At 41.9% G+C, this 72,089-nt stretch overlaps 2 protein-coding genes and 1 pseudogene across 3 annotated transcripts; 2 read left to right on the top strand and 1 right to left on the bottom strand.

Annotated features, from left to right (window-relative positions):
* Window positions 1-17,274: 17,274 nt before the first annotated feature.
* On the top strand, window positions 17,275-25,649 carry LOC311135636 (lens fiber membrane intrinsic protein-like; the record flags this gene model as incomplete). Its single annotated transcript, XM_084169664.1, has 4 exons — window positions 17,275-17,449; window positions 17,948-18,097; window positions 24,954-25,088; window positions 25,588-25,649. 4 exons carry the CDS (start codon window positions 17,275-17,277, stop codon window positions 25,647-25,649), a joined length of 522 nt encoding a protein of 173 aa, XP_084025790.1.
* A 3,451-nt stretch (window positions 25,650-29,100) lies between these two features.
* On the top strand, window positions 29,101-30,349 carry LOC311135579 (brain-specific homeobox protein homolog; the record flags this gene model as incomplete). Its single annotated transcript, XM_084169589.1, has 3 exons — window positions 29,101-29,353; window positions 29,816-30,006; window positions 30,107-30,349. 3 exons carry the CDS (start codon window positions 29,101-29,103, stop codon window positions 30,347-30,349), a joined length of 687 nt encoding a protein of 228 aa, XP_084025715.1.
* A 9,927-nt stretch (window positions 30,350-40,276) lies between these two features.
* LOC311135855 lies at window positions 40,277-67,827 on the bottom strand (annotated as a pseudogene). The gene is made up of 8 exons: window positions 67,821-67,827; window positions 62,990-63,068; window positions 55,214-56,032; window positions 47,214-47,324; window positions 45,171-46,044; window positions 42,325-42,411; window positions 41,285-41,427; window positions 40,277-40,488 (listed from the first exon to the last, which is right to left on the bottom strand). The product of its transcript is annotated as an uncharacterized misc_RNA (transcript).
* Between the last annotated feature and the right edge of the window lie 4,262 nt (window positions 67,828-72,089).

The following is a 72,089-nucleotide window of genomic DNA, read 5'->3' as shown; positions in this document are numbered from 1 at the left end:
TTTCTTGTTTGTTTCACAATAAAAAATATTTTGCATCTTCAAAATGGTAGGCATGCTGTGTAAATCAAATGATACAAACCCCCAAAACATCCATTTTAATTCCAGGTTGTAAGGCAACAAAATAGGAAAAATGCCAAGGGGGGTGAATACTTTCGCAAGCCACTGTATGTCCCGTTATGATGCTGGTATGTTGTCCATACTTTGTTAGGATTTATGTATGACGATGTAGCTAGTGTTGAATGATACGTACCCCCAAGCTTGGCAGTGTGATTCTGATCAATACTCATATTAACTTTTCCTTTAGTTACAGTGTTGAATTTGTTTTTTAAAGCACTAATACTCTAGTACAGTGGTTCCCAAAATGTGGGGTCGGCAGAGGGGACGCGATCCGGCTTTAAACTTACTCTTGAAAGTTGTAGTCCCCTGTAGCTCAGTTGGTAGAGCATGGGGGGGCAGTATGAAAATGTATGCACTCACTAACTGTAAGTTGCTCTGGATAATAGTGTCTGCTAAATGACTAAAATGTAAATGTAATGGTAGCGTGCACAAGGTGCAATTTTGAAATTGGGTAGTCATCACCAGTTTTCCTCTTGTCATGTCAGTCATTGCATACCTTAGAGAGCTATTTATAACATTTTTACCTAGGTTTTTTAGCCCATAGGTTTTGTTGTAATGTTTGAGTCACTCAAATATCACATGAATACACATTAGACATGGCAAAATGTATAGAATAGCAGGAAAATGAGCTTTAAAACTGAAAACAATTATCTGCATCCCATGACAAAATGTGTAGAATTCCCCAATGCTGGAAGGGGGGACTGCGTGAAAAAGTTTGGCAACCCCTGCTGTAGTACTATAGAACTAGAATTTTATATACAACACATTTAAGTATACAGCTGCCAATATTCCAATGACATATACTGTAGCAATCACCATGTAAAATAGAAATACATATCTTCATGTTCTGTGTAATAAATTCCAATCAAACGGCAAGATGGACACTGTATTCACTCAGAACCCTACAAATGTACCTGTATATTGTTTCATTAGTGTATGTACGGCTTCTTACCACCATGGCTTTTGCTCCATGTAGCCACCTTAAGGATTTCCAATGTAGACTCTTGTCCCTTATTTCCCTACGAGAGCCATCTTTGTAATAACCAATTGCTTCCACATCCCAACAAACAATCCGAACCTTGGCCAAGCAATCTACCACGACCCCTGCCTACATTTCATTGCACATCCCCATATTGAGTGTTTCAAAAACACAGTGTGGGTGATAGGGAAGGCTTTGTAAAATGATTAACCGAAGAATGAAAGAAATATGCACAGGTCCTGCCCTTAATTTGAACATACATACTTCTGCATTAATATAAAAAGGGGGAGAGGGAAAGGGAGGGGTATTGTCTTGTCTCTATGCTTTGGTATGTGTCACTTCTTCTGCTCCGCGAAGGCAACAGCTGTTCATTTGGTGCTGCCTGCACCTTTGCTGACCCCGTATCCGTCTGTGCGGTTACCGAGACAGAGGAGAAATTAGTTGTATTACTGGTTCCCTGCTGCGACAGGGCTAGCTGTGATTCCGCCCAGATTCTGTCCATTACGGCGGCCCCTCTGTCTTATTAGCCTCAACACACACGCTAACATGCCAAATCACTGCTTTGTTTGGCCACTGAGAGCTCCAATCGAGGAAGACAGGCGAGGGAACACAGGTTTCTACTTGACACCAGACAGGTGGAGACATGGAGATGTGCCATGACAAGGGCTGCATGTCGTTGATATGTATTTGCTTGGAAATAGTCAAAATGAGCTAACTTGTGATATGTGCAAATAACACATCCAATCCTAATATACACAAAAATACTATGCCTCTCCAAAATGTGTATATGAAACAAAAAAGGGCAAGTCAATAACCCCCATAAACCATCTTGAGCAGCACACATATCCCACATTTTTGGAAAATGCATTCTTTAGCTCAATGATTACTTTAAGATGATTTGTGTAGGTAATTTAAAGGGTGACAGCAGCCAGGTAAACAAAAACAAAGCTTGATTTGCTGTCTGTCTTTGTCCTTACAGGGTAAGGAAACAAATATGTACATTTTGTCATTTTGATTGATAGATAGATAGATAGATAGATAGATAGATAGATAGATAGATAGATAGATAGATAGATAGATAGATAGATAGATAGATAGATAGATAGATAGATAGATAGATAGATAGATAGATAGATAGATAGATAGATAGATAGATAGATAGATAGATAGATAGATAATGCATTTACAATCATCGAGGATGACACAAAAAAGTTTGAAAATGTATTTCAATTGTGGTCCTTTTAAATAAATGGTGAGAAAATTAACAAGCATAAACATAGTAGTCCTAGGCCACCTTGCCTACCAGGCAGACATAACAAAACAAAGGACAGTTATGGTCGGCATATACAGTGGGGGAAAAAGTATTTAGTCAGCCACCAATTGTACAAGTTCTCCCACTTAAAAAGATGAGAGATGCCTGTAATTTTCATCATAGGTACACGTCAACTATGACAGACAAATTGAGGGAAAAAAATCCAGAAAATCACATTGTACGATTTTTTAGGAATTTATTTGCAAATTATGGTGGAAAATAAGTATTTGGTCACCTACAAACAAGCAAGATTTCTGGCTCTCACAGACCTGTAACTTCTTCTTTAAGAGGCTCCTCTGTCCTCCACTCGTTACCTGTATTAATGGCACCTGTTTGAACTTGTTATCAGTATAAAAGACACCTGTCCACAACCTCAAACAGTCACACTCCAAACTCCACTATGGCCAAGACCAAAGAGCTGTCAAAGGACACCAGAAACAAAATTGTAGACCTGCACCAGGCTGGGAAGACTGAATCTGCAATAGGTAAGCAGCTTGGTTTGAAGAAATCAACTGTGGGAGCAATTATTAGGAAATGGAAGACATACAAGACCACTGATAATCTCCCTCGATCTGGGGCTCCACGCAAGATCTCACCCCGTGGGGTCAAAATGATCACAAGAACGGTGAGCAAAAATCCCAGAACCACACGGGGGGACCTAGTGAATGACCTGCAGAGAGCTGGGACCAAAGTAACAAAGCCTACCATCAGTAACACACTACGCCGCCAGGGACTCAAATCCTGCAGTGCAGACGTGGCCCCCTGCTTAAGCCAGTACATGTCCAGGCCCGTCTGAAGTTTGCTAGAGTGCATTTGTCTGATCCAGAAGAGGATTGGGAGAATGTCTTATGGTCAGATGAAACCAAAATAAAACTTTTTGGTAAAAACTCAACTCGTCGTGTTTGGAGGACAAAGAATGCTGAGTTGCATCCAAAGAACACCATACCTACTGTGAAGCATGGGAGTGGAAACATCGTTTTTCTGCAAAGGGACCAGGACGACTGATCCGTGTAAAGGAAAGAATGAATGGGGCCATGTATCGTGAGATTTTGAGTGAAAACCTCCTTCCATCAGCAAGGGCATTGAAGATGAAACGTGGCTGGGTCTTTCAGCATGACAATGATCCCAAACACACCGCCCGGGCAACAAAGGAGTGGCTTCGTAAGAAGCATTTCAAGGTCCTGGAGTGGCCTAGCCAGTCTCCAGATCTCAACCCCATAGAAAATCTTTGGAGGGAGTTGAAAGTCCGTGTTGCCCAGCGACAGCCCCATAACATCACTGCTCTAGAGGAGATCTGCATGGAGGAATGGGCCAAAATACCAGCAACAGTGTGTGAAAACCTTGTGAAGATTTACAGAAAACGTTTGACCTGTGTCATTGCCAACAAAGGGTATATAACAAAGTATTGAGAAACTTTTGTTATTGACCAAATACTTATTTTCCACCATAATTTGCAAATAAATTCATAAAAAATCCTACAATGTGATTTTCTGGAATTTTTTTTCTCATTTTGTCTGTCATAGTTGACGTGTACCTATGATGAAAATTACAGGCCTCTCTCATCTTTTTAAGTGGGAGAACTTGCACAATTGGTGGCTGACTAAATACTTTTTTTCCCCACTGTAGGTACACTATCTCTTTAACACTAGCATTGCCAGGACTCGGCACAAACATGATGCCTTTGCAACGTCTACATTAATACTATTGGAGTCTTTTAGCTAACTAGTGATATGGTAATAACATGTAATTACACAAGTAGGTACTAGTCAGGCCAATGTAGGTCTAATGTTAAGTGTGCCCAGGTTCAAGTCAGGAACTATTAAGCTCTTTCTGATATTCTATGACTGAAGGACTTTTTTATTCAATGTCTCTCTCTCTGACACCAGTGGAGGCTGCTGAGGGGAGGACGGCTCATAATAATGTCTGGAATGGAGTAAATGGAAATCATGTGTTTGATGTATTTGATACCATTCCACTGATTCCGCTCCAGCCATTACCACGAGCTCATCCTCCCCAATAAGGGTACCACCAACCTCCTGTGTCTGACACATGTAACAGGGTGAAGATTGCCCTGTTACTAGGTAGTCATTTGCATTGTTGCTATTGTGTTGAATGTGCTCTGGGATTGATTATTTGTGTCTGCTTGCTTCCAGGTAAGGAGGTGATTGAGCACACCTGTGCCCCTTCTTACAAATGAGGAGGACATGGTGTGCTCTAGGCGCAAGCCAAACCAGGGAGAGGCAGTGGAATTGTTGTTGGACCATTTTGGTGAAGTATTTTGAAGTAACTAGGTATGGCAGCTTGGAGCCCAACAACATAGTGCAACCTTTTCATTGTTTTGTATTGTAGTTTTACATGTGTACTTTGCTTCCGCAAAGTACACAAAATAGCCCCATAACATCAAAGATCCACCACCATATTTTACAGTAGGTATAGGGTTATTTTCTGCTCATGCATTCTAATTTCGACTCCAAAACCACAACTGGTGTGCGTGACCAAAGAGCTCTATTTTAATGTCATATTAAAGCATCGATGCCAATGCCGTTTAGACAAACTCCAGGCATTTACATTTGTTGGATGACATGAAATTAGAGTTCTTTGGCCACATATGCAGGAATGGTCTAAGATCCCTCCCAATGTGTTCTCCAACTCAAACATTTTAGATAAAGACTCAGCGCCCTTATCCTCGCAGGGTGAGGTATTGAAAACAGGGATGTCAATCATTTTGACCCATACCTTTCTGAGAAATTTTGAGCGTACAATATAGCTAAGTATTTAAATTATTTTTGCTCGTCTTTTTCAAGGGTGTCAATTTCAGACCCGACTGTATCTATATTTTGAACATTTGGTGTAATCGATCTAGCTACTGTGTAACGGTAAGAAATGTGTGAACCACCTCAGCCTTTTGTGCTTCATTTAAATCTTTAATAACATTTAATAACCTTGTAATAAATTGGCGTGATCTGTTTCCTGACCATGTACTCAGTTAGTCTGAGTGTTTGTTGTACACACCTATACACAGCATTAACAAGCCCCTATCCATCCATTTATTTATTGACCTAGTTCTTATCCAAATGTTTAACATTTCAACCAGCATATTCTTTTTTTTTCTTTAATATTCACTCAAACACAATGGTTGGCTAAGTCATTGCTTGTGTGCTGATTTAAAAGTACCTGAAGCAGGGTGTCTCTAATCCAACAGGTCTTTTAGGAGTCACCTGGTCAGACAAATGGGGCCTTTCAAAGAAGTATAATGTGTTCTTAAATTATTTTATTGATGGGAAAGGGGATGGCCTCCACAGGTACCCATACAAACTGACTTAACACGCTGTGAAAGGGTCAATTTGGCCTCAATTTTCCATTTCTTCATTATCTGCATTTAGAGTCACACTGAGTGTCTCTATGGGGTTTCAAGAAACTTCAGCCCTGCCTGCATTTAGCATTTCATCTAGCTGCTTCACAGTGGACTAGTAAGTTGTTTTTAATTGCTTTTGATAGTGCAATAGGCGATAAGGGAGGTTTGTGCAGGTTGCAACTGTGCACGAAGGCACTTATTGTTTAAAAACCAATGGAAGCTCTTTCAATGGCTTTCCGTGTTCAGAGTTTGCTTAGATTTTTTCATATTTACAGGAGGACATGTACTTATGCTAACTAGTATGACAACTAGTTATTGGAATACTATATATGCCCATTACTCATACATTACAATACTTAAAGTGGTAATATTGAGCGATTTGGCAATCTTGTTTTAAGAGGGGAAACTGAGAATAATGTGGATATTGTGTCTGTGGTTTCAACCAATATTTTGTCTAAATAAATTACCACATCCATACTTGTACTATGTCGTCCAAATGAATGTAGAAATGCTACCTGGTTTTGTGCTTATAATTATGCCAACTCATTCCCCTTTGTTCCACTGCTAAACATATTTCATAAGGAAAAGCAACAGATGAAGTAAGCAATGAGCTTTTTGCTCATATCAAGCCACACATTATGTGAACCTAGGAAGACTGGGCTACAGAGAAACCCCACTGTAAAACAAAATAGGTGAGTTGAAATGATCATTGGCATGCTGTCTAACAAAGTCTGCCAATCCATCTGAATTTAACCATCTGGGTTTTAGACTAGCCACACTGCTTACTATTTCCCTGCCATGCTGTCCACGGCAAACAAAACCACTCAAAGAAAGAGCCCCATGCGGTGCCCACAATACAACACCAGCCTGAATCCCACCTCAGAAAAAGAATTGCCTAATGATTTAAAGGAAAATGCAGAACAGGTGTGTAACACGTTTAAAATAAACCATCAACTGTGCTTGGGCAAAAAATGTAGGTTCGCTAATTGCATTGATGCTTGGGTGACCCCAGCTTAAGTACATGAAAGCCTACTTGACAGGCTAAATTGCATTGGCATTAACATTTTAAAGGTCCTATGCGGGCACTCTGCTTTAATATAGCCGCCCAACATTTGTAAATGACTCCTCTTTTCGACTCCATTAGGAAGTTGAGCGACGCGCGGAACATTTCATCATAGGATTCAGAGTCAATAGGCATGTAATCAGGAAGTCCAGAGTATGCCATCGCCACTGAAGGGGATAATTAAAAAGATTGCCTTATGATCTGGCTAATTACTTTGCTGACTGTTGGCCCCGATTCTCCCCAAAGTGGCACATTTGTTCTTTAGCCGCCATCATTTCGTGATTGACGGAGGAGGAACGGGGAGAGGGGGGCTGGGGAAAAAAAACTAATGTAAATGCACACTCAATTATGCACTAACTGCGGGTTCCATTTACTAACGCAAAACAAGTTGTTAATTAATGTGGGTGATGATTAAGCTGTTTTACAAGGGAAAGTCAGAGTGCAGTGGCACTAACAAGCCTCTTATATCGAGGACTGCAAAAACAACATGACAAAAAGTGAGCCTCTAAAAGCTACTACTGTAACTGCTTCATAAAGCATTGATAATAACTTATAATGTGTGGAATAAATGTTAAATTCAATTTCAAAAGTATTTTCTTTCTTGAGAAACGTTTATTTAGCATGTTTCATGTGTTATACATTAGTACATGGTAACTTACTGTATTGTTTCATTACACACATTTTTTTATTATTAGAAATTATTGTGCATAATACTATCAGACATAAGGTAACTTTTTACATTTTGAAAGAAGTGTAATTTTACTGAAGCCATATAAAAAATGTAAATGGCAATACACAGGTAACTGCTAAAATAATGGAAACACTTGAGTAAATGAGGGATACAAAGTAGGTTATATTGAAAGCAGGTGCTTCCACACAGGTGTGGTTCATTAGTTAATTAAGCAATTAACATCCCATCTTGCTGAGGGTCACGTATAAAAATGCTGGGCAGGCCATTATTTTGGCTATCATGGCTATGCCCCCATAGGATTACAATGCCCCCATCCACATGACACGTAGTCACTGAATGGTTTGATGAAAATAAAAACGATGTAAACTATATGCCAGTCACCAGATCTCAACCCAATTGAACATTTATGGGAGATTCTGGAGAGCGTGCCTCAGATGGCGTTTTCCACCACCATCAACAAAACACCAAATTATGTAATTTCTCATGGAAGAATGGCGACGAATCCCTCCGATAGAGTTCCAGACACTTGTAGAATATTTACCAAGGTGCATTGAAGCTGTTCTGGCTCGTGGTGGCCCAACACCCTATTAACACACTTTATGTTGGTGTTTCCTTTATTTTGGCAGTTACCTGTAGATGTACCATGTGGTGGGCCCCAAATGGAGCAGCCTCAGCACACATGTTGAAGGTGACAAAACACTTGTTTCACTTAACCCCTCCTCCACCACCATTTGTCTAGCCTGTTTGCTGATCTGCTTAACAGCGAGACTGGAAAGAGTGAGGGGGCTTTAGGCTAAGCTAAAGGTGCTGGCGGGAGGCAGGAAGGAGTGGCATAGTCAGGCTTTTCCCCCCAGGTTCTCTCACCAATTCAGGGGTAATCCTCCCAACGTGAGCCCTTGTACTTCCCTGGGTCTTGGTCATCCTGGTTGTCCTGGTTGTGAATACGGAAGGGGTTGGGAGGGGGGCATGTTTGCGTAGTTGCTTATACACATGTACATTCTGGGGAAGATCAACCCCCATCCACCCCCTCAGTAGGGGCAGAGTCACATACAAAACAGCCCCCCTGTCAATGGATATGTCTCTGCTGACCCGTGACGACCTCGCCATTCTGAAGGCAACAAAGGTGGGAGTGAAAGAGGCATGAGATCACACACATTTAAATCAACTGGGTGGGTGCTCTCATTCACTCAATCCCCACCGGAGTGAATACTGACAATATGCCAGTTGTGTGCCTGCCACTATTATAAAGTGATGGGGCGGATATAGTGACGGGTATATAACAAGTGATTAGGATAAGTGTTGCTATTCGTATCACTATTTAGGAGAGTTGGTATGTCATCAACTTCTGTGGTTGTTTTCATTGAAGGCAATCATAATACTTAGGCTACCATATACAATTTGGACACAAGCCTAATGAAGGATGGCATCGAGTTGTGCATTATAGCATCTCAAACCACAAGTGTTTTTGTTTCACGTATACAACAAATCTAAAGTGGATGAGAGCAGTTGACTCTTTTTTCACACAGTGAGAGAGTGCTTGGGGAGCAGCGGCCAGCGGGTCCCGTCGTGTGAGCAGAAAGAGAGGTGATCCATGGCTGTCTGGCGCCCTGCTGAAACGGGGCTGCCGGTGAGCTGCCCTAAGCCCCCTCGCCCCTCTCTCCTCGGTCCCATCCCTGTGGATTAAGTGGTGCTCTCTCCCTTGCTCCCTCCCTTTCCAGGGCTGGGAAACTCCTCACTTCCCCAGATGAGGCGGCGACCTCCTTTTTCTTCTTGCTCATTTAAGGGGAGCAAATGACCAGCGAGAACTCAATTAGCAACATGTCTCCCCCACGGCTGGGGGTCGATGCAGAGGCTTGTTCCAGGAGGCCTCGGAGATCAGCTTGGTCATGCAGAGCGACAGGGAAATAGAGAGAGAGTGGCATCTGCCCCAACACAGATTTGCTTAATTGAGTTTGGCTCTTACAATTACAGGGTAATAATGCCTTTTGAATAGTGCGGATGAAAGGCTTGCAGCCCGGGCAGTTGCACTGTACTCCCATGTGTCGTCAGCTGGCCCGGGTTAGCCAGTGACAGACACAGAGAGAGAGGGGAATTGCCAGTGGACTTTGGTTAAGCAGTGTTTATTGAGTCCTTGATAGGACCCCATGAGACCGCAGGATCAACAATGGCAGAATTAATGGGCAAGGCACGATGAGAATGTCAGCGCCACGGGGGGCGTGTGTGGCCTTTGAGCCTGCCTCCACCGCCAATACGATGGCGCTCTCCCAAAGCGCTTTGACAAGGCTTGACCTGTTTGTTTGTGTGTTTACTTGTTTGTTTTCAATGCATAAGTCGCTGTATTGGGTTTACAATTGCTCTCAGTTTGGGTTATTTGGTCGCTTACCCAGTGACTGGCACATCGAGGTCATCTTTTGAATGACAAAATATTGGTACATAGTATTTTATCAAATGTAGTTAAATATTAGTGATATCATTGATTTGGCTTGGTATAATAAGAACACCATTTTGAAACCATGTATTTACTGATCGTTAAAAAATAAATACATTATTAAGATGTTTATCTGACCAAGTGATCTTCCAAATTGTACATAACTTCTAGGTATATTACACAGCCTCCTGGCCTAAACTGATCTAAACCAAACTACTGAAAGTGGTTCCATGAACACATTCCCGGTCTTTGAAAATGTCTTTTTTTTGTATTATTATAAAAAATGACTATAACAGGTCTATGAGAACATGTACATAACATAAGCCTTGTTCCTCATTGGTTTAATTCTAGACTCCATAATCCAAGATTAGTCTGTCCAAGGAACACACACAGTATCAAGATGTTTACTACTGTAATATTTAGTTTTCTCACTAAAGAAGGGTATAGATGCATATTGGAAGGGAATTATGCATTAAAAATGTAGAAGGGAATAAAAACATTTAAGAAAAAGGGTGTCATATGATGTGTGAAGACGACAAAAACATTTGTTCCAAACAAAGTACATTCTTATGGTAATATTTTTCTGAAATGACTCAGAGGTAATAAACTATAAATGAAAGGAGAGTGTTTTACGCACAGCCGTCTTAGCACAGGAGCTGAACATAAAAGAACTGTAGAATAAAATAATGTCCGCTCACTGTTTGCCATTCTCACAAGGGAACTTAAAATAGAGCTTTTAGTGAGATAAGAATACAGACTATGTCGGTCAAAATTGTCTCACTAAAAGCTTTATGAAAATTACTTTATTATTCAATAGAACCATCAAGCCATCACTTGAACTCTGCTCACTCCTATATTCAAGGTTCCTTATTCACAGCCCATATGTTTACACACATTTATTAAAGGGATAGTTCAGCCAAAGTACATATTTGTTGCCTTTCCATAATAGTTTGTAGGACAAACCGTTCGGACGCTACAGACGATTTTGTGAGAAGCCCAATTTTCGGTATGTCTCATGGTCCGACAAACACCACTCTAGCTCTGTCACCTTTCACTGCTGATGGAGGGTCAGGGAAATCCCAAATAGATAGATTCCAGATGTCCGTCAGCTAGCGCGCTAGCACAAAGCCAAGATGGAAAGGGTTACAAAACTCCCATAGCCTACTCCACAGAAAACATGCCGAAAAGTTGACACAACAAAAAGGAGAACAGACGAGATAGTACAAAATTAGAGCAAGCAGGTGTGATTTTCTCTTTTGTTTGAGCCCACAGGAAGAAGTCACCAGAGCCTGCTATGCTAACGGTTCCCACTAGACAACACAGCCACAAAGTCTGTGACGAGTATGCTTGGTCTGGAATGTAATTACATGCTAGCATGGCTAGTGGATAACGTTAGCCAGCTTGAGCTAGCTACCAAGCTAGCATACGAACTCGGTAGCACAGAGTAGATCCTCCATATGACGTTGAGAAATAGTGCATTGTGGGTAGTTCAGAAGATATCTGGAAATAAGTTAATAAATATATAATAACCCAAAAACATAACTATGTTTGTTCTTATAGGTAACCAGATTGTGACTACAACTAAGCCTTTGACCACACTGTGTTTTTACATAGGTGAGTAAAAACTCATGCTTCCTACCCTTTAAAGCATCCACCTATCAATCATTATTAGGCCTAATGATGTCCCCATTTTGACACTCCAGAATCAGTGTGGGCAAATAGCCCTAGGAAGAGGAGCAACATGGAGCGAGATAGCTTTTCTCTGATATAATTTGAGGCCATAATAATGTGCGAAGTCAAGCTTGGTGAGGGAGAAAATAGAAGAATGTAGGGCTGTGTGCCACCCTAATGGATAACCTTGTAGTCGGGAGAAAATGGGACCCAATAATGTCTCCTTAATGTTCGCAGCGGTGTTTCAGGGAACGTATCAGGAGAAATGTCCCCTGTCATTTCTGCAAGCAATCACTTAATGGGACCAGCAAATGTTGACAAAATGGACATGCACTGAGCTATTTCTGGGCTTGACAGAGGGAATGAATCTTTGGCTCTTGCAAGGGGGAAAATAGATAGAGACGGAGAAAAGAAAAGGAAACAAGCAACGGGAGAAAAAAGGAAAAACAAAAACCTCTCACGATCCATTTGCCTCCGGTGTGTGTATGTTTGTGTGCCGCTAAAGTGCAGACAGTGACAGGAATTTCAATTATTTCATTAGGGGGGAAATGAAAAGACTTAAGTGTTGTGATTTCTGCAGTCTTTCATAGATCAATCTAATGTGCGCTCGCATTGGAAATCAACCAAAATGGAAGAGGGAGAGTGAAGCAGCGTCTCCTTAAATCACGCAATTAAAATGGCAAATTAGTTTCTTGATATATTCATTTAAGTGGTTAAGTGGAAGGGTTTATCTCTCCATCCGCGGCGCTGTCTAGCAGGATGGGGGGGAGCATCGTCTGCATGCTCTTTTGATTAAAGCCACCACTTAAATGCTGAGGAAAACGCTGAAAGCACTTGCCGTCCAAATTAGCCATCCGAAGGCTTCAAAATCCAATTCGAAAGAGTTGATTTAAGCATTTAAGCAGAATACGGCTGGCAACTTAAAGGATTCAGAAACATTTTCCCGGCTGCAATCAACAGCTTTTAGAGGTCATGGCTAGCATAGGGGTTTGGTGGTTTGTCATCATCCAAGAGCAATGCAAAGTGAGGACAGTGAATATAGAGTGAAGTTAAGTCATTTAATATGTATTCCCACCTCTGTATAATAAGGTCAATATAATATCATCATAGCCTTTAAAATCTATTTGATAACAATAGAATATTAGGCTTTATTCCCTGGTAATTGTATAAGCCTACACTGAATACATTTTCTGTTTACAAAAATTTAACATCATCCAATGTTGTAATAAACAGTGCCTGTGTGTCACTTCCTATGTTTTCGCATCAATGAGCAGTACATAATATTGTTGTGATAAAGGCTGCAACATGTTACCCGTAGTTGTCATCATCCGGAAGAGAAAAAAGCCCAAGAAAATCTGATACATGCAAAGTACACTGCGCAAAATGATTTGTAGTCTCAACTAACTAGTTCACTTTTAAAAAAGTTTAGTCAACTTAAATGTTAAATTATCCCAATTTACACTAAATCTATATTGATTCATTAAAGATAGTTAGGGCAACTTAACATTTTGTCGGTATAAAAAAGAAGGAGCTCGAAAGATGGGAGTGATGTTGACCCTGGGCCCGGATTCACAAAAACATATCTTTCCTTAAGTTTATACTTAATGTTCTTATGAAAAAAGTTACAAAGAAATGTGATTCTTGAAAATAATGTTATTGGATTTCTTCTTGGAAATGTTCGTAATTCCAAGATAGCTTGTCTTAAACTCAGGGCAGTGAGAGAATAAGCCAATGAAAGACATTGAACATGTTTAATTCACTCACAAACTTCATCTGAAAGTTTCAGTATTGATTGTTTTAAACCCAATAACATGTTTTAGAACAGTAATCTCAGTAATAAATATGCTAGCATGATTGCCATTACCAGCTAGATAGCTAACTAGATCGGTTGCCTAGCGACAATCATCTTAAGAAGATAGTTAAGAAGTTGGTAAGAAGCTATTTGAGAAGTTCATAAGAAAAACATGAACATATATTGTTGAGGAATTGCACTTATTAACTTATTACTTTTTTTCTTAAGAAGCTTCTTAAGTTTTTGTGTAAGAAGTGTTTTGTGAATCGGGGCCCAGTCCTGTATGGACACCGTGGCCAGGAGGCTCTATGTCAAGTGCCAGTAGAATGGCCAATGGTGATTTACAGACAGACTGGTCAGACCAGGGAAGTATATGGCTGGTGATGTTAGGCAGAGGGAGGCAAGCCAAAAGACTACGCAACAAGAGGAGATACAAGCCAATGGCATCGTAATGGACATGTGAATGTAACTCTCAGTCAAAGCTTGCCAAAAATATAATTTCTAATTTCTCATGAAACCATTAATGTTATGAACCTCTCTTTAAACATTTTGTTTGCTAGTTCGCCAGCTTGCATAAATGTGTGCTTTCCATAACAACATTAATCTGTCAAAAGCAAGATGGATTTGTAGAAGATGGATTTTCTCTTCCAGCACAGAGGCATATTGTCCACTTTGATGGTGCAGGATGATATCAAATACCCTCCTGGTTGCCGAGTTGAAATGAAAGAAAAATAGGCAGGGGTCTATAAAAATGAAGTTGGAAGTAAGTACGCCACTCACATCTATGGGGGGGAGAAATCCTTTTCCCAGGACATTTTGTAGTCGTCAATTGGTCTGTGCAACTTGCTGTAATGCAGGTAATGGAGCTACTCTTCTCCTTTCATCTTCAGGGCGAGTGTGTGCTGAGGCGAGGGAAGGCCCAACAGGAGAGGCAGATCAGTCGTAATGGACATGCATGGATATATGTGGGAAAAACAAACCCTTATTCTAAAAAGAACAATCAACTAGCCTAGCTAGTTTGTGTTTGTTTGTAATCTCTCATGATGGTGAATGATACAGAGGAAATGTGCTTTGATGCTGGGGGCAGTTTGTATCTTTTCGATGCAGAGTTACCGGATTATTTATTGATTCTCTCACTTGGGGAGAGCTTCAGTGGTTGAGGAGAGCGATATAGCAATCTGATGCTTTTTCTCTTCTTTTTAAGAGTACAATTTAAAGAAATGTGCATTAAAGGCACAGTGCAGTCAAAAACATGATTTTCCTGTGTTTTATATACATTTCCACAATATGAGGTTGGAATGATACTGTGAAGTTGTGAAAATTGTGATAATGCCCTTTTAGTGTAAGAGCTGTTTGAAAAGACCGCCTGAAATGTCAGCCTGTTTTGGTGGGATGGAGTTTTGGCCTTCCATGTTATGAACACCAGGCAGTAAATTACTTAATGAATAGATCAATAAGAAAGAGAGTTCCAAACCTCTCTGCCAATAACAGCTAGTTATCAGGCTGACACTTGGCCACAAGTGGATCTTCCAGCATGACAATAACCCCAAACACTAATCAAAATGGGTTTGAATTGAAGAGGGTAGTCCATAAGCACAGAAGAAGGATATCAAGGATCTGGAAAGATTCTGTATTGGTCTAAATCAAATCAAATCAAATGTTATTTGTCACATACGCCGAATACAACAGATGTAGACCTTACAGTTAAATGCTTACTTACAAGCCCTTAACCAACAATGCAGTTTTAAGAAATATATATATTTTTTAAATTAAAAATACAATATAAAATAATACGAAATAAAAGTAACAAATTATTTTAAGATCCCTCCCAACGTGTTATCCAAACTCACTTTTGAAAAAGGTTCAGCGTCATTATCCCGGCAAGGGAAAGGTGCTAGTGTATTTGACCCCTATCTTCTTTTGATATTTTTGTATTACTTGTTAAACAAAATCTCTTTCTCTAAGCAATTGTATTAGTATAAAATAATATAATATCCCAATTTGTTTAGCATACAATATAGCTCAGTATTTGTATCATTTATTTTATAGTCTTTTTGGCTCATCTTAATCAAGGATGCAAATAATTAGAACCGATCATGGGAAACTCTCCTATAGAGTATGTCTGGAAATTGTGAGTATGCCTCACAAAAGGATATGAGTACCTCTTACAGCTTGTATCTATAAACAAATACCTTTTAATAAAAAATGGGACAAGGAAAGACTCAGAAAATAATAATTGGGAGAATATTTGCTAAATTTCCTGTGACTTTGTTTGTTTTGGAAATTAAAATAAGCACTACTGGTTGAGGCAGAGTCTCTGATTTAACGCCTGGCCTGCTCTCCACTATAGCTGCTTCAGCCCTTCACTTTCAATCGAAACCATCCAGTCATCAGTATTACTTCAACCTGCCAGCTTTAGACATTTCTGTTTTTTCAGCAGATTCCCAAACGACAAAACTAGTCCCCGCTGATTGGCTAGCTCTCCGCCGGTCCCTTTGTCTGCCCTCTCCGTTTGTTCTATCCCCCATTTCCCTATTCACCGACTCAAACGTTAGCGCTATTAGCCTGCTGGAAATCTGCCTGTCTTGGCATTATAGGGGCCTTGTTGTATTTTGTCAGGCAACCCGACTTTAATACAGAGTCACTTAGTCTTCATAAAAGGGGTCAATAAAGGTAAGCTCGTCAGCGTGTGGTTGAATTGATGCAATAATGACATCTTGGAAATAATTATTTGGTGTGTTTATGTGTGACAGTCAAGCTCTAATTCTTTCCAGTATAAATGTAGACTTATATTCTAAATATTCAAATTAATGACTATACAACATAAGTTAATGAATATATAAATGTACATGTTGATATCACCAACTTGCATTGATAAAATCGGCACATGCTATCTGCTGTATTGGAAAAATAGCAATAAAATAATTTGTGTTTGGGAATATTCTGGTTATTGAACCACTGTGAGAAATATTTACCAGATGTTTAGCCTATAGAATCAGTTACAGACCTTTGTAAAATCCCCACCAAATTATTAACAGCCATTTTTTTGGTGTAAATGGGGTATGGATGGAATAGTAGGGTATGGTGGACTTAATCCATATGAGTGACACCAAAAACAACTAGGTTGCCCTCTTCTGGCAAGTGTAAAACTGAGATCTGATTGATAGGAGTATCTATGGCAAATTAGGTTCTGCTCTCACAGTAAGAGGAAACGTGGAGCTGTATTTGAGAGGGATGACAAATTTAATGTCAATGTATTTTACAAATTCTACTAATAAAACAACAATACATAGAGCCACAAAATAATCTGCATTAAAATGTGGATATACTATATTTGCAAGGTTTATAAAAAATATTTTACCTGACATAACCTGCCATGTAAATCTATTGAATTTGAAATAAATGGGGAAACTTAAATGAGAACGAACAGGGTTTGGTAGAAGATATTGTTTTCAGGTGGAACAAGTAGACAATACATGTATCAAATATCAAAGTTATCCTGGGCAGATGCCCTGAGTGAAGCTCGATAATATAAAAGGTGCCTGTGAGGGCCCATCCTTTCCCACTGATCTCCCAGAGAACAAAGTGGACCTCATAGTAGACCCATGCCTGCGACCCCTCGGCTCAATCCAGTGGAAATTATGTGTACATTACAATGCAATTACCGACACTTTGGCCCTCTCTCCCTCAAGTGCGTGTGTATGTTGAGAGGGGGCCGCAGCTGACCCCCGTAGGCAAAGTGACCTCATACTCATCAGTGTGTGTGTGTGTGTGTGTGTGTGTGTGTGTGTGTGTGTGTGTGTGTGTGTGTGTGTGTGTGTGTGTGTTCACGTGTGTGCATTTGTGTGTCTGTCTGCAGGTGCAGGATGTACAGCTTCATGGGCGGAGGGCTGTTCTGTGCAGGCGTGGGGAACATCCTCCTGATTGTTTCCACGGCAACCGATTATTGGATTCAGTACCGGCACTCCAACAACTACATGCATCAGGGCCTGTGGCGGTACTGCATGCCGGGGAAATGCTTCACACACAACGACAGTATTGGTGAGGACTATGGCCAGTGCACACAATGCTGTCATAACACTGTCATAACACTGTCATAACACCCAACACATGTCATAACTGTTCATAACAAGCCCTAACAAATGTATGAGAGGTGCAATTTTCATTTTATGTGCCATGTCAGTGGTACAGCTCATCACTTAAGAATCACGATATGTTGTGATCGAAGCTATGTCAATCACACCACAGCTGTTTATAAAAAGGCAAAGTCCAGGAAGCAAGGTGTAACCCGAAAACCCCCAGAAAGGATTGATTAGAACTTCCATTGACTACAACCATTTTAATTGGTGATTTTGGCACAAAATAGTTATTATCCTAGTCACAGCATGAGCATCAAGGCATGCTTTCCATAATAAGATTCATATTTGCCAAGCACAATCCAAATGTGTTATCAATATGGGTAGTTTGTCAGGTCAGAACAGGCCAGGGTCAGCCTCTCTTGTACACTGACAACCCCTGTTAACCTTTGACCCCCTGCAGCCCACTTGGACGCCACCCGAGCACTCATGATCCTCTCCCTCTTGGCCTGTTTCATTGGCATCATCATTGGCATCATGGCCTTCATCCACTACTCGTCCTTCGACAGGTTTGACAAAACCTTTGCTGCAGGCATATTGTTCTTCATCTCATGTAAGTTCGGTTAATTTACTTATTTTCACTTATTTTACACATTTTACTGCTTGATTTTCTTTCCATGTCAACTGTTGTAACTGTATGAGAAGTGATGTAATGTTGTTGTCCTTATTTTATGATCTATGCAGTACTTTGTTGGATGATGAATACAATTTTAGTTAAGATTATGTCTTTTCAAAGATTTTGTTAATCGAATGGTATCAAATTGTTTTTATGAACCACTTAACTTAAACCCAACACAGGCTAAATTAATAATGATGTTATTTGGTTTAAATCTGTTTCTGGTTGAAGCAACGTCATGACTATAAAAAGCAACTATTTTGGTTGTTATCTGGGTAGTTTTGTCCACTATGCAAAATCTCATAAATTTGGTGTAATTTATTTTTACTTTTATTATGGTTGCCTAAATGATACGTAAAAATAAATAAAAATTATATCAGTATACAGTGAGGGAAAAACATATTTGATCCCCTGCTGATTTTGTATGTTTGCCCACTGACAAAGAAATAATCAGTGTATAATTTTAATGGTAGGTTTATTTGAACAGTGAGAGGCAGAATAACAACAAAAAACTCCAGAAAAACGCATGTCAAAAATGTTATAAATTGATTTGCATTTTAATGAGGGAAATAAGTATTTGACTCCCTCTCAATCAGAAAGGTTTTTGGCTCCCAGGTGTCTTTTATACAGGTAACGAGCTGAGATTAGGAGCACACTCGTAAAGGGAGTGCTCCTAATCTCAGTTTGTTACCTGTATAAAAGACACCTGTCCACAGAAGCAATCAATCAATCAGATTCCAAACTCTCCACCATGGCCAATACCAAAGAGCTCTCCAAGGATGTCAGGGACAAGATTGTAGACCTACACAAGGCTGGAATGGGCTACAAGACCATCGCCAAGCAGCTTGGTGAGAAGGTGACAACAGTTGTTGCGATTATTCGCAAATGGAAGAAACACAAAATAACTGTCAATGTCCCTCGGCCTGGGGCTCCATGCAAGATCTCACCTCGTGGAGTTGCAATGATCATGAGAACAGTGAGGAATCAGCCCAGAACTACATGGGAGGATCTTGTCAATGATCTCAAGGCAGCTGGGACCATAGTCACCAAGAAAACAATTGGTAACACACTACGCCGTGAAGGACTGAAATCCTGCAGCGCCCGCAAGGTCCCCCTGCTCAAGAAAGCACATATACAGGCCCGTCTGAAGTTTGCCAATGAACATCTGAATGATTCAGAGGAGAACTGGGTGAAAGTGTTGTGGTAGACCAAAATAGAGCTCTTTGCCATCAACTCAACTCGCTGTGTTTGGAGGAGGAGGAATGCTGCCTATGACCCCAAGAACACCATCCCCACTGTCAAACATGGAGGTGGAAACATTATGCTTTGGGGGTGTTTTTCTGCTAGGGGACAGGACAACTTCACCGCATCAAAGGGACGATGGATGGGGCCATGTACCGTCAAATTTTGGGTGAGAACCTCCTTCCCTCAACCAGGGCATTGAAAATGGGTCGTGGATGGGTATTCCAGCATGACAATGACCCAAAACACACGGCCAAGGCAACAAAGGAGTGGCTCAAGAAGAAGCACATTAAGGTCCTGGAGTGGCCTAGCCAGTCTCCAGACCTTAATCCCATAGAAAATCTGTGGAGGGAGCTGAAGGTTCGAGTTGCCAAACGTCAGCCTCGAAACCTTAATGACTTGGAGAAGATCTGCAAGAGGAGTAGGACAAAATCCCTCCTGAGATGTGTGCAAACCTGGTGGCCAACTACAAGAAACGTCTGACCTCTGTGATTGCCAACAAGGGTTTTGCCACCAAGTACTAAGTCATGTTTTGCAGAGGGGTCAAATGCTTATTTCCCTTATTAAAATGCAAATCAATTTATAACATTTTTGACATGCGTTTTTCTGGATTTTTTTGTTGTAATTCTGTCTCTCACTGTTCAATTAAACCTACCATTAAAATTATAGACTGATCATGTCTTTGTCAGTGGGCAAACGTACAAAATCAGCAGGGGATCAAATACTTTTTTCCCTCACTGTACTACCAGACCATGACGTCATAGCCAGACCATTACATTGTGATGTATTTGCAGGAACATGCATCCCAGACATGCTAAACTCTCACCATTACCAATAACAAGGGAGGTTAGCATTTTTGGGGGGAGTATGATATTTATGCCTAACTTTCTCAATCATAATTATTCATTTAGGATTATCCATAATTATGGTAGCAGCCACATTAATGTAGAAGTGTTCCGAAATATATTATATTCTTATTTACAATAAAAGTGTCTCCAAAATGGCACAATACATTATTTACCATTAATTTCTATTGGGCACAGAATAATCTGAAACACAACCAAAACCAACTGCAAATGCATCCAACAGGTTTGTAGAGTCACAAGCTTGATGTAGTCATACCAAATACTAAATTTTTGACTACTTTAATACAGTGCCTTCAGAAAGTATTCAAACCTCTTAACTTGTGTTGTGTTACAGCCTGAATTAAAAATGGATTAAATTGATTTTATTTCTCACCCATCTACACATAACGACAAAGTGAAAACATGTTTTTAGAAATTGTTGCACATTTAATGAAAATGAAATGCAGAAATCTCATTGACATAAGTATTCACACCCCTGAGCCAATACTTTGTAGAAGCACCTTTGGCAGTGATTACAGCGGTGAGTCTTTCTGGGTAAGTCTCTAAGAGCTTTCCACACCTGGATTGTGCAACACTTTATTATTTTCTAAATTATTCAAGCTCTCTCAAATTGGATGTTGATCATTGCTAGACAACCATTTTCAGGTCTTGCAATAGATTTTCAATTAGATTTAAGTCAAAACTGTAACTTGGCCATTCAGGAACATTCACTGTATTCTTGGTAAGAAACTCCAGTGTAGATTTTGTCTTGTGTTTTAGGTTATTGTCTTGCTGAAAGGTGAATTAATCTCCTAGTGTCTGGTGGAAAGCAGACTGAACCAGGTTTTCCTCTAGGATTTTGCCTGTGCAAAATTCCGTTCCATCTTTTTTTGTCCTGAAAGACTCCCCAGTCCTTAACAATTACAAGCATACCGATAATATGACGCAGCCACCACTATGTTTGAAAATATGGAGAGCGGTACTCAGTAATGTGTTGTATTGGATTTGCCCCAAACATACCACTTTGTATTCAGGACAAAAAGTGAATTGCTTAGCCACATTTTTTGCAGTATTACTTAAGTGCCTTGTTGCAAACAGGATGCATGTTTTGGAATATTTGTATTCTGTACAAACTTCCTTATTTTCACTTTGTCAATTAGGTTAGTACTGTGGAGTAACTACAATGTTGTAGATCCATCCTCCATTTTCTCCTATAACAGCCACTCCCTCATGGTGAAATCCCTGAGCGGTTTCCTTCCTCTACGGCAATTGAGTTAGGAAGGATGTCTGTATCTTTGTGGTGACTGGGTGTATTGATACACCATCCAAAGTGTAATTAATAACTTCCCCATGCTCAATGGGATATTCAATGTTTTTTTGTTTTTTTTTACCGATCTACCAATAGGTGCCCTGGTCTTTGTGGTTGAATCTGTGTTTTAAATTCACATTTCGACTGAGGGACCGTACAGATAATTGCATGTGTGGGGTACAGAGATGAGGTAGTCATTCAAAAATCATGTTAAATACTATTATTGCACACAGAGTGAGTCCATGCAACTTATGTGACTTATTAAGCAAATTTTGGTAACACTTTATTTCACACCTAGCGTCATAACACGTTATGGTACGGTCATAACCATGTCATAATATGTCATTACAGCTGACAAAACTTGACATTACCTGTCATAATATTGTGATATCACTGTCATGACACATATATTTAGACCTGTTGTGACATATATTGCATTATTTTATGGCTGGTTATGACACCTAAAGAGAGTGTCAAAACCCACAAAACCTACCACACAAGGCAAACCATTCCATTACACCATAGCCTACTTGTAAACAGTTTGATTGTTATATAAAATTTTCTGAAATGTACCATATTAAATTATCATTGTAATTGCGCACACATTGATGTCAGACATGCACCTACCCCAATGCTCTGTTGCTGATGACTGGGATGAATGCAGGAGCTGATTTCAGGAGCAGGACAAGACACCCTCTTTGTGACTGATGACTGACATAAGGGCATGTACATGATAGGCCTATCTGGCTTATGATGGTCATAATGCTTCTTGACAGTGTCATAAAGAGTATTTTCTTAGTCCAAGTCAAATAACAGAGGATGGTCATAATGCTTCATGACAGTGTCATAAAGTATATTTTCTTAGTCCAAGTAAAGTGACACAGGATGGTCATAATGCTTCATGATGACAGTGTCACACAATTTATCCAAAGTGTGGTTAGAAAAACAACAACAACAACGTTCCTGGCAGACATCTCAGCTTGGATGTCAGCCTACCACATTAAGCTTAACCTCAACAAAACAGAGCTGCTCTTCCTCCGGGGAAGGCCTGCTCGCTCCAAGATCTCTCCATCACAGTTGACAACTCCATGGCGACCCCCTCCCAGAGTGAAAAAAACCTTGGCATGACCCTGGACAATACCCTGTCGTTTTCTGCAAACATCAAATCAGTGACTCGCTCCTGCAGGTTCATGCTCTACAACATCCATAGAGTACGACCTTTCCTCACACAGGAAGTGGCGCAGGTCCTAAACCAGGCACTTGTCATCTCCCGTCTAGACTACTGCAACTCTCTGTTGGCTGGGCTCCCTGCTTGTGCCATCAAACCCCTGCAACTTATCCAGAATGCCGCAGCCGCCCTGGTGTTCAAACTTCCTAAGTTCTCAGGACACTCCACTGGCTTCCAGTCGAAGCTCGCATCATCTTCAAGACCCTGGTGCTTGCCTACGGCGCAGCAAAGGGAACTACCCCTCCTTACCTTAAGGCTATGCTCAAACCCTACATCCCAACCCGAGCACGTTTCGTCACTTCTGGTCTCTTTGCCCTCCCACACCTACAGGAGGGCAACTCCCATTCAGCCCAGTCAAAGCTCTTCTGTGTCCTGGCACCCCAATGGTGGAACAAGCTTCCCCTTAAAGTAAGGACAGCAGAGTCCCTGCCCATCTTCCAAAACGTCTGAAACCCTACCTCTTAAATAACTCTCACAGCACCCCCGTTAGATACACATTTAATAAAAAGTAACCCTCTAAAATACAGCGTGGTTCATATGTACTCAAGTAAATACACTTAATACGAGCCATCGTTTGTCAAAAAATAAATAAAACCACTTAAGAGCCAAAACATTTTAACGAAAACACATTTTATCCGAGACGTCATCTTGCCTCATTGACTTACATACAAAGTTAGCTAGCTTACTTTGGCTACATTCATATGAAGGGGAAAATATCACTCCTTTTTCACTGTCAAAACACTTAAATTATCCATCAAAATGACAAGAAAATTCATCACAGTTCAAATAAACATGTTGTCGCTAGATTTAAATGACAAAACCATGCTTACAAACCTGAAAACAGGAAGGAGACACAGACAATTTAACATTTTCCACTGGGCTTCTCTTCTCTTCTTCCAACATATGAGGCACGTGCCTGCAGCTAACAGTTCGAAAGTCTCCCCCTAGTGGTAGCGCTAAGTATACATGCATATTAAATCAAAACCATGGAGGACTACAATAATATTGTTGTGAACAAACAAACGTTGATCCCAAAATATGGAATAAAAATAAATAAAAAACATAGTTCCACTTTGACATTATGGGGTATTATGTGCAGGCCAGTGACTAAAAAAAACATAATTTAATCTATTTTTAATTCAGGCTGTAACTCGACAAAATGTGGAAAACGTCAAGGGGTGTGAATACTTTCTGAAGGCACTGTAAGTGAATTTGTCAAAATACTTTGGTTCCCTAAAATGGAAGGACTATGTACAAAAAGTGCTGTAAGTTCTAAACGGTTCACCCCATATGGATGAAAATACCCTCAAATTAAATCTGACAGTCTGTATCATTTCAAATCAAGTATTGGAGTACAAAACAACAAAAAATGTGTCACTGCCCATGGGGGTTGCCCCAAACATACTCACTTTTTTATTTTACCGGGCAAGTCAGTTAAGAACAAATTCTTATTTACAATGACGGCCTACACCGGCCAAACCCGGACGACGCTGGATCAATTGTGCGCCACCCTATGGGACTCCCAATCACGGCCGGTTGTGATACAGCCTGGAATCGAACCAGGGGGTCTGTAGTGACGCCTCAAGCACTGAGATGCAGTGCCTTAGACCACTGCATCACTTGGGTGCTACTTTATCAAAAACGGATAAAAATATGTATTTCTAATCAAGTGAATTATTTATCTTTAGGCTCCCCCATGGTATATATACAAATGTTTATATATCCAACTTCATTAGATTATATATAACTTTTTCTAAATGACAAATATAAGATCAATGTACCTCAACATAATTTTGTTGGAGTGACTTACCAAGTTGAAATGAGACAGATTAAATGTTTAGTTGAGCAAAAGTAGTGGTAGCCAGGGAAAGTGTTAAACAAATTTTGGTGACATAAAGTGGTTTCTGTGGGAATTACAGGCAGGGGAGTTTAACCCAGGGCCTCCCCCACTGCAATCTCTTCACTAAATGATTGTGCATAATTGTGTATCAGTGTGGTGAAATTCATCAGCATCCATTGACGACACAATTTGACAGATTTCCATGTTAAAACCTAAAGCATGAAACTATTTTAAGAATCAAAGAAATGCAAAAACATGGATGCCTGTGGATGCCATCATCGAATGATGTGATGTTGCAGTAAGTAGTTTGCTCTCCCCTTTCTCTCCAGGCTTTTTCGTGTTGCTAGCAATGGCAGTGTACACTGGTGTGACGATTAATTACTATGGTAAACGCTATGGCAACTGGAGGTTCTCCTGGTCCTACATCATCGGCTGGGTGTCAGTGGTGCTAACCTTCTTTTCAGGTAAAACCAAGACATCACTGGTCACACTCCCCACATAACATTCAGTTGTGAACAAATGTTTTATTTAAGCAAATGTATTATTAATAGTCAATCCAGGGCCCATATTCACAAAGTGTCTCAGAGCAAATGACTGCTGATATAGGATCAGGTTTGCCCTTTAATCATAATGAATAAAGGGGGCTGATCCTAAATCAGCACTCCTACTCTGAGACGCTTTGTGAATACGGCCCAGGAGTATTATAAAGGAACATTATATTTTTCGTATATTTATTTAACCTTTATTCACCCAGGTAATTCACGTATACTACATTGATTCAAGCCTGAATATGTACAGCTCCTAGTTACTTTAACATGCTTCAATCTCCTTCCTTGCTTTTTTGGAATATATAATTTTTAATGGCAGCTGAATTGTGTTTTATATCGTTTTGGTCTAGGTACTTCTATTTATGTGTGTGTGCGCACAAGTACAACATGATGTCTTTGTCTTTTTTTTATAAAGGTATATTCTATATGTGTGCCTATCGGATGCACGAATGCCCCAGGAACTCAAACTCTCACTAGAAGACTTCAGAAATGATCATCAATATCTTATGATATTGAGAGCCACTGACTTGTGGCTGTTCCCTGAATTTGAAAGTCAAGATGGATCAACCCACTATTTACTTTTGGAACATGGATTACATAATTTTAAATGATATGAATAAAGGACGTTGGGGGTAAACCTGTCTCCTTTTCAATTATTAAATGCTTGTTCTTTTATATTTGCACTGGGCCCATTTTTACACGTCAGACATATTGCCCATTTTGACTCTACAGGTCTGATATGCTATATACAGACAAACTAACCCAGATCTGGTCAAGTTAAGGGATCCAAGTACCTAAAAGAAAATGTGACAGATGCACTCTCTCCAGGTATGACAATCCATATTGTGGAATAGCTATAACAACCTAGTTAGCGCTTTAGCAGAGTTGGGGAGGCATCAAGAAATTATACAACACTACTGTCCAGGGTCAGCCTACAGCAGAAAAGCATAGTCTTTTTCATTTGTATATCTTTCAAATTATTTTAGTATAGTATGTATGGGATGCACAATAAGTTGCTATGTTGAACTATGTAAAAATAAAAAATAAATGATGTATGTTATTTGGATCATACACCAATGTTTTGTTCTTGTGGCAGGCATTATTGTACAACATGATTAATTATATTTTGTCCAGACTAACAGGATTAGTTAAGTGGAAGACCCAGATGTAATATAGGTTTACAAGGAAACCAAATATATTGCATGCAAAATGATATAATGGTGCCAGGTAGACATATTCGCAAAACACAAAGGCAGCCCAGTTCCGATAATTTTTCCACTACTTGATCTATTGACCAACCAGATCAGCTCTTTTGCCAATAATTGGGCAAAATATCAGAATTTGGTTGCCTGTGTAAAGGCAGCCATATTGTGTGTGGAATTTGTGTCAAGATGTCACTTCGATTGGTTAAACATCGACTGGAGTTAATTGACGGATGTCAGACATTTTTAGGCCAGCGTTTCTCAAACTCAAACCTGGGGACCCCAAGGGGGTGCACATTTAGTTTTTTGCCCTAGCACTACACAGCTGATTCAAATAGTCAAAGCTTGAGGAAGAGTTGAATATTTGAATCAGCTGTGTAGTGCTAGGGCAAAAACCATTATGTGCACCCCTTGGGGTCCCCAGCACCGAGTTTGAGAAACGCTGGTTTAGGCCTATAGGACCATGTTTTGAGATAAAGGTGTTCGAAAAATTGCCACATATTAAAATTAATATGACATAACATTGTCCTCCGGTATTGCACAATCAAGCTTGTTATTGATGCCAAAAAGTCACTGAAACCTAATGATCTAATAGAACATATGCATTTGCCCGCGCCACTTGTGCGTGATGGTAAACCCTTACACAAAACAAAGATGAATAGCAACAACAACAAAAACTGCTTATTTCCACTAGATTGAATTTGATTTCACTTGTTACCAGATCAATAAATATAGTAACTGCTAAGAAAGACCCGTCGTCTTTGAAGCTAACCGACGTATTACCAAATGCAATGCTGCAAGCCTCTTATCGAACGAAAATAATACGCCACTTACTTTAGAGTGACGCAATGGCTCCCAGGCACCACATTTTACTTGATGAAATTGGCTGTTAGAAGCCGCTTAACCCCACCTTAAGAACGGAACGGATCCTATTGACTATCCGTGCAAAGACGATGTAATTGCCATTTGTTCATTTACTTTCTAATTTTCATCTAAAAGCAACTAGTTACCCTGATGTTCCTTTAAGGCTTGAGGAGGTGCACGTGCATCTGAGGTCTTCTCAATTTAGTCCATAATTTAGCTGGAAAGACTTTGACATTTAAAATACTAGGCCTAATATGCTTTGCAAGTTTTTTTCAGACAGATAATTTGTTCTATAGGCCAATTAAACAAATGTTAATACAAATAGTCTTCTACAGATAGGCAATATGTAAAAAATAAAAAAATGGCATCAAGAGCATTACCAAAGTGAGCTAAGCCCTTCAAGTCATGTTATATTTACATCACTTCATTCGTCTGTTCACTCTTCCATTTCACTAATTCAACTATCTTATTGTGTGGTTGCCATAAAAGTATACTCTATGACGTATGGACTCTGTGCTCAGAGAAATAAACACAAACTCAAACAGTGTCTCAAGCTGTCACATTTCCAAGTTCTTTAAACTGGTGCTAAATTATATTTGGAGTCATTTGCAAGGTCCACATCCATTTTCCTTATACAAGCTCATGCATATGGAGGACATGTTTTAGATTTGGCGCAGTAATGCACTTTCTTGAGTAATTGAATTCAGTAATTAATTTGTTCTGCCTACCTGATCAAATGGAAATCCTGTCCTCGCGCCCAAGGATTACTACTTCCGCTCTAACATCTCCCCTAATTGCCTAATAGCATTGCAGCGAGAATTCTGCCTGCATTAATACACTTTCACATTAGCCAGCGTGATTGGAAATGTGATGACAACACGATATCAACAAATTAAGGCTTCCGTCGCCTAAATGGCGCAGGAGCACCACTTGTACTCTCCCAGATTTTAATACCAACAATTACAGCCAATTCAGGGCGGAATTAGCAAGTACACCTGTCATCCCCCGCATCAGCGAACCGGGGGATGACTAAGAAAATATAGTAGGAGACAGACAGCCTACTAGGGATTAGGGAAACAACAGGTAGGAACTGTTGCACAAAAAAATCTATATGCTATTCAGATCAGTAAATGTTCGTTTTCTGTCGTATATTTGGGGATGCCAACAGCAATCTCACCTATTGAGGTAATTTAAAAATTATAAAATATTCAACATGTAGAAAGTGAAACGTTATACAAATCACCTCCAGTTGTTAATCATTGGTGTTGCCTAATTGTGTGGCCTATGCCTTGTTATAAACGTTGATGTTGTTTATAAATGTAAATGTAAAATAAACAGGCTTAAAATTGCACCACAGGTGATCTGACAATATAAATAATAGTCGAACGGCCTAAAATAGTCGGAAATGTGTCTATAGTTTATACTCTAATTTCACTGGAAAAGGGGCGAATGAAAGCAAGTTTGATTGAGGTGCAGCAGGGAACGACTGCAGGGCTCCGGCGTGAAGCCTGTTTCAGCACCATGGCGAGCGACCCTCCCTCTCCGTCGTCACCACCATTAATCCATACGCAACTAATTCCATTCTCCGCCCAACCGGCGTGCTATTGGCTGATTACAAATCAATTTTATAATTTGCCACAGTTGCTCCACTTGGATAAATAGTAATCTACCTCCCTCTGAATAAATAGTAGGCTAATCTACCTGGCACCACTCACTGGCTGCCACACAGACGACAATTCTAGCGTTTGAGACTGAGGAGACGGAGGCAAGAAGTTTAGTGCTACCCTTCCCTGGTTTATTAGGGTGCACATAGCATCAACACCACACGGACTCCATTTTGAAGGTGTTTTCAGAGATATAAGATGAATCTGAACTACACGTCCCCCGTGCCTCAGATGCCAGCCCAGAGGTCAACGTCGTTCTTCATCGAAGATATTTTATTACACAAACCCAAGCCCATGAGAGAGGTATTCCACTTGCCGTTCTCAAGCTCTCTGGCTTCCCGGATGCCTCTCCTAGAATATGGATACCCACTTATGCCCACTCCGATACTAGCGCCTCACCCGCACCATCATCTACACAAGCCGGACCATCACCAGTATTTCTTCACTTCTGGTAAGTAGGAAGGTAATGGATTGGTTCATGCTTTCAATGAAGCGAAGGCTGTCAGAGAGTGCAAGGACAGTTAAGACAACTTTGACATTTCATTAGGCCTATAATGATTCCAAAAGGATGTTATTTCATAATGTTGGTGCATGTATAATTTCCATTTTAGTAGCTTACCAATCTTAATAGCCTGACAAAACGATGGAGTTGTCTCGGGCTTTTTGCAACAGGTACATTGGCCTTTTCGCGTGTAAAAGTTGGTACAAAAAAAATCCAACTCAATCAGAAAATAAAAATCCTACTCCATTATATAATGGTGTGCTAAATATAACGAGGCCTAAAGTAATATTCTACAGTGTGAAGAAATTGCATGGAGTATATTTAATTTAACTTAAAACAATTAAACTGTTAATATAATTGTAAAAGTTGTGTTGAACATTTGATTTTGAATGCCTTATATATATTTCACAGGGATGCAAATGCCGGGGTTATTTCAGCATCATCCGGAGTTACCCGGCAAGCATTGCAGACGCAGGAAGGCGAGAACGGTCTTCTCGGATTCGCAACTATCTGGTCTGGAAAAGAGATTTGAGATACAACGGTACCTATCCACACCAGAACGAGTGGAGTTGGCAACAGCGTTAAGTCTCTCGGAAACCCAGGTAAGAAACCTAAACTACATCACACTATCATCATACCTTTCGGGATGGTCGCATTGTGCTGCAAAGCAAGTTTATGAAATATTCCACCTTTGTCACACAGGTGAAAACATGGTTTCAAAACAGAAGGATGAAGCATAAAAAGCAACTGAGGAAAACACAAGACGACCAGAAAAATCCGAATGACTTAGATAGATCCATGGAGAACTCAAGTGAGAGTGAACTCAACGAAAAAAACACAGATGATGTTAACAGTGGAATCGACCCAGACTCATACATGTTAGAGGAAAATGAGGACGATGTTGATATCGAGGATGACATTTGCTCGCCAGAACGTTCACTATAGTGCAAGTGGAAAGTTGTTTTAAAAACAAATAGCCATAACCCAGTGTAAATGTCAATATTTAATTGTGTATTTTAGGCTACATATGAAATGATATATTGCTTTTTTTAAACAAATCAATGACAATAATGCAAAGTATTATTTATTCAAGCGGATATGCGTAATATGTCACACATTCCCTTTAGGCTGTCTATATTTATGTTTTCCGTGGCTGTGTAAAATGCATCATGTCAAACAACTGTACATTGGCCTACAAAATATAATCTGAAGCCATGTTCATTATTAGGATATCATTATTATTATTATTATTATTATTATTATTATTATTATTATTATTATTATTATTATTATTAATATTATCATCATCGAATCAAACAAAAAACGGACATTTTCATCTTAAGATAGTTTTTGGTGAATGTTTAAAGCCACCAGACGACTTATGCTGACCAATACAGGACCAGTTGATTATTTTGGGAGACAATCTGTCAGAAAATACATTTATATGTTCCTACTTTGATAAACAAAAACAAGTTAGCGCTTAATTTCAGCATGTCACATTTTTACCCTTTCTTTTTGCACTTTCGTTCAGGTAATCGAAATATGTTGCAGCATATGCCTTTTGAAGTGTTATTGCTTTACTATTAAAACGTGCATGATAAAAATAACTAATTGTTTAGCCTGTACCATTTATCATGTACATTTGTTGGTTTATTATCAGGCTAAGGGATTGCAGTTGCATTTTCCTATAAACTTGGATGAATTGACCAATGTTTCAATTTAATGTCATTAATACTTTAGTATTAGTTAATTATTAGTCAATAAATCAATCTTTATAGGACACTGGAGATTTAACTATCTGAATAGATATATTTTTATTTATTTGAAATAGTTTCTTGGAATACAAACTCATAATTAGATTTCGGAAGTATGCTTAAGCCTACTTTTGAAAAGCAATTATAGCCAATGATTATGTCCTGGCAGTCCGATTCTACGACCTCTTTTGTATTTTAATAATATTAATAATAATGATAATGATTTAATAAAAGCCGAATGGTAATAATAATAATGAATTATGGTTATAATAATATGTTTAAGTAGCCTATTATTTTGCATAGACCTTTCAACATTCATATAGCCTACCTTAGGCTTACAGAAAATTATCCGGCCGTATCTAGGTCAGTTGTAATAGCGTTTTACTAACATAACCCACCTTCTTGAAGAACCAGGGCCTCGTTTCCCAGTTGCGATGTAACTTAAGAATGACGATGATCGCCCCGTGTAGCTCAGTTGGTTGAGCATGGCGCTTGCAACGCCAGGGTTGTGGGTTCGATTCCCACGGGGGGCCAGTATGAAGAAAAAAAATGTATGCACTCACTAACTAAGTCGCTCTGGATAAGAGCATCTGCTAAATGACTAAAATGTAAATGTAAAAATCGTAGGCTACCCGATTCATCGTTATTTACGAGCCAACTATTGTTTCCCAAGCATGCGCGTAGAGAGAACGTTCGCTAAGTGCATCATTAGACCATGTGTCGATACTGATAGGCTCGAAAGAAAAGCAGCGCTGCTCTCGGATCAGCTTTCTCCATTCAAATCTTACCTTAACATTATAATTATTCCACATTAATGACGAAGGATCAGCTCCTAGAGAGATATTACCACCTATGGCTGCAAATATTGAGGCGGCTTATTATGCTTACCCAATAATAATGCACTAACTAACAGATGAGCACATCATTGCGCACATCTTGTCACACATCATGAAACGTATTGAGGCTAAAATTACAGACAGTAGCCTATTGGCAAAATATAATTCAATATGATTGAAATGTGAGCCTATTTATCTTTTAACGCAGTCATCTCGGTTTTCACTTGAAGCATCGTTTTATCTTTCACTTGTTTGTAACATTTGAAGCATCGTTTTATCTTTCACTTGTTTGTAACAACTGCAAATACTTTGGCAGCTTTGTATTTGTAGTCAACTTCGTTCTGAAGTTATTGCGGTCAGTCAGACAGATATAAGAATCTTGATTCCATGTTTAGTGGAGATCTTCTGTAAATAAAGTGATGCGGAAGGGCAAAAAAGCACCTAACGATGCACTTTGGCTGCTCTACGAATGGTCTGGATCACTCAAAGACGTGCGAAGGTTTTTAATTAAGAGCCACGTTACTAACAAAGGCTCTATTAAACAGCTCGGCTACTAAAGATCCATCGTAAGATGGCCCTAACGATGATCTTAACGCTATGAAGGCTCTGGGAAACGAGGCCATGGACCAGAACCACTACTACCGGAGTCACTTAGCTGTGGAGGAGATGTTAATCGGAGGCTGCCTGTTAAAGTTGCTCATGCTGTGGTAGACGCCTTGGTAGCTGGGACCCCGCTGAGTGAGGAATAAAATAAAGACTTCACCATACTAGAACAAATAGTTGTTGTATGTAACGTGGAGCAGTAGCTGTTCATAAACATTAGTGGTGTATAGTACTTAAGTAACAATAATTGAAAGTACTACTTAAGTAGTTTTTTAGGGAAATGTGCTTTACCTCACTATTTATATTTTTGACAACTTTTACTTTTACTCCACTACATTCCTAAAGAAAATAATGTACTTTCTACTCCATACATTTTCCCTGACACCCAAAAGTACTCACATTTTAAATGCTTAGCAGGACAGGAAAATTGTCTAATTCACGCACTTAAAGAGAACATCCCTGGTCATCCCTACTGCATCTGATCTGTCGGACTCACTAAACACAAATGCTTTGTTTGTAAATTATGTATGTGTGTTGGAGTGTGCCCCTGGCATTCAGTAAATTTAAAAAACAACAAAATCGTGCCTTCTGATTTGCTTAATATAAGGAATTTATATGATTTATACTTTTACTTTTACTTTTGATACTTAAGTATATTTTTGCAATTACATTTACTTTTGATACTTAAGTATATTTAAAACTAAATAATTTTTAACTTTTATAATAATAATAACTTTTACTCAAGTAGGATTTTACTGGGTGACTTTCACTTTTACTTGAGTCATTTTCTATTAAGGTATCTTTACTTTTACTCAAGTATGACAATTGGGTATTTTTTCCACCACTGATAAACATTGTCATGACTTGTATTGAACTTGAGTTAAGCTATTCTTGGTTACTGCTAGGCCTACTGGATCACCAAATGTCTTGAAAGGAGCAGTAAGAGAAGACGCGCACAAAAGGCTGATGAGGCACACTTGCACCAGTGAGGGGATTCGAATAATCTGTCCCGGGCGCACCGGGTGAAAGTTGATTGCATTCGTTTCGGAACGGGCTGCCTCTCTCTGGCCCACGGCGAAATCGGCTCAAAACAAAAGTGACGTAATTAAGCACAATGATTTATGAGTAGGATTCAGTGTTTTCACATGCAAAAGTGATTGCTTTTGATAAAAACGCTTTATCTGCCTTCCCAATGAAAACTAGTTAGAAAATTAAAACATAAGTTTTATGGAAAAGGGATGCTGTATGTTTCCGGATGATGCACCATGCTGCCTTGTTGACAACATGACCAAGCTGTGCAGATTACTGTTCGATTTGAGAAAGGCGCTCCTCCCTCACCGCTTTTGCCCGTTCACGTCAAGGGCCATAGACTGGTGCCCAGCGGCTCAGCACAATAGAATCCGCCCACTGACTCAAGCAGCCGGCTCAAAACATTGGTCTGTCACCAAAAAATTGCGTTCAATGTTAAGCTAAATGGGGACATTTGGAAAAAATTGGGATGCTAAGCAAAATGGAGACATTTGGACAGATATTTAACTCAAATAATGTGTGCACAATGTTGGTGAAATTACAAGTAAACCAACCATTGGTCTTTGCCTCTCCATGGTAGAATATGAACCGAGGCTCCAAGCTAACAAAATTTGACACCCAAGTCAGCTGATTTGTTCAGAGAATTTTATGAACATTTAGTGAATGTTGTAAAACAGATTTTTTTCCTGGAAGTAAGGAAAAATTGCAGGATAAAAGCAAGTAATTCAGTAGCCTACAGTCCAGGAATTTTGTCAACTCTTGCAACACCACTGCTACACTTGAAAACAATATGCATTGATTAATGAAATCTTAGTGTGGCCCATTAGGTCGTTAGGGGTAGCGCCCCACTTGCGATTTGATATTTTTGTATTATTAAAACTATATACACTGCTCAAAAAAATAAAGGGAACACTAAAATAACACATCCTAGATCTGAATGAATGAAATAATCTTATTAAATACTTTTTTCTTTACCTAGTTGAATGTGCTGACAACAAAATCACACAAAACTTATCAATGGAAATCAAATGTATCAACCCATGGAGGTCTGGATTTGGAGTCACCCTCAAAATTAAAGTGGAAAACCACACTACAGGCTGATCCAACTTTGATGTAATGTCCTTAAAACAAGTCAAAATGAGGCTCAGCAGTGTGTGTGGCCTCCATGTGCCTGTATGACCTCCCTACAATGCCTGGGCATGCTCCTGATGAGGTGGCGGATGGTCTCCTGAGGGATCCCCTCCCAGACCTGGACTAAAGCATCCGCCAACTCCTGGACAGTCTGTGGTGCAACGTGGCGTTGGTGGATGGAGCAAGACATGATGTCCCAGATGTGCTCAATTGGATTCAGGTCTGGGGAACGGGCGGGCCAGTCCATAGCATCAATGCCTTCCTCTTGCATGAACTGCTGACACACTCCAGCCACATGAGGTCTAGCATTGTCTTGCGTTAGGAGGAACCCATGGCCAACCGCACCAGCATATGGTCTCACAAGGGGTCTGAGGATCTCATCTCGGTACCTAATGGCAGTCAGGCTACCTCTGACGAGCACATGGAGGGCTGTGCGGCCCCCCAAATAAATGCCACCCCACACCATGACTGACCCACCGCCAAACCGGTCATGCTGGAGGATGTTGCAGGCAGCAGAACGTTCTCCACGGCGTCTCCAGACTCTGTCACGTCTGTCACATGTGCTCAGTGTGAACCTGCTTTCATCTGTGAAGAGCACAGGGCGCCAGTGGTGAATTTGCCAATCTTGGTGTTCTCTGGCAAATGCCAAACGTCCTGCACGGTGTTGGGCTGTAAGCACAACCCCCACCTGTGGACGTCGGGCCCTCATGGAGTCTGTTTCTGACCGTTTGAGCAGACACATGCACATTTGTGGCCTGCTGGAGGTCATTTTGCAGGGCTCTGCCAGTGCTCCTCCTGCTCCTCCTTGCACAAAGGCGGAGGTAGCAGTCCTGCTGCTGGGTTGTTGCCCTCCTACGGCCTCCTCCACGTCTCCTGATGTACTGGCCTGTCTCCTGGTAGCGCCTCCATGCTCTGGACACTACGCTGACAGACACAGCAAACCTTCTTGCCACAGCTCGCATTGATGTGCCATCCTGGATGAGCTGCACTACCTGAGCCACTTGTGTGGGTTGTAGACTCCGTCTCATGCTACCACTAGAGTGAAAGCACCGCCAGCATTCAAAAGTGACCAAAACATCAGCCAGGAAGCATAGGAACTGAGAAGTGGTCTGTGGTCACCACCTGCAAAACCAGTCCTTTATTGGGGGTGTCTTGCTAATTGCCTATAATTTCCACCTGATGTCTATTCCATTTGCACAACAGCATGTGACATTTATTGTCAATCAGTGTTGCTTCCTAAGTGGACAGTTTGATTTCACAGAAGTGTGATTGACTTGGAGTTACATTGTGGTGTTTAAGTGTTCCCTTTATTTTTTTGAGCAGTGTATATATATAATTCATGGATCATGTTTTAAATGCTCATACGAGTGCAGCGAATGTGTAAATTTTCCTGTTTGCAAAATATATTGTTCACAACAAGCTGTTTTGTTACTTACTACTCTGCCCCTCAGAGACTGCCAGCAAAATCACCTCCATTGGCACATAGGCTGTGCGAACACTGCTTGGATTGTTTAGCAGGATTTCATAGCATAAAATGTAACAGCACAAAGTAAATGGACTGTCCTGGAGCACTCAAATGTGCGCTCAGTCAGAACTTCTGGGTCTGTTCTAGTCTCCTCCCAATGAGTCTCTAGAGACAGATGGCTTACTGCTGCACGTGAGACTAGATCTGCTCTATCAGGTACATATGGCACTAAAGCAAAAAGCAAGTTGTAATGAACTTGTAAATAAATTATTATAACAGTCATGGAAGCCTGTCATAACAGTCATCTACATCCATCAAGAGTCAAAGGACAGTGGGATACAGTCGCTTGAATCTTCTCATCGCGGATCTGGTAGGACAAAAAGCATGAATGTGGCTGGTTAATTTGATTGTTTCCCCCATGGTGTTCATTAGGTTCTACTGTAGGTGGCAGGGCGACATTTTGGGTGGACTAAAATAGCATAAAACAGGGTGTATCACAAAGCATGATCAAATTAATTATCCAGCTACAGTAATTTTGAGAAACATTGAGAAGTAGTTTGGTAGATTTTTTGGTCAAATTAACCAGTTATCTAACTTTGATAAACAGCTGGTAGCTTGATAGCTCCAATGCCAATTTTAAGTCTTTCTAAACTAAGATCTGACTAACTCATCAATATTACGTTATTTCAGAATGAAATTTAACTGGCTAGGCATCATGCTTTGTGACATTATGTTAGCTGTCCCCAGTTGGATAATGTGTTTTCACTTATTGCATCTGCATGCTTGCTGCGTTCTCCCTGGTGCACTCGTTCGTTCGTGAGCTGGCTGCTAGTTCTAAATAGTATAATCTAATCTGTTCAAAACAGTGGCAGCATGTGCAGCAGTGGTCATTCAGTTTTTTACATACAAAAGTGAATTAGGTGTATTTATGCTGTTGTTCAAATGCACAGATCGCTTTATATATCTTCTAAAATAAACTACTGGTAGTTCAAAAACTTGGCATCATATTCTGTCATGCTGCTTTGTTGACAACCCCCCCTTTTGACAATTTTAATTTAAAACAATCACAGTAACATACTTAATTGTTACCCAGAAAGGATTTGATATTGAGATAAAAATGGCTACATTGGACCTTTAACAGAAAAGGATTTGGACAAATTAGGCAACTGGATTTGATAGCTCTTCATTGTATAATGAATGATACACAGAGATGTTACAGTAATAACACGTAGCATGCTTTAATAAAAACACAACAGTAATTGTTGGGAGTTTAAATGACAATATTGAAAATAAGTAACCACTACCCATTTTTAATTTTCTCTGAATATGATAAGAATCAGTAGGGCCTTTGGCGTATTGAATTGTTTTGTTGTTTGTACACATTCTTAGAATATACTCACCTTAGATAATACTCACCGGTAGCATGCAAACACTACCCTTTAGGCCTACAGGTGAGTAAACATAGAAATATAATGATTTCCATTTCTATTTGAGTAACTATGCCAATTTCTTCTGCTATTGCAATGAGTGCTACATTTTTCTTTAGGTATCATCTCTAGTAGAAACATACTTTCTTATCCATTTTATTTTCAGATAATGGACATTCTCCTTTTAACCCAACACCCAGAGAAGCACAAACACCCACACACACACCAAGGAGTTGCCCCTGGAGCAGATTATGAGTTAAGTGCTTTGCTCAAGGGTGCAATGGCAGGAGATGGCCTGCCACTTGCCACAAGATTTTCCTATCAGACTTGGGATTCGAACTGGCGACCCTCCGGTTGCTGGACCGCCTCTCTAACCTCTAAATCACCTGGCACACCCAAAGTAGTAGTGTAACAAGAGTGAGTGGGTGGATTCCAATCCATAGAGGTCATCCCTGAGACTATCATGGAGAAACTGGCCAGAGCACTGCTCAGGGCACCACTGGGAACACATTGGTTTGATCGGAACATAATGGAACTTCAATGGTCATCGTCCATAGCTCAGTTAGTGAAGTGTGATCATCTATAGCAGGCATGGGAAACTTTGATGGCCACAAAAAAACAGAAGTCATCATGAGGTATCAGTGTCTAGCGGGTCTGCATACCCACATCTATACCCACACATGCAGTCAAAGCCTGCCTTAGCCTTCTGGGCCCTAGCCTTTAAAAGCATGCACGCGTGTACACAAGCACGCATGCATTGCACTCTCACACACACACCATACCCACAAACACCGTACGCACGCACACACACACACGCACGCACGCACACAGGCCAAAATCATCAATACCAGCTATTATTTAACTTATTCAGTCATTTAAATGTGCACCAGGAGGCAGCTCCCCATCAATTTTGAAGGTTTGCATTAACAGGCTCATCCAAACAGGATATGCAGCACTCTCCCGCCCTTTGAAAAGCAAATCATGTCGTTTTCAAAACGTGATGCAGATTTACTGAGAAAATAAAAAGCGTTGAAGAGAATAGGCTGTGCGGAAGGTGATCAATTAAAAGATTAAGCGTTTTGCAACACATGGATGCATCTGCATTTGGGCCTAATAGCGGGGCCATCAGCTCATTTTCAGGGGCCTGCCGCTTACTTAGGCGCTCTCCTCACATCAAAGCGTGCGCGTCTACCCCGGCTATTCCAATCGGCAGAAAGGGATGCTAATTTAGCCCCCTTCATGTGTGGTGGTGAGAGACTCGTTCAATTAACTAGATTTCTATGGCAAAAGAGGGGTGGGGGGAAAGATGCAAAGAGAGTTGGTCTGGATAGGCAGCGTTACTCATTAATTCAAAAGGTCCGGTATTTATTATTACCCCCACGCATCTGAGGCTTAAACACTAAAAACACAGTGCATCAAAGACGCCATGATGGGTTAAATAGAGACTATAATCGAATTAAAATATTACATAGGAGTAAATAGCTCTTTGATAATGATCTGACGGTTCTATTAAAGAAATGGGGGGTGCTTGAGATTTGTTTTATTGGTGGGGAAATCACCACTAGTTTACGGAGCCCTAATCAGGTGGGCTTCAAAGGGTCATCTTTGTTTGACTCATTTGTATCTGTGAAGTAGAGACGGGGGGATACAGGGAGAAAATAATCAGGCACGGAACAAAAAGAGCAGATTATTTCAGATTAACAGCAGCAACCAGGTGCGTGAGAGGGTGAAAGGGGACAAATTGGAAATGTGGATAAAATGCCAACGTGTGAATTACCGACTAGTACCCCCCAAAAATTAGACAATATAGCCAGCAGCACCAAAAGCTTTCTGATTTAATGATGTATTGTTGAATTTACAAAGGATGTTTCAATGTCGAGTGCTATCAAAACAAAAAAGAGAGAAAAGGCAGAGCGCACTGTTTTTAGTGTTTCCATGATGTGTTCTTTGTCATTATGACAATAATTCAACCATTAGGTCTCTACCAATGGTGAATTGACTTGAGCAGCTGTATTAGACATTTTCAGGTCATGTGCACTCAAGTCATGACTCATGAGCAATTGTAAGGCTAAGAATATTACCAGAGAGATATTCAAGGAATTGTGGAATCATTATCAATAGCCAGAACATTATTTATCTGAAATGTGTACAAACATTATAATGTGTACAAACATTTGCATGTTATTAAAACATCAATATATTACCTTATTATCAACTTTGAGCTAAAAAAAAACACGGTTTGGGATTACAGTACCATGTTTGCCTATAGTATAAATTACAGTATGGTATAAGTACCATGTTTACCTATGGTTTAAGTGCATCAAATCATATGAACAAACGTGCAAGGTACATTGAACGACTTCATTAGTCGTAAAAACGCATTCATACAGTAAATGCTTATGTCAGCAACCATATACATACAGGCTACTCTGTAACACGCCAAACTGCAGTTTTTGACACAAGCATTAATGAACGATTGTTGCAATATTTCCCTGCTTATTCCTCCATATTGTCTATTTAGTCCATATACTGCTTTCCCCAAAAGTTGAATGACCGTGTCAGCTGTAAGGGGAAACCTGTTGTTGCGTGACTCCAGTGTGTTGTAAAGTAACTGGGCCGGTGTAGTGTCAGATGGCGTGCACCACCTTGAAGTGGGCCACGGTCTGTTTCTCCTGCTCTTGCCGTTTCCTCAGGGCTTCCAGTGTGGCCAGCTGGGATAGGTCGAAGCCCTCCAGGAGGCGACTGTGGCCCCTGGGGCCCTCCTGGGCCCACTCTGGCTCTCTGGTCTTGAGCTGCAGGGGCTGGGGCGCCACCTTGGGCCGCAGGATGCACCTGGCGCCTCCAGGGCCTGAAACAAAATGCAAATAAAGGTATCATTTTATTTAGCACTGACAGGTATAATGACGATGCAGTATAATACCATTATAATGCATTGTAAGACTGTATGATGCTCTTATAATTTCCTATATCATCCCTCTTGACTAAATAACAGCCACCTTGAGTCAATTGAACTTTGCTTTAAAAACTTAAGATTACATAAAGGCTCATGCTTATAACAAGTAATAAAGCATTATACCTGTAGGCTTTAAGTAAAGTGTTACAGAAGTATAGTTTGGAGATGGAAGGGGAAGGTACACCTGCAAGAGCTGATAAACAACTATGCTTTCATATGGCTGAGTGAACTTGGGGATCCAACTTTGTGACAGAATGTTGACGTGTCCTTAATCGTTCTCAGACTCGCAATCTCAGTGCAGGGGACTAATTCATTATATGTAAATAACAAAAATGGGGACTGGAGGTGCAATACACTCAAGCTGACAGATGATGATGATGATGGACAAATTGACTGAGGAAACCGGGAGGAGATGGATGCACTTGTTGTGAAGCGATGTTCTCTCTCTCTCTGTTTTTTCTTTCTTTCTCTCTCTCTCTCTCTCTGTGTCTCTGTCTCTCCAAGTCGTTTTCTCTCTCACCCCCACTCGCGCTCTCTCTCTGATTCTCTGTCTCTGTCTCTCTATCTCTCTCTGATTCTCTCTCTGTCTCTCTCTCTCTGATTCTCTGTCTGTCTCTCTCTCTCTGATTCTCTGTCTGTCTCTCTCTCTCTACCGCTCTCTCTGATTCTCTTTCGGTCTCACTCTCTGTTACCGTCCTTCTGGGAACCATGTTGTCACTGCCCAATGGGTTCCTGGCATCCGGCAAGAAAGGGAATCCTACTTATCTTCTTGTTCTGCTCGCGGATCACATTTGAATACAGCTTCTGTCGTCTCATTTTCTCGGCCTGGGCCACGTTGTGAAAGAACAGAGCGAGAGAGCAGAGGGGGAGATTACAAAAGAGTGGGTTTAATTAACTGAGCCATTTCTCCCTTAAGGCCCTATTCTCTTTGTGTATACCTCGGCGGAGCCTCTCTACACCGCCCGACAAAACCAAATACAACAAACCATTCAGCGGGCCTATCAACATTTACACATATCATTCACTAATAGGGCCGGCCCTAGAGACAGAGGCAGCCTCAATCTAGTGCAAATTGGCCATACATGCTCACTTTAAACTCTCAGGGATTAACAAAAGATACATCAGACCCCAAATACCACTCAACCTTCCAGGGCTACTCTCATTTGCTTTGTAAATCCAATTTAATCTGTTCAGAATGAGGCAAGTCTTTAATGAGAAACAGGGACAGAGGGGTGGGGGATAATGGAAGCACAAAGAGACTATTGAAGATCATCAGCCAAATAAAATGAACTGGGTAAATGGATTTATGGGCCATCTAATCATTGCTGTTGTCTGTTTTAGACCTACATTTGTTGTTGTTTTATTAAAACAAACACTTGTATTTTTTAAGTGTTAAAGTTAAATAAGTGTTACAAGTTAAACATAGCTCAATCTGTAGCTCAATTGGTAGAGCATGGCGCTTCTAACGCCAGGGTAGTGGGTTCGATCCCCGGGACCACACATATGTAAAAATGTATGCACACATGACTGTAAGTCGCTTTGGATAAAAGCGTCTGCTAAATGGCATATTATTATTATTATTATTAAAAGTTAAATTTCTTCAAATGTTCAATTTAAGATTGCTGAATAAAGTAAAGCATAGAGTACAGGATTGTTGGAAGCCACATGGCCATATTATTAGATGGTATGACTACTGGTTATAAGGTGGGAAGAGGCACTCACTGTAATTTCTGTGGTGGTGTAATCAGGCGAAAGGCCGCCAAGATTCACGTCCTGCTTCAGCTGCTTGTAGTCCTTCAGGGAGGAGGCCTAAGACAATACACGTACATGCATTTACATTTACATTTTAGTCATTTAGCAGACGCTCTTAACCAGAGCGACTTACAGGAGCAATTAGGGTTAAGTGCCTTGCTCAAGGGCACATTAACGTCATTTAGCAGACGCTCTTAGCCAGAGCGACTCACAAGGAATACTCACAAGGGGGTTAGAAGGAATACTTTAGCCTATCCCAGGTATTCCTTAAAGAGGTGGGGTTTCAAATGTCTCCGGAAGGTGGTGAGTGACTCCGCTGTCCTGGCGTCGTGAGGGAGCTTGTTCCACCATTGGGGTGCCAGAGCAGCGAACAGTTTTGACTGGGCTGAGCGGGAGCTGTGCTTCCGCAGAGGAAGGGGAGCCAGCAGGCCAGAGGTGGATGAACGCAATGTCCTCGTTTGGGTGTAGGGACTGATCAGAGCCTGAAGGTACAGGGGTGCCGTTCCCCTCACTGCTCCAAAGGCAAGCACCATGGTCTTGTAGCGGATGCGAGCTTCAATTGGAAGCCAGTGGAGTGTGCGGAGGAGGGGGGTGACGTGAGAGAACTTGGGAAGGTTGAACACCAGACGGGCTGCGGCATTCTGGATGAGTTGTAGGGGTTTAATGGCACAGGCAGGGAGCCCAGCCAACAGCGAGTTGCAGTAGTCCAGACGGGAGATGACAAGTGCCTGGACCAGGACCTGCGCCGCTTCCTGTGTAAGGCAGGGTCGTACTCTCCGAATGTTGTAGAGCATGAACCTGCAGGAGCGGGTCACCGCCTTGATGTTGGCGGAGAACGACAGGGTGTTGTCCAGGGTCACGCCTAGGCTCTTCGCACTCTGGGAGGAGGACACAGCGGAGTTGTCTACCGTGATGGCGAGATCATGGAACGGGCAGTCCTTCCCCGGGAGGAAGAGCAGCTCCGTCTTGCCAGGGTTCAGCTTGAGGTGGTGATCCGTCATCCATACTGATATGTCTGCCAGACATGCAGAGATGCGATTCGCCACCTGGTTATCAGAAGGGGGAAAGGAGAAGATTAGTTGTGTATCGTCAGCGTAGCAATGATAGGAAAGGCCATGTGAGGATATGACAGAGCCAAGTGACTTGGTGTATAGGGAGAAAAGGAGAGGGCCCAAAACCGATCCCTGGGGGACACCAGTGGTGAGAGCACGTGGTGCGGAGACAGCTTCCCGCCACGCCACTTGGTAGGAGCGACCGGTCAGGTAGGACGCAATCCAGGAGTGAGCCGCGCCGGAGATGCCCATTTCGGAGAGGGTGGAGAGGAGGATCTGATGGTTCACAGTATCAAAGGCGTGTGTGTGCACACACACACACACACACACACACAGGTAAATGCTAAATATTACTAGAGAATAGTTATTATACAGGCATGTGATGAGAAAAACACACACACATTAGACTTGGTTCTGGAAATTATTCCTGCCTAAGTACAAAAATATCAAATTTTGCCTTTACACAGGTCGTTCATAAGTGCCTGTATGTTTGTGCCTTTTTGAATAAAAGGGAGTTTGTATTGCACCCTGTGGAGTGGAGTCCCAGGGACAGGTTGACAGAGAGATGCTCTCTCTCCTAGGCAGAGAGAGAGGGTAAGCGCCTTAATCCGCTATGTACGTCTGAGGTGCACTCGAGAAGCAATCCACAAGCTGCCCCAGACAATAGAAGACTAATCATTCCAGATCGGACTGGCTCCTTTTAGGGGCTCAGGCCACTTTGGAATTAGCCATTGGTCATGGACACTGTGGGACAGCTTCTTTTTTTTTTTTTCTTTCTTTCTTTTCAACCCCCTCCCCACCCTCATCCGCTTTCACTTTTGTGATACCCTTCACATTGGGGTGTTTTACAAATCTACCCTGTAATCTTGTCAGACATGATGGCGAACATGGCAAAGTGGGGATACATGGAGAGGAAAGGGGCAGGGGGAGAGGCTAGTGGCAACTGTGGTGTAAAGTGACCTCTAAATACACACACACTGATGGGTTAGGGAAAAAAGCTAGTCAGATCAAAACTTGGCAACCGTAACCATCATAAGAGCATCAGTTACCTATCTATAACCTTTCATAGACTGGCCCTTATTACTGTCACTGGGTTTCCAATCCACGCTTAAATTATGGTAATAATGTGATAAAATAAATTCTCTGACTAATTGACACCTTAACAATTATCTGTAGAATATCAATTTAAGTTAGCTACCTACTAAATAAAAAATAGTAGGCTACGTTATAACATTAACTGAGTGTTTTGTCTTAGAAAGTGAATGTCTACTACTCTATGTGGATGTCTGCAGTCTGTGCTACACTACCTTATGGGAGCGGGGCTGACTTTCTCTGTTCCTCAGTGGAACACACCGGCAGGGCTCAAGCTGGTGAACGACAAAGAGGCCGTCATTACATGCAAATGGACATCTTTGCCTCACTCTCTCTCTTTTATTCACCTTATTTTCTAACAACTGGATCCGGCCTGTGAGGATTAAAAAAATAAAACCACTGTGGGGGAGTCAGGGAGTATCAAAAATTAGAAAAACGATGGATAGAGGACTATCTTTTGCTAAATATGACAGCGAAGAAATATAACTAATTTTCAGAGGATATCATCTTTGTTGTCAAAGCACATTGTTTGTGCGACTTGTGTGACTGATTATGCCCTTTGAGATTAGGCAAATGGCTCTCATGTACTGTAATTAGACCGGTAACCGTATTGAGAAATGTAACAATGTCCTGGCTAGTTAGTGTGGCAATTAAAGATTAACACACACACACCCTGTAAGTGACTATCTCATTCAGGTAACCCTCAGAGCTGCTTCTCTGCATAGAGGTAAATCGCTGTGCAGTTCTGTCACTGCCCAGCTCCAGTCGTTGTTTTACCTATAGAGGGCAGCACTGTGTAGGAGCCGGAGGAGTGTTGCGTCTGGGAGGTGTAAGTAGACGTGTGACTATCCTCATCATCATACTGCAGCACAATGTGGTTTTCACGCTGCCATGGGGCGTTCTCCTGGTGCCAGAGGTGCAGTGGTTCTCTGCTGCCTTGGGAGAGAGGGGGCATCCCTGGGAAGCCCTGTCTGCAGCGAGAGCCCCAACCTGGACTTGGTGGAGACACAGCAGCCTGTGGAATCAAAGTGAGCTGTACCGAACCGTCTTGGGGGAAGGAGTGAGTGCTTGGGTGGGAGTCAGGTTTGACGAGGATGGCGTTCCTAAGCGCTACGTTAGCATTAGGCCTGTATCCATCTGTAGACTGGAGCTTCCATTGGGGTCCGGGACCGCTACAGGGTGAGGTTATGGTGAGAACGACATCCTGGTGATTGTGTTGCAGGAAAGGGAGGAGCTCGGATGAGGTGTTGAGGTTGATGTTGAGGTGGACAGTGGGGGGCTGTGTTAAAGGGATGTGTTGGCACTGGTGTGGCCGGGTGTCCAGTATGCTAGACTGGGAGTCTGTGCCACTGTGCCTGGAGGTGGGGTGAATGCTGTGGTTGGTGGTGGGTGTAAGAGTGGGGGAGGGAGTGAGCCTGGATCCTGGCTGCGGGTCTGGGGGTGTCAGTGGCGGGGCTCAGGTAGCAGTCTCTCTGTCTGGCTTTGCCCCCCTGAGTTTGGGATTGACTGTCCACTGAGCTTTCTTGTCTTTGCAGATCTGAGTAACCTGTGAGTAGGGCTTGTAAAAAACAGAACTCACATGTGGAATAACATCACAGCAACCAATAGGCTAAAAGCAATATGATCAGCTCAACAACGACAATAAGGAAAAAATTAAATACTAGTTCAGGGGTAGGTCAATATCAATGATTTAGGAAACGGAGGTCAAATGAGTTGTGAAAATCAGGACTTCCTGCATTTGTTAAAATAATGCTTGATCGATGAGTCCTATGCATCTAACAAGGACCCTATTTGACCAAGGAAAATAGGGTATAATAATCAAATATTTCAAGAACCAGGAGGACGCCAATGTACTGGACATGTTCTTTCATTGATAAAAGCTTTGGAAAGATACAACCTCATAACATACTTCCCATGATTGAGAAAAACCAAAAAAATACTTTAAAAGATTATTTGGAAAAATACAACCTCATAATACACTTCCCATGATTGTGAAAAACAAAAAATACACTTAAAATGATTATTTTAAACATCAGATTTTCAATTTGTGAACAACATAAGAGGGGTATCATCTGTTCCTTAACTCAACGTATCAGTGGGACGACGGATGGAAGATTCCACCCAAAATGCAGAAAAAATACCCCTCTTTCCTTATGTAACTGAAGCTTTGTGGCTATTGTCGTGGCCATGGCCAGAGAGGGCCTTTCATGTAATGTCGGAGCTCCTCTGAGCATGGCCCTCACAAATTATTCTGCCGGGCTCTGAGGCTGTGTGCCTCAGCATCTAATGCCTCTGATTTAGCAAACACCAGCCTTCCCTCATTCTAATGGGAAAATATTTACACTCCTCTCCTCTGCCAAGGCGGCATTAGGGTGACCGCTCAAGTGCTCAAAATAATGATGCTTCTCTCCATTCCCCTTGCTTTTTCCTGCCTGTAGAGGCTCCGTTTCAGGAGTGTTTTCAGGCGAAGGCTCTATTGTGCCTCGACAACTCTATCAGACGGAGATTGGGTCCATCGTGGAGGTAAAATGGAAATCCCAGGTGACAGTATTGCGTCCACTGTGCAGACATTTTCATCTTGACCAGAAAGCCCTTCGCTGGCAGTTATGCGTCATAAGGCAATGAGGTGTTGTCGTAAGCAACGCCCACCAAAAACACACACAGGAGAGAAAATCAACGGGATCATAATGTGAAAAGGAGCGGAGAGGGTCCCACCTTGAGTTGCTGGGTTTTTTGGAGCCACCTCAGCTCTGGGTCTGAATTGTCCTCTTGGCTTTCCTTCTCCTGGCTCCCACCAATGGTAATCTCCTCAGTAGTATCCGAAACCTTTGGATAGAAAAAGATAAAAGATTAAGGAGAGTGGGGCAAAAAGTGTCATTCAAAATTAAAGAGGGGGGAGATTGAAAGACATCAGGTATCTAGATGGGAACATTTTTGTCTGTGCTGTGTAACACTTGTATGAATACATGGTTTGCATAAGAGCAAAGCATATTGGAGGTAAACATTTCAACACACGATAAACTGCGAGTTAATCAATGACAGTCCAGTCAGGTGCACAATACTCAAAACTGCCCAATATATCCCTTATTTTCCTCAAATAATGACAAAAACACTCCAAAGAAAAATACTATTTTGAGAGAAAGCATTTTGAGGCACTAAACTGCAGGCTTAAAATTTGTTACAAGAATACTTTCGCTAACCACCAAACACACTCTACTCTGTCAAATCTGTAGCATAGGCCTAACCTATTTTTTGTTTTGTTTTTTCGAGTAGCCTGCACAACAATCAATTCCCTCACGTTTCGGCCTAAGCTTCCACAAACCCTCACATTATATCCATTCTCCTTCATTTTGTCCTATAATGCACCGTTTTTTGAGAGAGAATGTCTTCAGCTAATGCCGTAATGAAAATCATTTAGTTAACTTGGAGCCCACACCTCGGCATCCCAAGGACAATCTGAGAGGATCGATGGTATTGACAGGCTGAGGAGTTCCTTGTTGAATGGCACTAATTCTGGGAGAGTGAATAGGCGAAGGTCAGAGAGAGTGAGTGGATGGAGTTGTAATATATCCATCAATAAGTATGGTGTCAAACTGTTCTGTCTATCTGCTGAAAGGCCAGGTATGCGGGGAGCTGGGCTGATAACACGATGCAGTGTCCTCCCTATCTGGGCAAGAAGGCTCACAGATGATTGCTAAGTGGCGAAAAAAGCAGAGCCGGTGTTGCAATAAAAAGCAAATGAAAGAAGTAATTGAATGATATTCTATTTTGGTCTGAAGAGGGACATTTTTGTGTTACTATCATGGTGGGATTTGGTGCAGGATACATGTGACGTTATGGCCTATCCTCGAACAGAAACTGGTGCTAAAATGGCTGCCAGCAAATAATCTAGGTGGACCAAACAATCCATAGAAATACATTTCATGAGTAGTAGCCTAACTTCTCAATGTGAAACCAGGGAAAACTAGGCCTATATTGTATCATTTCCATTTCAATGGCAAATATTTGAAAAACATGTCTATTTAAATACTGATATTTAAAGAGTGGTTTTGTAACCAAGTTAGCTGTTGGTCAATTGGCACATCAAACTCAAGGTGATCCTGACAGTGTCCAGGTGTGACGCTGTTGGAGCAGCAGCTGTTTTGTGTATAGATCAGTAACAGGTGTCAATGATTCCACCACAGACACCATCCACCCATCCACCTCTCTCCCCCCAGCTCTCCCATGGCAAGATGGGCCACAACCTCTGCCCATGCCCCCTGCCACTGCCTTTTATCACCCATTATAAAAATCCCAATCAATTGGAGCCAAATGATCTAAGCCAAATTGCATTTTGAGCATCGTAAGCTGTGTAATATCTATTCTGCTAAATTGGGGTCGTAATTGCCCTCCTCTCGGCGAGATGAGCCACAACAAAGTCCAGGCAATCGCAGCATGCCATTTTACCTCGAGCCGCCCAGGAAATATCAGCTTTTGCAATGAAGACTTCAAAGGGCTGCGGATCTTGGATTGCTATTTGCTTGCTATTGTGGCCAGGCCCAGGCAATCTTGATTAGGTGTTTACACTGAGGTAGGGTACATAGTGGCAGAGAGCCCCCGGGAGGCTTTGGTCTAAAGCTATTAAGAGATTGTACATTATGTCCCATGGCTTTGAAGTGAGGGCCTGAGAGACAGGCGAGGGACTCGGTGGGCTGAGTGCAATAGCTGAAGATTGCTGCTGCTACTTCTGTCTTTATCAAAGGGGGCCACTGCTGGAGCCCATCGTTGCTCCTGCCACTCGCCGGCTACAGAGTTGGCGCATTACAAGATTGTGTACATTTAATAACACTGCTAATTATCGCAGGTTGGTTTCCAACGGTCTCGTCGGTCAAATACCAAATTGGGCCTTTTAAAGAGAGCCCAAGGAGCATGCTTAGCTGGGCTCGGATAATGATGGTAGTGAAACTGATGCGATTTGGCTAGGGAATTGGCCTCTTTTGAAGGATATTGTGGACAAAGAGAAGGAAGCGCAAAATGTGCAGCAGAAGTATCCAAACCTAAAATGATATCAGAACAGAATGAGTAGGCCTGGTAATTGTGACTTGTGTTTGTTCTGCAGTTTTGGCTGTTTGAAGAGTGCACCTCCATCTTCACCGATAGGCTATCCTTCTACAAATTATACAACAACTAAACCTTATACAAATGTTCTAAGAATGTTGGACTGCTTCATTTCATGGTGCTGGGTTTCATCAAGGAGGCAGTAACACCCACAAGCTTGATCATTCTCAAACGAATGCACTAAAATAGGTTTTAGCCTACACTACATGCAAATGGGTGACCAAAACTTTTATCCGAGTAAAATATGTTGTGTGGTTAGTAGTAGCAATGGGAAACTAACAAGCTAAGTCAGAGGAGACTGGCAAAACAGATGGTTTTGGGGAGGGAGAAGGCCTGGCTCTTTTTACTGTACAATGCTAACGGCTCTTGACTATGCTAATCTAGATGATACAAGACATTGTTACAGGCCTAGGGGCTCAGATGGGTAGATGGTAGATGAGGAAAAAGGGTTTGGCGATATAGCTACCAGAGAAGCATATACCCCAGCACAGAGGGAGCAGGTTACTGTCCTCAGCCAATTATGCCCCTGTGCCAGGTGCAGGGGGATATCTAAGAGGCTATTGGTAACCATGCCTCTCTGATGTTCTTAATAGCTACTGTTGTACAGATCAACTCATAATAGGCACTACATAGCCAGACATGGCTCCCTTTCCCTGCTCAGAGTGGATAGCAATTGAAAACAGCATTGCTCCTGCCAAATTAATATTCCAGACTGGGTCAGAGACCGCTGCTGCATATTCTCTTGTTTCCATGTGAGCCGACTGAGAAATGACATATTCATATTTTGGATGATAAAAATGGACGGGCATGAGTCTGGTTAGATAGAAGTTTTTGCCTATTGCTTTCTTTTATTTAAAAAGATATGAGGAGAAACTAGGAAGACATGTTCAAATATTATGATTAAGGAAAGGCAGCCTATCATTTGGCTCATATTTGCCATTGAGAGGATTCAAAAGAGAATCGAAATTTGAAGCTGACTATTGATAATGGCAACATGTTTAATATATAGGAACAGAATGGATACGTTTAGAGAAGGCTATTTCCAAAAAAATCAGACAATCTTCACATCAGAAGAGCGTGAACACTAAGGCGTCTCTGTTGGATCATGTAATGTTAAGACACTGTTTAGCCTTTATCTTCAACAGCCAATTGTTGTTGTTGCCTGAACGAGAGTCTGCTATTCATATATTAATGTTTTATACAGTACCAGTCAAACGTTTGGACACACCTACTCATTCAAGTAGGTTTTTCTTAATTTTTTTACTATTTTCTACATTGTAGGATAATAGTGAAGACATCAAAACTATGAAATAACACATATGGAATCATGTAATAACCAAAAAAGTGTTAAACAAATCAAAATATGTTTTATATTTGAGATTCTTCAAATAGCCACCATTTGCCTTGATGACAGCTTTGCACAAAGTCAACCTTTAAACTAACTGTCCAGTGTTTCCAGATTTCTATTAAATATGACTTATAATTAATTACAATATGAGTGAAATAGTCTTCTTAAAAAGCAGCTTCCTGTGTTGGAAAAGTGTGGGCGTATACTGGTCATAAAAAATATTCATGTGAGTAGACCGCTGATTGGCCAGCTCATCCTCCTCAGTGTTTTTTAAAGTGTTTTCTCCAATTTATGCTTTGGCCACAAATGCGAGTATAGGATGAGTCAACAACACTATTTGGGTATGAGTTAACAGAATATGAACTTTTAAAAGTGAGATTTCCCCAGGATAGTTACTTTAAAACTGCAACATTTTCTCTCAGCCTCATGGCATAATGTGTGGAGTTGTCACGATCGTCTTCAAAAGGAGTAGACCAATACGCAGCGTGTTGAGCGAACATGATTGACTTTATTATATTAAAGTGCAAAACCCAAAACAATAGACGATTCGTGAAGTCCACAGTAACAATGACCGTAAAGGAACAAAAACCCACAAACACAAAGTGAAACACAGACAGTTAAGTATGGCTCCCAATCAGAGACAACCAGCACACAGCTGACACTCGTTGCCTCTGATTGGGAGTCATTCATTCAAACATAGAAATGAACCCAACAGAAATACCAACATAGAAATACACCCAATGAATGAACACACCCTGGCTCAACATACAGAGTCCCGGAGCCAGAGCGTGACAGTACCCCCCCCTAAAGGCGCGGACTGCGACCGCGCCTCAATAAGGGCTAAACAAGGGAGGGCTGGGTGGGCATACCTCCTCGGCGGCGGCTCTGGCTCCGGCCTTGCCCACCACCCTCCAATCAACCCCCCATAGCGCCCCTGGTCCGGTCTGACCCCGCTGGCTGGATCTGGACTGGACATAGACGGAGCGGATTGCTTACGCTCCGTTGTGGAGCAGCTGACCGGTCTTACCAGGCTGACGACTCGCACCCCGGCCTTGGTGCGAGTAGCAGGAACGGGCTGAACCAGGCTGACGACTCGCACCCCTGGCTTGGTGCGAGTGGCAGGAACGGGCTGGACCAGGCTGACGACTCGCACCCCTGGCTTGGTGCGAGTGGCAGGAACGGGCTGGACCAGGCTGACGACGCACACCGTAGGCTTGGTGCGTGGAGCAGGGACAGGCCGGGCTGGGCTGACGACGCACACCGTAGGCCTGGTGCGTGGAGCAGGGACAGGCCGGACAGGGCTGGCGACGCACACCGTAGGCTTGGTGCGTGGAGCAGGAACAGGCCGGGCAGGGCTGTCGACGCACACCGTAGGCTTGGTGCGTGGAGCAGGGACAGGCCGGACAGGGCTGGCGACGCACACCGTAGGCTTGGTGCGTGGAGCAGGAACAGGCCGGGCAGGGCTGTCGACGCACACCGTAGGCTTGGTGCGTGGAGCAGGGACAGGCCGGACAGGGCTGGCGACGCACACCGTAGGCTTGGTGCGTGGAGCAGGAACAGGCCGGGCAGGGCTGTCGACGCACACCGTAGGCTTGGTGCGTGGAGCAGGGACAGGCCGGACAGGGCTGGCGACGCACACCGTAGGCTTGGTGCGTGGAGCAGGAACAGGCTGGGCAGGGCTGTCGACGCACACCGTAGGCTTGGTGCGTGGAGCAGGGACAGGCCGGACAGGGCTGGCGACGCACACCGTAGGCTTGGTGCGTGGAGCAGGAACAGGCCGGGCAGGGCTGTCGACGCACACCGTAGACTTGGTGCGTGGAGCAGGAACAGGCCGGACAGGGCTGGCGACGCACACCGTAGGCTTGGTGCGTGGAGCAGGGACAGGCCGGACAGGGCTGGCGACGCACACCGTAGGCTTGGTGCGTGGAGCAGGAACAGGCCGGGCAGGGCTGTCGACGCACACCGTAGGCTTGGTGCGTGGAGCAGGCACAGGCCGGGCAGGGCTGTCGACGCACACCGTAGACTTGGTGCGTGGAGCAGGAACAGGCCGGGCAGGGCTGTCGACGCACACCGTAGACTTGGTGCGTGGAGCAGGAACAGGCCGGGCAGGGCTGTCGACGCACACCGTAGGTTTGGTGCGTGGAGCAGGAACAGGCCGGACCGGGCTGGAGACGCGCACCGTCCATTTGGTGCGAGGGGCCGTAACAGGCCGGACCGTACTGGGGACACACACCACTGGCTCTACTCCGGGAACTGGAACGGGCCGGACCGGACTGGTAACACACCCCAGTACCTCTCGCCGTGCCTCTAAACCTCCTTTCCCTACTTTGACCAGTGGCCCCCGTAACCTGGTGGCCTTTTGAATACGCCCCTTCTCTGCCTCCGTCAGCCCCGTCGTCCATGCCCTGTGCCCCCCCCTAAAAAATTATTGGGGGTGCCTCTCGTCCGTCCGACGATGGCACTGCTGACGCCGCTGCTCCTCTCTCGCCAGGGCCTTGATCCTACCCCAAGGTCCCTTGCCCCCGAGCATGTCCTCCCAGGACCACACTTTGCCCACCTGGGCCATCGCCAGCCTCTCCATCTCCTTTCCCGGCGCTTCCTCCCATGTCCAGTCTGCCTGCTCCTGGACACGCTGCTTGGTCGTTGTATGGTGGGTTTTTCTGTCACGATCGTCTTCAAAAGGAGTAGACCAATACGCAGCGTGTTGAGCGAACATGATTGACTTTATTATATTAAAGTGCAAAACCCAAAACAATAGACGATTCGTGAAGTCCACAGTAACAATGACCGTAAAGGAACAAAAACCCACAAACACAAAGTGAAACACAGACAGTTAAGTATGGCTCCCAATCAGAGACAACCAGCACACAGCTGACACTCGTTGCCTCTGATTGGGAGTCATTCATTCAAACATAGAAATGAACCCAACAGAAATACCAACATAGAAATACACCCAATGAATGAACACACCCTGGCTCAACATACAGAGTCCCGGAGCCAGAGCGTGACAGGAGTAGCAAGAAATTAGCTTTAAAACTGCAACATTTTCTTTCATCCTTATGGAAAAATGTGAAGAATAGCATGAGATGAGCTATAAAACTGCACATTTTTCTCCCCGACCCCCTGTCTATTGTTCGTCCACCCCAATATCTATACCACACTTTCTCCCTTGCCCTATACAGACACAGCACCTTACCACAAGAATTTCAAAATGACTAGTCCAAATTTAAATTTCCACAATAAAAAAATGCCTTAGTGTATGAGTGGTGTGGGACATGGCCTTCACTAATCCAGTGTGAGTGTGAACTAACCTAACCATTTGAAATGATCATTATCCAGTAGCAAATAGCCTAAGTGCGTAATAGGTTACAGTGAACAGTGGGGTTTTATAACTAACAATTTCTCTCTCTATGTATATAATTTTCAACAGTAAAATGTATTTATTCTGTAGGCCTATGAGTAGAATATGACTTGTTCTTCACTATACCGGTGAGATTGTGTGACCTATTGAAATTGTCATTTTATTAAATAAATTTAAATAATTGTCTATTCTTGTGTAAGTGGTGTTTATTTTGCATATCATCATGTCTTGTGCAAAAACAAACTCCCTTTGAGGACAACACCATTTTCTTCTGCTACATCTAAGGGAACTGGAAGCTTGTAAAATGAGAGACATTGGAGACGTTCTCCTTCCATTCGTCGTATGTGTATCTTTGCACCTTCCTGAGGGAAAATATATACATTTCACATGTAAATGGCTGTTGGTTAAGCCATCTCAGCCTGTTTAAATTGGAGTACAGAACAAACCATTAAACATCCTGTTGATTTACACAACACACACTTCAGGTAGTGAGTGGGTTTAATAATAATAATAATATGCCACTTAGCAGACGCTTTTATCCAAAGCGACTTACAGTCATGCGTGCATACATTTTTGTGTATGGGTGGTCCCGGGGATCGAACCCACTACCCTGGCGTTACAAGCGCCGTGCTCTACCAGCTGAGCTACAGAGGACCACAGTTTAGTAGAGATTAGGTGAAAGGAGATGTGAATTTATCACTATGTTTGTGCAGCTCCTAGTGACTAATTTTATAACTGCAACCTATTCAAGGAGAGAGAGGCAAAAAGAATGGCGCAAGGGAGTGAGTGAACAGCAGGAGAGCCCACATGTGGTCTTATTTCTCTTCAACCTAGAATAACTGCATACAAAACCACAAATTCAGAAAACTTGCATGAAAAAACACAGTTTATCTCACCAAATAAATCTACCTGATTTGAGCTATCTGATTTCACCTCCTTCTGTTGTGCATGTGCCCTCAGGTATGAGCCCTCTTTGGCTGTGTTGATCCCCAGTGTCACTCTGTTGCGTTCAATGATGTCCTCCCTTGGGTTGTCCGGCTTTCTGTTGGACAAGTGCCGCGAACCCTTCGATTTAGAGGACGTCGAATTCTGTGACTGTTTCTTGGTTGCTGTCACACTAGCCAATCCATACTGCTCTTGATCATAGTAAATCTGAAACTCTTTATCGTATCTGTCATGTATCTCCCTGTATCGCTCTTCCAGGTCAGGAGAGCTAGCTTGGCTTTCACCACCAGTGGCATTGGTTTGGTTCTTCACACCTCTGCTGGCCTTGACTCTCTGGTGTGGGTTTCTTTCCATGGCTCTTTCAGGTGGCACACCAGGACTTGAGTGGGTAGATTCTGGCAAGCTATCCCCCACAACCTGGTTCTGATGAAGGTTGTGGTAGGAAGACGCAGGTGAACCTCTCTGGTAGCTTGATTCTGCAGTGGATGGAGGTGGTAAGACGTTAGGTGTTGTTTAGACTGAAGTTTGTTACTTGTGATTTCTAGAGTCATTCTCTCTACAAGAGCTGGACTGCAAGCAATGATTAATCTGTATCCTCCTCTTCCTGAAAACTCCTCTCCTCTCTCGCTATGGCTCTCCTCAAATTATTTATCAGAGTTGTGGGATTCTTCCTCGAGTGGAAGTTGTGAGGTCATCTCATCGAACTGTCAAGCTCCCTCAAGATGAATCCTCCAGTTGGGATCGTAGCGCAATTCTGCATAGGTTTCGTCGTAGTGGATCTGTCTGCAAAGTTTGAGAATAGAAGAGTTAGCAGATGATTTACATGCACTACATGACCAAAAGTATGTGGACACCTGCTCGTCGAACATCTCATTCCAAAATCATGGGCATTAATATGGAGTTGGTCCCCCCTTTGCTGCTATAACAGCCTCCACTCTTCTGGGAAGGCTTTCCACTAGATGTTGGAACATTGCTGTGGGGACTTGCTTCCTTTCAGCCACAAGAGCATTAGTGAGGTCGGGCACTGATGTTGGGCAATTAGGCCTGGCTCACATTCGGCGTTCCAATTAATCCCAAAGGTGTTCGATGGGGTTGAGGTCAATGCTCTGTGCAGGCCAGTCAAGTTTTTCCACACCAATCTCGACAAACCATTTGTGTATGGACCTCACCTTGTGCACGGGGGCATTGCATGCTGAAACAGAAAAGGGTCTTCCCCAAACTTTTGCCACAAATTTGGAAGCACAGAAATGTCTGGAATGTCATTGTATGCTGTAGCATTGAGATATCCCTTCACTGGAACTAAGGGGCCTAGCCCAAACCATGAAAAACAGCCCCAGATCATTACTTTACAGTTGGCACTATGCATTGGGGCAGGCATCCGCCAAACCCAGATTCTTCCGACAGACTGCCAGATGGTGAAGTGTGATTCATCACTCCAGAGAGCGCATTTCCACTGCTCTAGAGTCCAATGCCAGTGAGCTTTACACCACTCCAGTCGATACTTGGCATTGTGCATGGTGATCTTAGGCATGGAAACCCATTTCATGAAGCTCCCAATGAACAGTTATTGTGCTGACAATGCTTCCAGAGCCAGTTTGGAACTCGGTAGTGAGTGTTGCAACCGAGGACAGACAATTTTTACGCGCTACGCGCTTCAGCACTCACCGGTCCCATTCTGTGAGCTTGTGTGGCCTACCACTTCGCGGCTGAGCCGTTGTTGCTCCTAGATGTGGCCACTTCACAATAACAGCACTTACAGTTGACCGGGGCAGCTCTAGCAGCACAACATTTTTACGAACTGACTTGTTGGAAAGGTGGCATCCTATGACGGTGCCACGTTGAAAGTCACTGAGCTCTTCAGTAAGGCCATTCTACTGCCAATGTTTGTCTATGGAGATTGCATGGCTGTGTGCTCAATTTTATACAACAGTCAGCAACGGGTGTGGCTGAAATAGCTGAATCCACTAAATTGAAGGGGTGTCCACATACTTTGTATATAACGTAACCTGGGTGTATAACGTAATGTGCTGCACAATTCTATAGACTGAATTCAAAAGTAAGGCCTCATTCTGTCTTAGATTCCACGCACGGGGGCTCCAATATGTCATGACGTGACTTGCATTAATGTGGTGACTCTTATTTATCGAATGAACTAACTATGTTTAATTGTCACTCGATTAAATTAATCATGTAACAATTAACTCATTAGGAATTTGGGGCACCACGCAATAAGTTGTTTAACGAGTTACCATCTCCCGAATTAAACTCATAGAAGATATATATATGTTATATATCGATAACAATCACTATTTAAATCATTACCTCATCAGCCTCATTCTGAATGTTGCATTCTCCTTGAACCTGCAAGAACCCTAACCTCATTGATGAATCCATCAGCAATACACAAATTGGCTTAATTATTTATTTACTAACTAACTAAATAATTACACAGAATACAAACACACACGGTATAGGTTATTGATTACTAACGTAATACAATGAAAACAGGTCCCTAGTGGACTGGACTAACAATAGCATGACTGCTTGGTTAGGGGAAGGAGGGGTCAATAGAAAGAGAGTGAAAGGGAGAAACAGAGATTCAACTTATCGCTCATTCGGATAAGAAATGCAATGCATATTTACGCGTAGCTGTCCTTGATCATCGTCTTTCTCAAAAGGGGTTTGAGTGTCCTGTCCCACTTCGGTGAGACTCGGCTTGTCTTCGAAAGGAATGTTCGTTAGAATAGATACTTCAGATGTACCAACGGTTGTCTGAGATGGGATTGTCCTTCCCAACTCGTGTCTTTAGTGAAAGTTCTAGACTACTTTACATGCCAGCTGCAGACTGGTAATGCTACGGTCTAGTGGGTTTCTTCTTCTTGTGTAGAGATTGAGAGTTTCAGAGTTTCTCACCATTTCAAACGTGTAGACTACCATCTCACGTTTTCTGGTCTTTCTGGTCGAACCATTTTAAGCCGTGTAGCCACAGCTCCACGCTTCCTGGTCTGTAGCGTTAAAGTTCTAACCATTCTAAACGTGCAGTTGCCACTCTCATGTTTTCTGGTCTGTAGAGTGTCAACCATTTTAAGCCGTGTAGCCACAGCTTCACACTTCCTGGTCTGTAGCGTTAAAGTTCTAACCATTCTAAACGTGCAGTCGCCACTCTCATGTTTTCTGGTCTGTAGAGTGTCAACCATTTTAAGCCGTGTAGCCACAGCTTCACACTTCCTGGTCTAATGTTAAAGTTCTAACCATTCTAAACGTGCAGTCGCCACTCTCATGTTTTCTGGTCTGTAGAGTGTCAACCATTTTAAGCCGTGTAGCCACAGCTTCACACTTCCTGGTCTGTAGCGTTAAAGTTCTAACCATTCTAAACGTGCAGTCGCCACTCTCATGTTTTCTGGTCTGTAGAGTGTCAACCATTTTAAGCCGTGTAGCCACAGCTTCACACTTCCTGGTCTAATGTTAAAGTTCTAACCATTCTAAACGTGCAGTCGCCACTCTCATGTTTTCTGGTCTGTAGAGTGTCAACCATTTTAAGCCGTGTAGCCACAGCTTCACACTTCCTGGTCTAATGTTAAAGTTCTAACCATTCTAAACGTGCAGTCGCCACTCTCACGTTTTCTGGTATAAAGGTTGATTTGTTTTTCAAGGCTTTTTATTCCCTCTGGGTAAAAGGGGCGTTCCATCGTGATGACACGATCTCTGATGTCTCTCGGGGCGTGGCTAGTCACTGTGCATAGTTTATATGAAAAACGATTATCTCATTAGAAGACTAAAATCACATTCCTATCTTCATCAAAATACTCTCATACTTAATCATATATTTTATACAACATTTTCGATGTACACTTGATAGATAGAATATGTACACTTTCCGAGTTACAGTTATTTCTTGATACCATCCTTAATGACATCACAAAATATGACATGATTATTCTTTAGATCCCCACTGACAATTCCAAACATTTGGTGGTCAGGAATAATGTTCCAATGTCCAATCTTTTGACATTAGAGTTTTTAGACGGCAAGAGTCTCTCTGTAACAAAGAGATTTCTTTCTTCCCATACTAGAGACCAAAAGGAGTCATTTTCTGCAAACTATTTATGACCGACTGTTAAGTCATAAAACCGGCCCAACTCCACCTTCTCTCCTGTGGGGGGGGGGGGGGGGGGGTCTGGCTATCTGTCAGCCATTTGCCAAGCTGATCTGGCACCTTGATCCTCACCAAGGAGAGAGTCATGACATTACCAACCTCAATCAGAACACTATAATGGGAAAGCTCAATGTGACAGATTAAAACATAATCAAAGGTACAATAGGCTGGCCTTTGTTGAAATAAAATAGAAATGGAAGATTATTATTGAATTCAAAAGTATTAGGACCAAGTAGGGCACCATCCCTGAAATAAAGATCTTGGGATAACCAGAACACAAGCTTTGAGAGGTCAGAAGTACAAGAGGTGTTACTGTACACCTCAATGATACTGATGGGGTCCTAAAGCAATGAGAGTGAGTCCTACTTTGAACAGACAAGCTGCTGTTTCAAATTGAATTTGACATCAGCACATTATCTGCCTGTATTTATACGTAATCTCCGTATTTTCACCTCCTTATCCACTAATGAGGGAGTGTCTGAAGACTACTACTGGTGAATGGTTCACAAATGGCAATTTTCTGCTGATAAAATGGACTGGAATTGCTACCTAATGTGCCCCTTCTAACGGTGATGAAAAGATCTCATTAAAATAATTAGCAGATTGCCTCTTTGTTGTGCTGCTTTGCAGATGAGGGGAAGCGTACTCCGCATCTCATGATGCCCCTGCGCGGGGCTTCCTAGGTGTAGGGTACTTCACTCAATGAGGCCAAAAGGGTAAGGGATGGCTCAGTAATGACTCAACTGCAACAAGCTGGAGAATGTATTATGGATGCAACACAGCTGGGCGACACCTTCTTTACCGTGCACAAAACAACACCCATTGGCTATTGTATGGCAGCCGAGATACAGACCAGTCACGCAACCACCACCACCATGCACAAAAGGTACTCGGTTGCTTTCAAGAAACAGTGTAGGACTAAAAACTGAACTGTGTGGGAAGTGAAAATAGATTATGTGTTTCTTTATCAGAATTCTAAAGAAATTGCAAGGTAAACATAGAAACATATTTCACTTAATGAATAGAGGTGCTTGAATGGGGACATTAGGGAGGCTTTTGATTGAATGACAAGTAGGCTATACATGGGTGTAAAATGCCCACTGTTGTGAAAGGGGAAGCTTGGCTTTGAGGACAGCGCTGGTGAATGGTGAGGCTATGAGACTATGACACTGGGAAATAGGGACTGTTCTCAGGGCAGACAATCTGAAATGGACCCTTTTGTGATGATCTGCCATGGTCATTTTCACTGAAACATTGTAGGCATACGTGGTGAAGTAGATCACTTGGCAGGCATCAATCTGCCCCGAAACAACAATGAGAGGATAGCCCCTCTCTGTTTAGGGTGAAATTATTATTGCGAGGCCAGTGAAGAAACAATTTGAGTAGATGGGGAGAGTGAAAAACAGATGTGGGGGTCGTCTCTTCAGATTCCTGCATCAGAGAGGTCTCTGGCATGTTGACAATTAAGCGCCAGACAGGGGAGTGACCGCTTATTGTGATAACCTCCAACAAAATGAAAATCTAATTTGCCTTATGATGGCAGTTACTCGGAAAGTACCAAAATGAGCCTACACGTCTGCTGACAGCACAATTAATTTGCCAATGTTTGCATCAGGCTCAATTACCAGCCTTGTTCCATTGTTGAGTGAAGAATGAACACAGATTCAATTTCTGTGCTAGTTTGTGAGGAAAATGCTTGATTTTTGCAAGAGTTTTCCATATCAAATTTTACATTAGCACTGTATTATCAACTTAATTTGGATTAATTTGTGTAATTGAAAAACAGTCAGTTTCCAATGCAATAAACAGATTAGGACTAATTAAAATGTTGTAATGTTTATAAAATACACCTTTTTTCAAGGGAATGCCTTGACTCATTTGAAAACAATCACAGTTGGTTGTAACATAATTATCAATAAATAATGCCCTGTACTTCCCCTGTAGCCTATTTGTATTTTGGACACTTCTGATTATGATTTAGTTTTTAGTGTACAACATAACATGTTCCAGGCAAGATTTTAATAAATACTTTGCATATCTAGCTAAGCTAAACTCAAATCTGATCAACTTGTTCATACATTACAAATGGCAAAAATCTGTAATACACTAATGTTATAGGCTACACTACCCTTTGAGATGCACAACCATAGTGAAGAAGAAAATATATTTGAGGTGCCACTTAGTATGATCTACTACTGCCACCTACTGACCAAACTGAAAATGTCCTGAAGTTTATTTTGGGAAAAGATAAGATAAATGTTTAGGCCTATTGGCAGTGATATGATGCATCTAGACAGGTCACATTAACTGTTGGCCTATTTCCAATGGCTGAGAATCTGTCAGATTCTGTCAGAATGCATAATAGAATTTGGATGAACTTGGCAGATTGACTGAATCTCTTAGTCAAACCATTTCTGAATGGTGTTTGCCTTGTTGTATCTGCATCACGAGACTAATAAAATATTTTACCCTTTTACCTTTATGACCTGCTTTGTAAATACATTTTGAATGTTAGACTAATAGTTGGATGTAGCTCAGTTGGTAGAGCATGGCTCTTGCAACGCCAGGGTTGTGGGGTTGATTCCCACAGGGAACCAGTACGGAAACAAATAAATATATGAAAATGTATGCACTCACTACTGTAAGTTGCTCTGGAGAAGAGTGTCTGCTAAAATGTAAACAGATTTGTTGAAGAGTCACATTGATATTCAGCACAATGTCTTAGGGGAAATCTATTATTTCCCCCTTCTGGATCTCAAACCTCATTATTTTTCATGCTCCTACACGTGGTTATTCTAACAGTATTAAGTATAGGCCGAGTCATGCAAATTTGAACAACATGGTTCAAGACATGATCTCTACACTAATGTTCGATATGGGGAATGAAAATGGTCCTTACAAAGCTATTACATTGTAGTTGTATGTGTATTGTGTAGGCCTACTTTGGTTGTTGTTATGTGTAGACTCATCTCTGAAACCCAGAACAAAAATCTTGCGTAATTGTGTGAAGCTCGTTTAAATTCTCGGGGGAGAAAATATACTAGAATGGGTAGTGGAAGCAGGGCGGGAGCTCCACCCCCCTCTCTGCAAATTTGCGGCAAGTCTATGGGCCAAATGTCCTCTCCCCTTCCGAAATCGTTATTTCTCCAAATGATCAGTGATGAAGAATCTGAGCACCGTAACAAAGTTCCTTATTAGTCGTCGCATTTCATGGTCTCTTGACAGACACTACGATACCATTTATGTTACAAGCATCGGTCCATGAGAGATTAGGCTTTGTGTAAGTCTACTTCCATGCAACAGTACAGGGCACAATCTTTTCAGTTTCTTTAGGTTATGATTACAGTATAGCAACCTCAAATTCAAATATGGACCTCGAAGCCAGTTCCACTGCATTTTTTCATTCTTCCCCTCTTATCAGGGACTGATTTAGACCTGGGACACCAAGTGGGTGCAATGAAAATCAGGTAGAAGAGGAAAACCCAGCAGTGCTCTGGACCTTGTAAGGTACAATTTGAATACCCCTGGTATAGCCTAACCATCACCATAGAGCAGTGCTAATAAAGCAAAGGTTTAGGGCCTACCTGGACACCTCTTTGTCTCTGCTCTGCTGCTGGACTTCAATGGGCCTCGGACTGGCATTATTTTTGTTCTGCCTGAGTGCTGATACCTCAGATTAAGAAAACATTAAGATGCGTAGTGTTACGGATACAGGTATCCTGTGTGTGTTTTTGTGTTTTTCCTCTCCTTCTGCCCTAATCACAGGTGTCCTTTATGTTCCTGATTGGTGGTCGTTGGGGTGTCCCACCTGTCCGACATACGTTTGGCTGCTGTTTGCTGAGGTGGACCAATCAGTGGACATTCCTCTGTATTGTACCACCTGTTTCTGGTTTTTCACTTACACCTCCCATTGTTTTAAAAGCCAGTCAGTTGTGTTTGTAGAGAGAGACTATTTTCCGTATGTGAGTATGGATACTGTGGTGTCCTGTGTTTTGTGTACTCACTCATTTGCTGGTTACTCTGTTTGGTAACTTTGTTGTGTGTTTCTGGGAAAAGGGGGATTTAAGCAAGTTGCCCTTGGGCATACATTACTCGTAGGAAGAAAATTGTCTAAAAACACTAGTTAGACCTGAGCGGACCACCCACTGTAATTTTTGTATGAGTAGCAGTAGCTTAGCGGTTCTTGAGGCAGGCAAGATCAGTTTAGTTATTTTTTTTCACTATTGTTTCATTTCTTGGGTCCTGCTCAGCCCTTTTTCCCAAACCTTTACCGTGTGTTCAAAATAAACATTTTATGTTTGACAGTAGCTTATGGTTGTCGGTGTATTTTTTGTTCTCACTGTTTCCATGTCACGATTCTAATTTGCATGAATTATGTTACGGGTCTCTTGTCCATCCACCCTAGACGTTTAAAGCCACGGGGTTCGTAACATAATGTGGGGGTTCGTCTGGGATCTGAACCCGGGACCTCCCGCACCCCAAGCGAGAATCATACCCCTCTGCGAAGGATTACTGCTCCGGTGGTGAGTAAAGCTTTGATCAAATTCTTCTCAACTTTTGGGTTACCTAAGGTGGTACAAACTGATCAGGGTACGAATTTCCTTTCTAAGCTTTTCAAACAAGTGTTAAAATCCTTGTCAGTTACACACCGTGTGTCAAGCGCATATCACCCAGAGTCTCAGGGTGCGCTTGAACATTGGCATCAGACACTGAAGTCTATGCTCCGTAAATATTGCTTGGAATCTGAGAAGGATTGGGATGAGGGAGTTCCTCTAGTTTTGTTTGCTGTCCGTGATACAGTACAGGAATCCCTAGGGTTCAGCCCAGCTGAACTGGTGTTTGGACACACCATGAGAGGACCTATGAAAGTCCTTAAGGATCAGTTTTTATCACAAGAGTTGTGGGTGAAAGAAAATGTGTTAGACTACGTTAGTCACTTTCGTGCGCGCCTACATGGTGCCTGTGCTCTAGCAAAGGAAGCGCTGTCTTCCTCACAGAGACGGATGAAACGGCACTATGACAACCAGGCTGTTTCTCGTTCACTGCAGCCAGGTGACCAAGTTCTTGTATTGTTGCCTGTGCCAGGAGCATCATTGTCAGCATGTTTCTCTGGTCCTTATGTAATTGAAAAGAAACTAAGTGAAACTGACTACGTGATACAGACTCCTGATAGAAAACGCCAATCTCATGTGTGCCACGTTAACATGTTGAAGACATACCACACCAGACCCGTCACTCAGATAGACAGTCCAGAGAAACTGGCCGAGTCGGCTGTCTCTATTGCTGCTACGGCTGTAGTGGGAGGTCATGTTAATGATGTGGACGGAGATGGTTTGGAGTTGCGCAATACTCAGCAGCAGTGTGCTAGATTGCCCAATTCAGAGATGCTGCTGTCTCTCCTGTCAAGTCTGATTCATTTATCGGACGGACAGTCAGATGATATTGTGAGACTATTACACAGTTTTCAATGTCTTTTTAATGATGTTCCTACATGCACAAATGTGTTAGAACATGACATTCATGTTGGAAACGCTGCACCTATCAAGCAACATGCTTATCGTGTCAACATCTCTAAAAGAAAGATAATGAGGGATGAGGTCGGTTATTTGCTGGAGAATAACCTGGCTATGCCAAGTTCAAGTCCTTGGAGTTCTCTGTGCATTCTGGTTCCTAAACCTGATGGGACATCCAGGTTATGTACGGACTATCGGAAGGTCAATGCTGTCACAGTGCCCGACTCGTTCCCGTTACCCAGACTGGATGACTGTATTGACACTGTTGGTGCTGCTACTTATGTAACCAAACTAGATTTTCTAAAAGGTTACTGGCAGGTGCCGTTAACCTCACGTGCCTCCGACATCTCTGCCTTTGTGACCCCAGACCACTTCCTACAATATGCTGTCATGGCATTTGGGATGCGGAACGCTCCAGCCACTTTCCAACGCCTGGTTAACACAGTATTGGCTGGAGTTCCTAATTGTAGTGCTTACCTTGATGATCTGGTAATTTATTCAACTGAGTGGTCTGATCATGTTAACACTCTAAGGGTAGTGTGTGAATGTATAGCAGCCACTTCTCTAACCCTGAACTTAGCAAAGTGCGAGTTTGGGAAGGCCACTGTTACTTATCTCGGTAAACAGGTCGGCCATGGTCAGGTGCGCCCTGTAGATGCCAAGGTCTCAGCTATAAATGAATTTCCCGCACCTACCACCAGAAGAGAGCTACGCCGCTTTTTAGGGATGGTTGGCTACTACCGTAGTTTCTGTAAAAATGTATCTGCGGTAGTTGCTCCATTAACGGATTTGCTCAGTCTGGCAAGAAAATTTGTATGGTCTGAAGATTGTTGTACTGCTTTCAACACTGCTAAAGCACTCTTATGTAGTACTGCTGTTCTTGCTGCGCCAGATTTTGAACGACCGTTTAAACTGCAGCCGGACCAGAGTGGAGTGGACCATCCTGTCTGTTATTTTTCACGGAAATTTAACAAATGTCAGACAAACTATTCCACCATTGAACAAGAAGCTCTAGCTTTGTTATTAGCTCTGCAGTACTTTGAAGTACATGTTGGTTCCAGTGCATTACCAGTGATAGTGTATACTGACCATAACCCCTTAGTTTTTCTCCACCGGATGTACAACCAGAACCAACGCCTTATGCGTTGGGCATTTGTAGTGCAAAATTATAATTTGGAGATCCGCCACAAAAAGGGGTCGGATAATGTGTTGGCAGATGCTTTGTCTTGTGTTTAGAGAACTAGTTTCTTTTTTGTTATCCCGTCAGGATGCTGTTGATCTTTGAATTTTGGGTGTTGTGATGGTACGTGTGTCGCAAACCCTTGTGGTTTGCTCTTTTAAGGGTGGGAGTGTTACGGATACAGGTATCCTGTATGTTTTTGTGTTTTTCCTCTCCTTCTGCCCTAATCACAGGTGTCCTTTATGTTCCTGATTGGTGGTCGTTGGGGTGTCCCACCTGTCCGACATCCGTTTGGCTGCTGATTGCTGAGGTGGACCAATCAGTGGACATTCCTCTGTATTGTACCACCTGTTTCTGGTTTTTCACATACACCTCCCATTGTTTTAAAAGCCAGTCAGTTGTGTTTGTAGAGAGAGACTATTTTCCATATGTGAGTATGGATACTGTGGTGTCCTGTGTTTTGTGTACTCACTCATTTGCTGGTTACTCTGTTTGGTAACTTTGTTGTGTGTTTCTGTGAAAAGGGGGATTTAAGCAAGTTGCCCTTGGGCATTCATTACCCGTAGGAAGAAAAATGTCTAAAAACACTGGTTAGACCTGAGCGGACCACCCACTGTAATTTTTGTATGATTAGCAGTAGCTTAGCGGTTCTTGAGGCAGGCAAGATCAGTTTAGTTATTTTTTTTACACTATTGTTTCATTTCTTGGGTCCTGCTCAGCCCTTTTTCCCAAACCTTTACCGTGTGTTCAAAATAAACATTTTATGTTTGACGGTAGCTTATGGTTGTCGGTGTATTTTTTGTTCTCACTGTTTCCATGTCATGATTCTAATTTGCATGAATTATGTTACGGGTCTCTTGTCCATCCACCCTAGACGTTTAAAGCCACAGGGTTCGTAACAGGCAGTCTGAGATATGGCTTTTTCTTTGCAACTCTGCCTAGAAGGTCAGCATCCCGGAGTCGCCTCTTCACTGTTGACGTTGAGACTGGTGTTTTGCGGGTACTATTTAATGAAGCTGCCAGTTGAGGACCTGTGAGGTGTCTGTTTCTCAAACTAGACACTAATGTATTTGTCCTCTTGCTCAGTTGTGCACCGGGGCCTCCCACTCCTCTTTCTATTCTGGTTAGAGCCAGTTTGCGCTGTTCTGTGAAGGGAGTAGTACGCAGCGTTATACGAGATCTTCAGTTTCTTGGCAATTTCTCGCTTGGAATAGCCTTCATTTCTCAGAACAAGAATAGACTGACGAGTTTCAGAAGAAAGTTCTTTGTTTCTGGCCATTTTGAGCCTGTAATCGAACCCACAATTGCTGATGCTCCAGATACTCAACTAGTCTCAAGAAGGCCAGTTTTATTGCTTCTTTAATCAGTACAACAGTTTTCAGCTGTGCTAACATAATTTCAAAAGGGTTTTCTAATGATCAATTAGCCTTTTAAAATGATAAACTTGGATTACAAACACAAGGTGCCATTGGAACACAGGACTGATGGTTGCTGATAATGGGCTTCTGTATGCCTATGTAGATATTCCATTAAAAATCAGCGGTTTCCAGCTACAATGGCCATTTACAACATTAACAATATCTACACTGTATTTCTGATCAATTTGATGTTATTTTAATGGACAAAAAAATAGCTTTTCTTTTTGAAAACAAGGACATTTCTAAGTGACCCCAAACTTTTGAGCGGTAGTGTAGGTCTTTCCATACTCAGGTCCCTTCTTACCTTCCATTTTGTGCTGCTGTGCTGAGGAAAAAGTTGAGCTTTGTTGTAGTTGAACTGTCAGTGTGCTGCTTTCATTACAATAGGTGTGATCAGATGTTTTCTGCACTGATGGCTGCTTGTCCCCTTGCAAAACCTCTGTATCAGAAAGACAAATGACATATTCAGACTAGAATAGAATGTTCTTGATAGTTTCACACATTTCTTAGGCTTAGCTACTAATGTTAGCCGTCAACAGCTGACATGGCCTTCAACTTTACTTGTGGAGAATAAGCTAGCCAGCTAACATTAACTCAAGGCACGTTGTTTAAAACCTGGCAAAGAACAGAGGACTACTATCTGATTCTGTAGCTAATTTGTTGCACGTGTTGCCAAATTGTAACTTTTTAAGTTTTGTCAGCCACGATAATAGGGAGGGATGAAAGAAGTGTGATTCCTCACCATGATTTTGGAGTTTATCACGAAATGCAATCCATAGAAAACTACTTTGGATGAAGGATTGTTGACATATATTTGACATTTGTATCTAAAAGCATAATTGAGAAATATTTCATCAAATTTAGGATATTTATGAAATGTTGGCCTGACCCAGGCCTCCTTTAAGACGCTGTAGGTTTTCATCTGTACAGTGGGGGAAAAAAGTATTTAGTCAGCCACCAATTGTGCAAGTTCTCCCACTTAAAAGGATGAGAGAGGCCTGTAATTTTCATCATATGTACACGTCAACTATGACAGACAAATTGAGGGAAAAAAATCCAGAAAATCACATTGTAGGATTTTTAATGAATTTATTTGCAAATTATGGTGGAAAATAAGTATTTGGTCACCTACAAACAAGCAAGATTTCTGGCTCTCACAGACCTGTAACTTCTTCTTTAAGAGGCTCCTCTGTCCTCCACTCGTTACCTGTATTAATGGCACCTGTTTGAACTTGTTATCAGTATAAAAGACACCTGTCCACAACCTCAAACAGTCACACTCCAAACTCCACTATGGCCAAGACCAAAGAGCTGTCAAAGGACACCAGAAACAAAATTGTAGACATGCACCAGGCTGGGAAGATTGAATCTGCAATAGGTAAACAGCTTGGTTTGAAGAAATCAACTGTGGGAGCAATTATTAGGAAATGGAAGACATACAAGACCACTGATAATCTCCCTCGATCTGGGGCTCCACGCAAGATCTCACCCCGTGGGGTCAAAATGATCACAAGAACGGTGAGCAAAAATCCCAGAACCACACGGGGGGACCTAGTGAATGACCTGCAGAGAGCTGGGACCAAAGTAACAAAGCCTACCATCAGTAACACACTACGCCGCCAGGGACTCAAATCCTGCAGTGCCAGACGTGTCCCCCTGCTTAAGCCAGTACATGTCCAGGCCTGTCTGAAGTTTGCTAGAGTGCATTTGGATGATCCAGAAGAGGATTGGGAGAATGTCATATGGTCAGATGAAACCAAAATATAACTTTTTGGTAAAAACTCAACTCGTCGTGTTTGGAGGACAAAGAATGCTGAGTTGCATCCAAAGAACACCATACCTACTGTGAAGCATGGGGGTGGAAACATCATGCTTTGGTGCTGTTTTTCTGCAAAGGGACCAGGACGACTGATCCGTGTAAAGGAAAGAATGAATGGGGCCATGTATCGTGAGACTTTGAGTGAAAACCTCCTTCCATCAGCAAGGGCATTGAAGATGAAACGTGGCTGGGTCTTTCAGCATGACAATGATCCCAAACACACTGCCCAGGCAACGAAGGAGTGGCTTCGTAAGAAGCATTTCAAGGTCCTGGAGTGGCCTAGCCAGTCTCCAGATCTCAACCCCATAGAAAATCTTTGGAGGGAGTTGAAAGTCTGTGTTGCCCAGCGACAGCCCCAAAACATCACTGCTCTAGAGGAGATCTGCATGGAGGAATGGGCCAAAATACCAGCAACAGTGTGTGAAAACCTTGTGAAGACTTACAGAAAACGTTTGACCTGTGTCATTTCCAACAAAGGGTATATAACAAATTATTGAGAAACTTTTGTTATTGACCAAATACTTATTTTCCACCATAATTTGCAAATAAATTCATTAAAAATCCTACAATGTGATTTTCTGGATTTCTTTTTTCTCATTTTGTCTGTCATAGTTGATGTGTACCTATGATGAAAATTACAGGCCTCTCTCATCTTTTTAAGTGGGAGAACTTGCACAATTGGTGGCTGACTAAATACTTTTTTTCCCCACTGTAGGTGCTACAAAGCAAACATTGGTGTCACATGAAGCTTTACTGCTTCCTCTGTAATACGAGTAGTATTTGGATTATAAAAACATATTTTGTACATACATTTATTAATAAATAAAAAAGAAAGATTTTTTTCTATATATTGTTGAACATAATATGCTCTATGGGCATAGCAAAGTTCCAGAGTGGGATCTCTGCTACTTTTAGTTATAATCCAATTTGTAAGCATTACCAACAAAGTGAATTTGAAAATGGTTTCAAAATGGTCACCCTCTTCTGGTGATTTATAGGATGTGCAAATTATAGAAGTAAAAGGAAGGCTGTGATTGGTTACATTGCATACTAGGGGAGAGTGGGGTAAGTTGAGCAATGTTTTTACATTCAGCATCACTCCGTCAAGGGAAATATAGTATTCTTTCTAACAACGATATCTACATATATTTCAGGATGTTGTGTATTCATGTAAACAAGAATTCATGTAAACATTACAGTAATGAAAACACAGCTTGTCCAAAAAAAGTGGTCTCTTGGCATAACTTACCCGGCTATGGGGTAAGTTGAGCCGCGGGACAGGCTAAGTTAAGCCATCTACAACTGTTGTACTGAATGAAATATTACCACTACCTTTTTAAAACCATGTCTAGGCCTATCTTTATTTCACAAACACAATTCGACACAATCATAATCACTTTTTTGTCTTCTAATCATTTTAAGCATTGTTTAGCACAGGCTTACACCTAACAAACACTTTGTACCTTTGTCCACCTTTTTCTTACCCAATGGCAAGTTGTTACCTCATATCCCAGCGATAATGCCTTGCATTATGCCTGGGAAGAAAATACTTCAATTTGCTCAACTTGCCATCGGCTCAACCATTCACGCAACTTACTCCATGGCCATTGGCTCAACTTACCACAAGGCAAACATTTTGACTATATTAGCCCACACAGCTACAACGATGCATTCTAGGTTTATGACCTCATATTGAAGCTTTTAGAGACCCCAACTGATGTATAGAACAATCTTAAAATGATCTTCTTTGGTTTAGATACAAGCATCATGAAACCTCAATACAATACATTAACTTGACTAGGTGAAAATCAGTTTTTTGGACCTAACTTGCTTACCAGTTTTTCCATGTGGTTTCTTCCTTCACAGACTCCATGAAATAATGACCTCTTCCTAAATATTTAGTCAAATTACAAATGATGTGCATGGTATCCTAGAAATAAGGGTGGCTCAACTTACCCCACTCTCCCCTATGCCAATTTCTCTGTATAAAAGGGGCCATAACTTTAAAACTAGCAGAGATCCCACTCTGGAACTTTGATATGCCCGTAGAGTATACAGTGCATTCGGAAAGTATTCAGACCCCTCCTTGACTTTTTCCACATTTTGTTACGTTACAGCTTTATTCTAAAATAGATTAAATAGTTTTTCCCCCCTCATCAATCTACACACAATACCCCATAATGACAACGCAAAAACAGGTTTCTAGAAATTTCCGCACATTCATAAAGTAAAATAAACTGAAATATTACATTTACATAAGTATTCAGACCCTTTACTCAGTACTTTGTTGAAGCACCTTTGGCAGCGATTACAGCCTCGAGTCTTCTTGGGTATGACTCTACAAGCTTGGTACACCTGTATTTGGCGAGTTTCTCCCATTATTCTCTGCAAATCCTCTGAAGCTCTGTCAGGTTGGATGCGGAGCATCGCTGCACAGCTATTTTCAGGTCTCCCAGTCCCTGCCACTGAAAAACATCCCCACAGCATGATGCTGCCACCACCATGCTTCATCGTAGGGATGGTGCCAGGTTTCCTCCAGACGTGATAATTGGCATTCAGGCCAAAGAGTTCAATCTTGGTATCATCAGACCAGAGAATCTTGTTTCTCAAGGTCTGAGAGTCCTTTAGGTGCCTTTTGGCAAACTCCAAGTGGGCTGTCATGTGCCTTTTACTGAGGAGTGGCTTCCGTCTGGCACTCTACCATAAAGTCCTGATTGGTGGAGTGCTGCAGAGATGGCTGTCCTTCAGAAAGGA

Source organism: Coregonus lavaretus (assembly GCF_964263955.1).
Source record: "Coregonus lavaretus genome assembly, chromosome: 10".
NCBI lineage: Eukaryota > Metazoa > Chordata > Actinopteri > Salmoniformes > Salmonidae > Coregonus > Coregonus lavaretus.
Note: the sequence above shows the minus strand (reverse complement) of the source record. Positions and strands in the feature narration are given on the sequence as shown.